Raw genomic sequence first — 72,089 nt, 5'->3', positions numbered from 1 at the left:
CCCGCGTCGCTCTGAATAGCCTGGGTCGTTGCCTTGAGCGCTGAGTAATTTAGGATTTTGTCAGACCTTAGACCCTCCTCTATCATGACCCCTATCTTTACCACTTCATTGAAGGATTTCCCAACCGTTGTCACCAAGTGACCAAAGTAAGTTGGGTCCAGTGTTTGCAAGAAGTAGTCCACCATTTCTCCCTCTTTCATGGGAGGATCAACTCTGGCCGCTTGCTCTCTCCAGCGGAACCCGAACTCGCGAAAACTTTCCCCGGGCTTCTTCCCGGTCCTTAGCAATGTGAGACGGTCAGGGACTATCTCGAGATTGTATTGAAAGTGACTTGCGAAAGCCTGCGCCAGATCATCCCAAGTGTACCATCTGCTGGAATCTTGCCTGGTGTACCATTCTAGTGCCAAACCACTCAAGCTTTGGCCGAAATAAGCTATCAGCAGCTCATCTTTGCCACCTGCCCCTCTCATTTTGCTACAGAATCCCCGCAAATGCGCCATGGGATCACCGTGCCCTTCATATAAATCAAACTTAGGCATCTTGAACCCAACCGGGAGTTGGACGTCCGGGAAAGGGCATAGATCCTTGTAGGCCACGCTGACCTGGTTGCCCAATCCGTGCAGGTTCCTGAAGGACTGCTCCAGGCTCTTGAACTTCCTCGTCACCTCATCTTGTTCGGGGATTTTAACCGGCTTTTCAATCTCTGCCGGTACCTCTAAGTGCGGGTTGTAGGTATGGGGTTCTGGTGCATAAAATGTGGGCTCAGGGGGATAGTATTGCGTATCAGGAGCCTGAAACAATGGCTCGCTGGTCGTTCTTTGCAGGGTGGCTGATGTGGGTCCCACAAAAGTGGGAACATTTGGTGTTGGGAGAGGTTGATGGGGTGGTGGAGCTTGGGAATCATGGGGGCTTCTCTCCTGATGATAACGGTGATTCGGGAGGCTTGTTGAAGGGCCGGAGTGAGGGTATTCCGGCATGTGCCCCAACGGCTCAAGGCTCTTTTGTGCTTTGGCTAGAGCTAGCTGCATTGCATTCATCTCTAGTCCCATCTTTTCTATCTTTTCCATTGCTTCCTTTAACAACTGGCTCATCGGCCTTTCTTCCTCGGTACTATTCTCTGAAGTAGTCATGCTTGTTGTTATCGGTCCTTTGGATCTAGTTTGGTAAGGGTGTGTTGCCAGAATTCTTTAACAACTAACTGTTTGAGATTCGGAAAGCAACAAACTTGTTAGCGTTTAGAGTTTAACAGATTTGATAACAACACATTGAGGATGCAATGCCCCTAGGCAGTTAACCGTTTCTAACATGCTTTGCTTCAACAACATGCGTCATCCCGGCTTGCTTATTTGCCCCTTTGAAGTACTTTGGGAACCCCTGTATTTATTCTATTTTGAATTTTCTTTTTCTTTATTAATGGCGGTCGAATCTTATGAAGATTGTCTACGTATCATGACCCCGCATGAATTAGACCTTGCGTAGTTCGGACAAAATGAAAGGTAACAACAATGAGACATTTTTTGGAATTATCAGTTTTCATAATAAAACAAGCTGGGTTTCAAAGGTTTGAAGATAACCTACAAACTCGAAAATCAAACAACCCACGTATTCTAATCCAAAGATTTACAAACGCCAAAACAAATGGCCAACTTCCTTTCTCCGTTTGACAAATGCAACCGAACGGTTATTTTTGCAAACGCGGCCCCTTCCAAATTCCACATGAATTTTGAGGCCGGGGAGGATTATTTTATGACACTTTACAAACTTGTCCATTCTTTTACGAAAATAACCTTTCGACAACTGAAAGATACTCTAAGGCTATTTCGGCAAGAACGGTTTAAGACGCGGCCGAAGCTGGCTCGGCTTATTATGACAAAATTTGAACGGTATTCACCTGACCGTCGACTCTCTTTTTTCAAATTACAATAAAAACTTGGTGTTACAAACACGGCCCTTCAGCGCCTCGGGGACGAAGATTTTTTAAGGCTGAGTGGGTCAACTGGATCAAAATCCTAAAATGACCCAAAGGTGGCTGTTTATGCAAAGTCAGCCTTCCGGCGTCCCTTTCGGGAACATTCGGCTATTTATGACAAAACAACATCACCTGACTTATTCATGACTCTTTTTATCGTTTTCCAAATTAGAAAACTCAATATTGCAAATACGGCCTTTTAACGTCTCGGGGATGAAGGTTTTTAAGGCTGTGTGGGTCAACTGGACCAAATCTTTAAAAAAATGACCCGAAAGTGGCTGTTTATGCAAAGTCAGCCTGCCGGCGTCCCTTTCGGGAACATTCGGCTATGTCTTGATAAAACAGCATCACCCGACTTCTTTATAAATTTGACATATATATTTTGCTATTTTTTTTTTGAAAAAGGGGAAGTTGGACATCACCCGACTTATTTATGACAAAATAAAAAAAATCTTGACATGTTTTTTTTTTGTTTTTTTTGTTTTTTATTATTTGTTTTTGGTTTTTTTAGCAAAAGGTGGGGTTGGACCCGATGAGGGTTGCCTACGTATCTCACATCCGGTAAGAATCAAACCCGCGTAGTTCGGGCAAATAAACTATTTTTGAGAAGACCCTTTTCCATTTTCTATTTCACAACAAACAAACAAGCTATTATTTTTCATTCATAACAAACAAACAAACTAACGTAAAACATAAAACATTCCTTCTTCTTTTTTTTCTTTCTTTTTTTTCAAAATTTTGGCAGAGTTTCGACACTACTTGGACATTAGTTTTTTTTTTTTTTCAAAAATAAGTAGTTATATCTCTACACTGTTATTTTCTCCTCTTTTGCACGATTTTCTAATTTGTGGAGAATGATGACACCATATAAAATCTTTTTGAATTTTCAATGCTCTTTTTTTATTATTTATTATTATTTTCAAAATGTGGCATGGGAGACATGTGGAATTCCAAGACTTCTTTGATTCCACAAATGGTCCCCATGTGCTTTTCCCAAAAAATGAAGCGTGGGGGACATGTGGAATACCAAGGCTTCTTGAATTCCACAATGTTCCTCATGTGCTTAATTAACATAATAGCATGCTTATCTAAAAAATCGTGCAACTTTCTTATTTAACGTGATCAGCATGATAAGGAGTGCCATTTGTCCTCAACTATCATTGGTTCGCCAAATGACCCATTCACCCTTGAATAAACACAACATGTAGCACATAGGATGCCAAAAGATGGTCCATTATTTTCAGGTTGCTAGTCCTAGACGGACCCAACCCCTGTGTTGAGTCCCCTAAGTCAAATGCAACGTGATGCAAATAAGCGTTCCTACTAGGGATCCGGCATGAAGTCACGTTATTCTATGTTCAAAAACCTGGGTCAGTGTTCTAGACAGTGTACCCGAGCGGACAACTCGAGTCGAGGAGGGGGCTACGTACCGGAGACCCGCGGGGTCGTCCGGCTTTGTAACTTGTCCGGCCTCTTTCTTATTTCAGGTATGACACTAACAGAATAGGGAGTCTCGGCCAGCGAGCTTCTCCCCGGAGGTAAGAAGAGAAGGGTTTCGGCACAGTTTATATACAGTTCAAATAATATCAAAGGGGTAAAAGCATCATTTAGCACATTGAGTTAAAACATGTAATAAAATCAGATAATAAATAAAGCCAAATAATAACAATTATTCTAAGCTCGAATTCTTAACCCCGAACCAGTGGTTCTGGGTCAAGTTCCCCAGCAGAGTCGCCAGAGCTGTCACACCTCCTTTTTCTGTACCCGCGAGGGTACAAGGGAGTTTTTTCCAATTAAAGGACAATCGAAACGAGATTTATTTATTTATTTCAGAGTCGCCACTTGGGAGATTTAAGGTGTCCCAAGTCACCAATTTTAATCCCAAATCGAGGAAAAGAATGACTCTATATTACAGTCTGCGTACCAGAAATCCGGATAAGGAATTCTGTTAACCCGGGAGAAGGTGTTAGGCACTCCCGAGTTCCGTGGTTCTAGCACGGTCGCTCAACTGTTATATTCGGCTTGATTAATCTGATTTTATACAAATATGAACTGATGTGCAAATTTTAACTTTTAACCGCTTTTATCATTTATTGTTATTTTTATCAAGAATTACAACGTTGTGAAAATGTATCTCAAACCGCGTTACAATCAATGTACCCGTGGTCGTCGACACACTTTGACTCCGTTGAGATTTGGATTTGGGTCACATCAATGTGCACCCGAGTTTAAGGAAATTAAATTATTAAAGGCGCGCCTAAAGCAACTAGCGTCTTGTTATTTTGGGGAAGGCCGTAAAATTCGCTAAACGGCCTGTCCTCGAATTCTAAGTATTTTAATATATACATTTAGAGGGCCCCGCAGCTTGTACATTTGTTTGTCGAGGCTCATCTCATTTATTATTAAAAGAATTTGCAACGTCATGGAAATGCATTTCGGACCACGCCATAATCAATATACCCGTGATTAGAGACACATTTCGATTCCGTTGAGATTTGGACTTGGGTCACATAAATGTGCACCCGAGTTAAGGAAAATAAATTATTAAAGGCGCGCCTAAAGTGACTAGCGTATCATTTTGGGTAGGGCCGTGAAATTTGCTAAACAGCCCGTCCCGGAATCTAAGTATTTAATACATATATTTTGTGAGGACTCCGCAATCTGTACATTTTTATTTGGTGAAGCTCGTCTCATTTTACTTATTTATTTTTCAAAACAAAAAGGATAAGGCTAAAATAACTACATTTTGGCTACTTTGCGAGGTCATGGGTTGTAAATTGAACTTATTTGATGAAACGAGTATTTTTCCGCGGAATTAAAATTACTACTATAATTTCAACATTACTACCACATGTATAAACAACTATTAAGACAAACTAAAATAATTAACACCTTTCAGAATGTGTACAAATCCCCTATTATGACAAATATTTGGATAACAACAATCTAAACATGAAGAAGCAAAAAGGTCAAATAACTACTTAAAGCAACGAAACAAAGGAAGAGGCGTTCACGGCCAAATTTCAATACCATACGGAGTTAATTAACAAAAATAGCCATTCGCAAATATCATGTATATATGTCTCGCTCAATTCGCGCACTATCCGCATGAACTAGGATGGTATTTCAAAACATCACATATACATATTACTAACAGCAAATATGAAGGACACGGACAGAGATGACCTACTTGAGATTAACGTCCGATGCGTTGGACCTGCGACGAAACCTCGGACAACAACCTCGACGTACCGGACCTCGACGAACAAAAACGACCTCGACGGAAAACAGAACGCTCGGACCAAAGTCGACCTCGACGGAAAACAGAAAACTCGGCGAGGCAGAATCGCAGCAACCAACAGCTGCTCGCGAGAGATGAAACAACGTCGACAGCAGTAAGGTCGACGCGAGGGAGCTGATGGCGGGACTATTTGGCGGTGGCGATGGCTGGAGCTGGTAGCGGGTGACAGTTGGTGTCGTCGGGGCAGGTGGTCGACAGTAGGGTCGACGGGCCTATTTGGTGGTCTGTTTGGTGATGGTTTGGGCAGTGGTTTTACAGAGGGAGCTGATGGCGGGCTTTGTCGATGGCGGTCGACGATGGTTATGGCGTTTGGACAGTAGGGTCGTGGACAGCGACGACGACGGTGAAGTATGGTCGTTTGGGCAGTGGTCGACGATAGGGGAGTTGGGTGGTATACTGGTAACGGGCAGTAGGGTTTTGTTATTTGTTGACGGAGGTGGTGTTTGGTGGTGGTGCTGGTTGGTCGCTGCGAGGAAGATGAAGCAAAAGGGGGTTTGGTCAGTGATCGACAGTAGGGTCGACGGAGGGAGCTGGTTGTGGTGACGATGGAGGAGTCCGGCGTTGATGGAGGTGGAACGATGGTGGGCTTTTTTTGGTTTGCTAGGGTTTTTTGTTCCTTCCAAAGAAGGAAGAAGATGAACAGTACCTCCTCCAAAAAAATTTCAAGTTTTTTTTTTGTGCCTTGGCCTTGTCCGTGTATTTTATACCCAATGCCAAGCAAATGGACCCCACGTGTGTAGGGGTCCAAGATTTGTGTCCCCCATGCGCGGTGGGGTTCCCCGTGTATGGTGTTCCGTCCGTGTTCCCCACGTGTGTCCCCCATGTGTGGTGGACTCGGATTATTATGGGCTAGGTCCGAAAATTAGGCCTAAAACCAGGTAGTTTGAACCCGAATATTATTGTTTTGCCCGGATCCGAGAATAAGAACACGACGTTGCTAAACTAATCCTATGTAAGCAAAATAACTACCAAAATAAGACTAATATTTAAAACAAAACTATATCTTTTTAATATTTTTCAAGATTAAAATAGCTACAAAATATTAATAAAACTATTTTTTTGTAATTTTCGTTTTTATATAAAGATAAAATATAAAGTAATATTTTTGTATTTTTTCCAAAAATTAAAATGACTACAAAACATTAATAGAACTATATTTTTTGGTAATTTTCGAAATTATATAAAGCACAAAAGTAAGGTACATTTTTTGTATTTTTTCAAGTTTATGAGAAATACATAAACTAAAATTTATATATATATTTTTGTAATTTTCTTTTTGCAACGAAATAAAGTAAAAATAGTCAAAATAGCTATATTAGACCTAAATTACATATTTATGCTAAAAATGTGAAAATTCTCGGGGAGGGTCAAAAATCACGTGTCTACAGGCGGGACCAACACATGTGGGTTTGACAAGTACCCCTTTATCTTATCAAATGCTTCCTGACATTCATCTGTCCATTTGACTACAACATCTTTCTTTAACAATTTGAAGATAGGCTCACAAGTTGTCGTGAGCTGAGCAATAAACCGGCTGATGTAATTCAATCTTCCCAACAGACTCATCACCTCAGTCTTGTTCTTTGGAGGTGGCAATTCCTAGATGGTTTTGATTTTTGACGGGTCTAATTCAATACCTCGTCGGCTGACTATGAATCCCAACAACTTTCCAGACGGAACACCGAATGCGCATTTTGCAGGATTGAGCTTGAGATTTTACCTGCGAAGCCTTTGGAAGAACTTTTTCAGATCTCTGACATGGTCAGACTGCTTTCTAGACTTTACAATCACATCATCCATATAAACCTCGATCTCCCTGTGTATCATGTCATGGAATATGGTCATCATTGCCCTCAAGTAGGTTGCCCCGGCATTTTTCAGACAGAATGGCATGACCCGATAATAGTACGTTCCCCATGGCGTGATGAATGTTGTCTTTTTTGCGTCTTCTTCATCCATTAAGATCTGGTGGTAGCTCGCATAACAATCCACAAAAGAACCAATCTCATGTTTGGCACAATTATCGATCAATATATGGATGTTCGACAGTGGGAAGTTATCCTTGGGACTCGCCTTGTTGAGGTTTCGATAATCAACACACACCCTGGTCTTTCCATCCTTCTTCGGCACAGGCACTACATTGGCTAACCAAGTGGGATACCGAGTGACCCGAATGACCTTGGCCTCAAACTTTTTGGTGACTTCTTCCTTAATTTTCACACTCATATCAGTTTTAAATTTCCTCAGCTTCTGCTTGACAGGGGGGAATGCCGGATCAATGGGCAATTTGTGAACTGCCAAGGCAGTGCTTAGACCTAGCATGTCGTCATAGGACCATGCAAAAACATCTTTATACTCGAATAGTGTTTTAATTATCTCCTCTCTGAGTTGTGGTTCAAGATGGACACTTATTTTAGTTTTTCGGACATTATCTTGGTCCCCTAAATTGATTGCTTCTGTATCACTCAGGTTAGGCTTGCGTTTTCCTTCAAAATGGCTTAATTCTTTGCTAATCTCTTCAAAGGCTTCATCCTCGTCATATTTCGATTCAACATCACATTTTATTTCTTGAATTACTATTTCAGAATTAGATTGACTTTTAAGACTAGGCCAGAGATTCCACATGCATGTCAAATCATTGAAGCCAGCATAAGAAGAACTGTACAAGGAAGAAAGGAAAACAAAAATAAAACTATCAGGAAGAGGAGAAAAGAGAAATTGCATTTCATTGAAATTAAAGATAACGGGGTTTATACATCCAAATGGACGGAACATAGAATCTGAATTACAACCCTGGAATAATCCAGATAAATTGAAAGAAAATCAAAGCAAACTACCAAAACTCCCTCCTAGTAGGGAGAGGAGTAGCTTCCCAATTGTTAATCTTTGCACTGGGCCCAACAAATTGCACATCTGCCTTGCTAGAACCCTCTCCAGCTTCCAACACGTTCACATCGACGAATATCCTCTCAAACCTTTCCATCAAATCTCCATCCACATCAACCACCGAATTGGGTACCGTCGTCACTGGGCGCTTTCTGGTACCAGGCCTGAAAAACGATCGGGAAAGACGCGGGACTGGCTATGGAAGGGCCCATGCTCTTTGTTTCATTTTTCTGGCTCTTCTTACGTCTGCGACTGTGGGCTTGAACCCTAGACCAAATGTATCCAAGTTTTTAGGAAGAGAAACCGGTTGTACGATACTTTGCAGAGATGCACCCAAACCTTTGCCCGGTATAAAACCATTTTTCAACATTTCAACGGCTACCATGACTGATGCAGCAGCTACCTTTGGAGTTGGCACGCACTTCCCTTCTGGAATTTTATCTACCGATACCATGTCAAAAACCTGATAAACCCATGGTCCCTTGTCATCTTTAACCTCTATGAGCGGAACAATGGCATCATTGGGAACACACAAATTGTCTTCGCCGTGCACAATCCTGTCGATCCCATTCAAACTTGACCATTTGATGTAGAGTAGACGGGACCGCTTTGGTAGCATGAATCCAGGGTCGTCCTAACAGCAAATTGTAAGAAACAGCCACGTCGAGCACCTGGAATTCCATAGTAAATTCAACTGGCCCTATTATAAGCTCGAGCACTATATCCCCGACTGAATATTTCCCACCACCGTCGAATCCTCGAACGTAGATACTGTTCTTGTGAATTCTTTCATCATCCACCTTCAACTTGTTCAGAGTGGAAAGAGGGCAAATATTTGCACTAGAACCATTGTCAACCAGTACCCGAGTAACCACGGACTCTTCACATTTCACCATCAGATAGAGGGCTCTATTGTGCTCAGTACCCTCCACGGGCAACTCATCATCAGAAAAAGTGACTCTGTTTACCTCAAATATCTTGTTAGCTATCTTTTCCAAGTGGTTTACTGAGATTTTGTAAGGAACGTGGGCTTCGTTCAAGATCTTCATCAAAGCCCGACGATGCTCGTCTGAATGAATAAATAATGATAAGAGCGAGATTTGAGCCGGTGTCTTTCTTAACTGCTCCACAATGGAATAGTCCTGCACCTTCATCTTTCTCAAAAATTCCTCTGCTTCTTCCTCGGTCACAGCTTTCTTCACCAACACTGGGTTATCTTTGGAGATCTTAGCTTTTCTCAACTCTTCGGGGGCAAAGCATCTCCCCGATCGAGTCAAACTATGGGTCACACACACTTCTTCTTTAACCTCTTTCCCCTTGTAAGTCACTGTCACTCGTTAATAATTCCATGGGACTGCCTTGCTGTTGACTATCGGTAATTGAGTTACCGGTTTGACAATAACAGGATCTGTGCGGGCGCCCTTCATGATTACCACAGGCTTGTTCGTCACTCCTGGCACAATCACTTTTGATCTTTTATGTTTTCCTGCAATGTCACTTGAGGACCCCTTCTTGACCTCCACAGATGGTTCATTATTTACCCCGTTCAACTTGATCACAGACTTCTCACTTGTTGACTTTTCAAACAGCTTGGCTTCACTAGCCCGAATCATCATGACCGATTGCGAAGGCTTCTTGGGCTCCCCTCCCTTATGCACTATCTCAATCATATTTGTCTCATGATTGGCTGGCAAGGGATTCTGATTGATGTTGGTTGCCTCCGGGGCTTGGACCTTAATCCGATTAGTATCAATGAGCTCTTGAATAGCTGTTTTCAATTTCCAGCATTTCTCTGTGTCATGACTCGGGGTCCCTGAACAATACTCACAACTCACCGAGCGGTCAAGATTTCTGGGAGGCGGATTCGACAGTTTAGCCTCGATCGGATTCAACATACCCAACTATCTCAGTCTATGGAATAGACTAGAATATGATTCTCCCAATGGAGTGAAAGTCTTCTGCTTCTGCAACCTCTCATTCTTAAAGGCTTGATTGGGCCGAAAATCTGTACCAGGGGGATTTCTGTAGGCTCTTGGGGGTATATGGGCATTTTGTGGAGCTAGGTATGGACTTTGTGGAGCAGGCGCACGCCATTGTGCGTGAGCAGAAGGTTGGGTATAGGTTTGTGCGTGATGGATAGAAAAATGGGGATCTGGCGGTAGGTAGTAGTGTTGTGGTGGGCTATATGGAGTGTGGGGGTAAGTTTGGTGATAGGGTCGAGGCGGGTTGTAGTAACATGGAAGTTTCCTGGAACCGACCCAAGCTCCCGACTCAATTGTCGCAACGTCCTCTTTCTTCTTCTTCCCGAGTACACCTCCAGTACCATTTTGAATGGCCTGGGTGGTCGCTTTGATTGCTAAATAACTCATGATCTTGTTGGACTTGAGTCCCTCCTCAGCCATGCCTCCCATTTTTACAACTTTATTAAAGGACTTGCCCACTGCTAACACCAATTGACCAAAATAAGTGGGTTCCAAAGCCTGCAAGAAATAATCAACCATCTCACTTTATTTCATCAGAGGGTCAACCCTCGCTGCTTGCTCTCTCCACCGGAATCCATACTCCCTGAAACTCTCACCGGGCTTCTTCTCAATCTTTGTTAATGACAGACGGTCTGGAATAATTTCAAGATTGTACTGAAAATGGCAGGCAAAGGCTTGGGCCAAATCGTCCCATGTGTACCACCTGCTGTGATCTTGTCTGGTATACCATTCTAATGCTGATCCACTCAAACTTTGGCTGAAATATGCCATCAGCAATTCATCTCTTCCACCTGCTCCTCTCATCTTGCTACAAAATCCTCTTAAGTGTGCTACTGGGTCACTATGCCCGTCGTACAGATCAAACTTGGACATTTTGAACCCTGCTGGTAACTGAACATCTGGGAACAGACATAAATCTTTATAGGCCACACTTACTTGACCTCCCAACCCCCTCATATCTCTAAACAATTGTTCTAAGCTTTTGACCTTTCTGATCATCTCCTCGTGTTCAGGATTCTTGGGTGGCTTCTCAGTTTCTGCCATGAGATCAAGATGAGGGGTGTGAGAATATGGTTCTGGAACTTTGAAGGTGGGTTCAAAGGGATAATACTGGTTGTCGTGAGTTTGGAACAGAGGTTCACTAGAAGATCGGTGTAATATAGCAGGTGGAGGTGCCACAAAAACAAGTGTGATTGGTGGTGGAGGGTATGGGACTTGTTTGGGTTGTGGAGATTGAGAAGTATGGGAAGTGGTGCCATAGCATTGTTAGTAGAGGGAAAGGCTGGAGATGAGTTCACAGTAGGAGGCTCCTGAGGTTGGGCCGATGGTGGGATATAAGTAGGGTTGGTGGGATGAACCGGTGGTGGATGCCCCTTTACCCAGGCTTGGTACATTTTAGCCATCTGCTGCTTTAACTTATACATCTCTTCCCTCATTGCATTAACATCCAGTTCTTCCACCTCTTTTGACGGGTCAACAATACTTGTCTCCGGTTCTTGGTTGGCCATATTCTTCCTGTCTTTTGATCGGGTATTGTATGAGTGAGTTGTCAGGATGCCGATCAACTAACCACCTGCCTTGACTCAATACATCAACAACAACCTTGTTAATGGTTAGGGCTTTAACAAATTGGTAACCGCATATTTGGGGAATAAATGCACCTAAGCAGTTAACCGTTTCTATCATGCATTTGATCGGCTGCTTGCGTCATCCCGACTTTTCCACTTACAACTTTCCTTCTTTTTCTCTTTCTTTTCATTCTGGCCTTTGCTCTTTTTTTTCATTTCCCTCTTGTTTTGCCATTGTTTCTTTTCTCTTATTTTCTCTCTTGTTTTTCTCTCTCTTTTTCTTTGGTTATGGTCGAATCCTATGGAGATTGCCTACGCATCATGACCCGGCATGAATCAAATCGAGCGTAGTTCTGGGAGATAAGTACGAAAGTAAATAATAAACAATTTTTGGGATTTTCAATTTCATAAAAAGCAAATGCTTTGACTACAAAGACTCAATACTAACAGACTCTAAGAGGAACTAACAGACGCTGATGAAAAGATGAAATACAGACTCCAAAAATAAACTATCATACTCCGATAGAAGAAAATGCAGACTTGATAACAAATGACAGACTCCAACAGAAAGAAAATACAGACTCAACACAACTGACAGACTCCAACGAAAAAGGAAATATAGACTCAAATGAAAAATCATGAATACATCAATGCTCCTGGTGCCCGCAGGACATCATTCAGTCTCGCCGCGGGCCTATATGCAAGATCCCTTTGAAGTCGATCTAAGTCACTCATTATCTGCTTAACGAATGTCATCACTGCCGCGAAAAAGGTGGTGCGAGTCATATCCTCACAGACTTGGTACTTCATAACGATGTAATCGGTGATGTTTCTAATTCTCTCTCTTATGACACCTTTTTCTTGTAGCAATCGCCCGATCTGCTGGGCCCTGGCTTCCAAAGTTTGCTTGGCCACATGATTTTGCTCCTGAAGTTGTTGCAAATATATTTCTAATTGTGCCAATGCCGTATAACAATGTTCTCTTTCAACCTTGAAGTCTTTCGCCTGTTTGATCATTTTGTTTTTCGTGGCGATGGCCCTTTTCTTTAATCCTGCGACCTTATCATCGTACTTTTCTTTCAACTGCTTAACCAAGCGTGCTCGTTCATCTGCATTTTTAGCCAACTGTTTTCGAGCCTTGGCTAGTTCACTTTCTGCTTTGTTCAAATCAAAACTATAGTCACTCACTTTCTGCCTCAAGTTAGCTATGAGTTTCTCATCTTTGGCACTTCAGGCTGGGTTTTCTGCCACTATTTTCATTTTCTAAATCTGGGCTCGAAGGGCCTCATTTTCTATGTCTAGCTTTTTCTTTTCTCCTTCTTCCGCCGCGGCTTGCAAGCTATTTTCAAACTGAAGGTCCCTGACTTGTTTTTCCAATTTGCTTATGGTAGCCCTATACTCGTTTTCTTTGGCCAACCAGTCCCATTGCACTTGTGCTCTGTTAGTGAACTATTGGATGTGGGGTCTTTTTGCAAGCCTTTCGGGCTCATGTTGAACCCAGGACCTTTTACCATACCAAGCAGTATAACTAGGCTCTACCTCGCCTCTGGATAGATCTCGTACTTGAGTATTAGGCCCTAAGAATCTGCACTGATGCCAAATCCGACACACTCTTTCTTCTGGGAAGGCAGCTTTTGGCTCTAACTCAATGACCTACTGACTTAAATCTTTATCGTGTGGGATGGTTTGGTATCAAACTAACTAACGTAGGACTCTGTGCGGACCATAAGGCTGAATACTCTGAAGACCTATCAACAGCAAAAAATATGCCTCAACCGACATATAGATTACTTCACTGATCGAGAGCCACCCGATTGACCATTCGATCTTGTTTGCAGTTAGAGATCTCAAATGAGCATGCCATGCTTCTGTACCATCCAGGAACTCATAACCCTCTACCTGCTTTTCATGTTTTTCGATGTATTCAAGGCCAGTCATACCACAATTCAAGTATCCGGGACGGTGGCAAAGGTGTTCCTCCATCCATAGTTGTAACAGCATATTGCACCCTTCAAAGAACTTCCCTCCTTCTCGACAATGGGTCAGAGCTCGGTAAATTTCCGCCAAGATCAACGACACTATAGTCCCGTTTGCCTTTTTCATCATAAAGTCGGTTATCCCTACAAGTCCCAACTCTATGTTCCCGTCTTTTCTAGGGTAAACCAAAATACCCAGGAACGCTGCTATGAAAGTTAATCCTCTCCAAGCTTCCCACTTGTCTTGGTTTCCCGCATGAGTAAGACCGATATCTGGCATTTTGAAGCCATGGGGATTCCCGTAACGTCGATACAGAAAGTAGAAAGTACAAAATCCTTTGGCTAAATTTCCATCTCAGATGTCACGACTGATGCTTAACAAGTCCAAAAATTTATGAGGGGTTACTGTTCTCGGCACCACCGGGTAGTGACTTCTAAGATTCCCTTCGAAACCAGCATAGCTTGCTATTTCTTCCAGTGTAGGAGTTAACTCGAAATCAGCAAAGTGAAATACATTATGCGCTGGGTCCCAGAATGGTATCAAGGCCTCAATCACGTCTTTTCTTGGTTTAACCTTCAAGAGCCCGATAAGACCGCCCAATGCTTTTGTCACAGCCTTTATGCTATCTTCCCTCAAATCATGCCACCACATATGTAGCTCCAAAGGGATCTCTTCATGAATTGAGAAAGGTTCATTTTGAATTGTGCTCATCCTGCACATTTATTAAGGTGATTTTAATTAAAAGGAAACTATGACTCATTTTGACTCAAGAAAAATGACCATCTTTTTTCCAAAATTTTCACACAAATATCCGGCTTTGCCAATACGGCCTTTCAGCACTTCGAAAACGAAGATTTTAAGGCTATGTCGGCTAACCAGCCAAAACCTTTAAAAGTGACTAAAAGTGGCTGTTCTCGCAAAAACAGCCTTCCGGCGCCCTTTAAGGACATTTGGCTATTTCTGACAAGAATGGCATCACCCTAATTATTTTCAAATTAAAGTAAAATTTTTGTTCTTTTGTGTATCTTTGCAAAAAGGAAGTTGGGCCCGATGGGAGTTGCCTACGTATCTCACACCCTGTGAGAATCAAACTGGCGTAGTTCGGAAATTTTTTTTTAAGAAAATAAACCCAACTTCTTTTTCTTTTCCCAAAAACACAGATATTTTTTCTATTTTTCAAAATTCCCCTCTTTTTTCAAAATTTCGGCAAAGTTTCAGTATACTTTAGGGACATTGGTTTTCACCGCAGGTAATTACCTCACACTGCTATTTTCTTTTCCAAATTCTCTCCCTTTTATTCAAAAGTTGGTCAGCATGCAAATCTGAAACAAATAAATGCACAAGTAGCAAGTAAGATGCATCAGGATGGTCTTTTTATTTCGGGTGCGCCTGTCCTAGACAGACCCAACCCCTGTGTTGAGTCTCCAAAGTCAAAATGCACATGATGAAAATAAACATTCCTACTAGGGATCCAGCATGAGTTATTGTTATACTAGGTTTAAAACCTGGGTTTATTTGTTCTAGACTTGGCTTACCCGAGCGGACAGCTCGAGACGAGGGAGGCAGCGTACCGGGAATACAGAAGCTTCACCGGCTTTGCAACTTGTCCGAACCTCGTTCTAAATTTGGAATATGACTCTAACAGAAAAGAAGTCACACGAAGTGCACACTTTTTCATGATTTAGAAGACTCAGAGAGAAGAGGGATTTCGCAACAATTTATATACAGTTCACGGAATATTAAAGCGGTAAAAGCAATCAATTAGCACATTAGGCACAAATCATGTAACAAAAACAGATAATGGATAAAGCCAACTATAACAATTATTCTAAGCTCGAATTCTTGAACCCTGAACTAGAGATTCTGGGTTCGATTCCCAGCAGAGTCGTCAGAGCTGTCACACCTCCTTTTTACCTACACCCCGGGAAATGGTATAGTATATAAAGGAGTTTTCCCAATTAAAGGACAATCAAAATGGGATTTATTATTAAAAGATTCAGAGTCGCCACTTGGGATAATTTATGGTGTCCCAAGTCACCGGTTCAAATCCCGAATCGAGGAAAAGATTGACTCTGTAATACAGTCCGCGAACTAGAAATCCGGGTAAGGAATTCTGTTAACCCGGGAGAAGGTGTTAGGCATTCCCGAGTTCCGTGGTTCTAGCACAGTCGCTCAACTGTTATATTCGGCTTAATTATCTGATTTTAAACAATTATGAACCCATGTGCAGATTTTAACTTTCGACCGCTTTTACTTAATATTTAAAGAAGATTGAACGTCGTTTAAAACACGTCTTTGGATCGCACCACATGAAATGCACCTGCCATCCTAAACATATTTTATTCAACATTTTAAGATTTGATTTGGGTCACATGAAATGCACACCTGAGTTTAGGATGGTAATATTATTAAAATGCGCGCCTAAAGCAACTAATGCATTTGCGGCTTTGCGAGGGCCATGAAAAATTCGCTAAATGGCACGCCTCGAATTCTAAGGATTAAAATATTAACTAAGCGAGGGCCATAAATTATACATTTGGCTAATCGGGCATGCCTCAACCCATTTTTAAAGGGTCTAGTTAGTTAACTAGAGGTCTAAGGTGATTTGAATTCCATCAAACAAGTGTCTTAACCTTTAAGGATCAACAAAGTGCAACAGTGCTTCGCTAATATAAAAACCCAATCAACAGCAGGCCCAAATCAACAACAGGCCCAAATCACAAATGAAACAGAGGTCTTGAACGCAATTTGTAGCGCATCCAAAGACACTGGGACAACGCTAAAGGCCCAGCTGTAGATTTCAATGCCAAATCATGCATAAGAACTCAGAATTTTACACATTTTATTGAATACCAATCATAAAACTATGTTGAGCACGTGACTAAACTAACATCTTTGCTTATTTGATTATTTAAACATAAAGCAACTAAAATTATAATTCTGATCTTGTCTGCACCTCGGACCCACGTTTGCCTTGGACTCACAAGACCACATCATAAGGGAAATGAACTTTGGGCCCAAACGAGCCCAAGCCAGATTTTAAGGTCAACTGCTGGAGGCTTTAAGACTCGATATCGAGTCTCCTCAGAAGCAAATAACATATGTATAACCTTCCTTCCTAACAATAAACAGGCCTCAACCTGCAAGGCTTGAAATGTATAGCTAAACTAGAGAAAAACTGAGCAGCATGCCTTCAATCCAACAACATTGGCCTCAACAAGCCAAAACAGACCTGAAACATACTTAACATTACTAAAATTTCTTTGCAATAGTTCTCTACTGCTCATACATATGATCAGGGGCCTTCAAACATTTAAGCTAAGCAAGTGAAAGGGAAACATTTATACAACACCATAAAAGAATCTAAAAAGATAATGACAAGAAACTAAATAACTTATGTGAGCCTAGGAGGAACATGAAGACAAAATATAATAGACTTCAAAGTTGGTAATGTAACAGAGAAAGGCAACAATCAGTTTCTTCGACTCAAATTACATGATTCCAACACAAATAGCCATAACAAGCTTCATTTCCATTCAGGGATTGAAGGAAATACCTGGAAATAAGATAGAAACCAAAACAGTGAAGAATCAGTAGCTAGTAGCAAGCAGCACAGAACAGATTTGAGTAAAAATCAATAAAACCCAAACTCAACACAGGTTGACACATAGCAAACCCCAGGACCCAACCTTGAACTAGTTTCCAAACCCAAATGAATTCACACTCAACCTCAGATGAACCAAAAATGCTTCAAAACTTTGAAAACTTTCAGAAACCCAAACAAAAGATCAATGGAACAGTGAAAACTTCAAACAAAACTAAACCCCAAAGCTTTTCCAGCACAAGATCAAGCCATTTACACTTAAAAGGCTTCAGAAATTGTTTTGTAATCTAAGAACAACTTAAGATTTATGGCAGTTCCAATGGAATAGTGTTTTCTTCTAAATTTCAGTCGTCTGGTGTATTTCTGATTTTTTTCAGCTCTAAAAATCTGACTTGAGCTCTAAGTAACAATGCCTTTATAGGCAAGCTACTAGGGCAGCCTCAAAGAGTTCAAAATTGCACTTAAAACCTTCTGAAATTTTCATTTGAGCTTAGAAATCCCTAGTGTAAACCTCAGAATTTCAAAATAGCCCCCACCCCAGCTTCTAGGAAGCTTCCTAGTTCAGTTATATAAGATTCCCCTACTTATATTTCCCAATTTACCCCTTAAGCCTAGGTTATTTACCCTTCAAATCATGGGTCAATTTAAAACATAACCCCATCTAAACTATGGGCCTGAATACTATAGTCCAAGTTCACAAACTTCAGGCTATTAATCACCAAGCACTAAGGCTCAAATGAACAAGGCTGTTTTGGTCCCAAAAGAAAGAAAGGTAAAAGAAACAAGGAAGGAAAAGGATTGAGTCCAAAGAACTCAAATGATTCAAGCAAAATAGAAAACAAACTTAATTAACCTAGCAACAATTTATGAACCAAACGAATGAGCTAAACAAGACAAACAAACAAATGACTTAATAGTATTGGCCCCAATTATTCCTAATGACCTAATCCAAACGAGTTTTGAAAAGAAAGAAAAACGACACAGGAGAAGAAAAATACATACTGACTAATCGGAGGAATGCATCTCTCGGATAAAATTGCTGGTCTTGGGTCTTGCATGAGGCCGATGGGCTTCGAAATGAATCGAAGTCCATGCCAGTCACTCATTCTCGAGGAGAAAAGTCGACATGGCATAAACTTCGAGCCATTATCGGCCCAGAAGTTTGAACCTGGCAAAGTGAGCGAGATTAAAGTTCTGGGACTGAGTCTTGGATCCAAGATTCGACGAACTGGGCTACGATTCGAGGGAAACCAATCAGGGATTTGGAATGAGGGGGGCTTAGCGGTCATAGAGTGTTATTTTGGTGGTGAACGGAGGTGGCACCGCCGGCGGGTGTGGTGGAAAATATGGGCGGCGGGTGGAGTTTTGGAGGGGTCTCTGAGGTGGGAGTTGAAAGAGGCGAGATGAGAGGGGGTAGGGTAGTGTTTGGACATATATATATTAAGACCTCCCCACTTCTGAACCGTCAGATCAGCTAACCTCGACGGTCGAGATAAAAAAGGCAAAACGACATCGTTTAGTGGGGTGTGGAGACAGACCGGGTTAGGGTGTGGGTTTGGGCTGGACTCGAGCGGGTTTTGGGAGGGGGGAGTTCACTTGGGCCATTACAATTTGGCCCAAAACAGCCTTTACTTCTTTTCTTTTCCTTTTCCAAATTCAATTTTCCTTTGTTTTTTTTCTTCTTTTTTTTTTTAAATAATTAATTTCAATCCTAAATCAACTCTTGAGCTAAATTAAATTACCAAATTAAGCTAATTACTCAACACAGTATTTTCAATAATTAACTAAATCTTAAATTACCAAAAAACTAAAAATTTCAAAATTAAAAGTTAAAAATGCAAAATGAGTTATCTTTGTGATTTTTCTATTTTGTAACACAACTAAACTACTAATTAATTCAAAAAGGCAAAATTAAATCCTAAATGCAAATGCAATGTATTTTTTTTATATTTTCATGAATTAAATAAAATAAACGTGCACAGACAAATGCAAGAAATTAATCAAAAAATTCTACAAAAATCAATGAAATTGCAAACAATGGGAAAAAATTTATTTTGTTTGAATTTATGGGAATAATTCATATAGGGCAAAAATCACGTGCTCACAGGGGCGCGATAATTACTTCGAATATACTTCGGAAAGAACCGGTTAAAATAGGCTTCCCTCAACATGCAAAACGAGCTTCGACCATGTCAGCTCCAAATCACAAGGCTTCGAGCTACTCAGCCTACGAGCGAAGAACCTTCCGAGGTGCTCGAACATCGCCGCTAACGACTTGAAATCGAGGTTTTTCCAGAACCGACGACGGGTCAGGCAAAATCATTTCAAAAAGACCTTAACGAGAGGAAAACAAAGTCTACAAAAAAGCCCACGAGCAAAAGTGTAAGAGCCATTGTCGCCAGCCAAACGAGCCTCCGGGCCGCACACTAAAAAAGTCTCAACGACCAAACAGTGTAAGAGCCACTGTCGCCCGCTCAAAAATTGAAAACTTTAGGATTAAAATGAGGTAGAGTCGTAACCCGATTCGGAGACCGGATCCAAAATAGTTAACTGCAATATGCCTAAGGGCACGACATAGATGCCATTGTCGCCAGTCAAATGAGCTTCCGGGCCACGCACTTGTAAGGTCACCTCGACCCGAAGCACAAAAAGCCATCGTCGTCCGCCCATGAGGGCAGGAAAGAACTTGAGGGTCAATTAAAGCTCGAGTCACAATGCGACTCGGAGACTGGACCTAAAATAGTCAAAAGCCCAAGGGCAAGAAACAAGAACAATTAGTATCCGCCCACGCAGGCACATAAGATTAAAGGTCAGGCAAGCTCGAGTCAAGCCCTGACTCGGAGACTAAGCCAAAGCGTGGAGACCCCAACGCCTGTTTACGTCAAAAATTGCACTTAAAAGCCTCCAGGCCTGCCTGATTAGTTTCGAACCCACGAGGATCCCGACAAACACCGAAACCAGCCCGCCTAGTCAAAAACAATATAGAAAGAGATGCAAAGGAAATAAAGCTTCAAATTTTCTCTTATCTTACATACACAAAAGGCGCACTCTCCATCTGCAAACATGCTCTATAGGTACTAAATACAAAACGGAAAAACAACAAAATCTACACTCCGCTCTAAAGGGTTACAGCCTGCCAGCCCCGAATTCGCTCTCTGTGATGTCAGCAAGAAGTAACCGAGTGTCACACTCGTCCGCCCTTGCTCGAGCCAATTCCTCCGAGAGAACGAAGCCCCTTGCGCCGATCTCCTCGAGTACCTCTCTTCGGGATCTGCAACAAACATATTCCTCAATCCTATTGTTACGGTCGAGGGCCCGCTTCATCTCGGTTTGGGCATCAGCGGTGTCCTTCATACGAATCACCATCTCCTGATCAGCCTTGGTTCAGCTTAATGCTGCTTCAGCCTGGGCATCGATTATCTCAGCCCTGATCTTCAAGAGGTCGGACTCGAGTTTCCTGATCATATCCTCTTGAATTATACATTGTCGTGAGCCAAGCAAAGTTGGGCCTCAAAGGCAGGAACCTTGGCCAAGGCACCTCTCTCCTCTAAAGCTTGAGCCTACACCTGAGCCCTTAGCTCGTCGCAAACATTCCTCGCGCGGTCAGTGTCGCCCTTAAGGTACTCCAAGGCCTCCGTTCTCTTCTGCAGCTAAGATAGGAAAAGGGGTTAACCTTAAGGGTCAAAAAGAGTGAAGCGTGCACTACGAAAGGTTACCTGCTCCTTCAAATAGCGCTCGTAGTTCGAACTTCGGTATGCCTCATATCGCCAATGCAACGAATCAACCTCCTTCTCCTCGCTAAGGAGCCTAAGGGACTCACCCTCATCCAGAGCTTTCCGAAGCTTGTCCCCTTGACGGAGCAGCTTGAACCTGAGCCTATCAAAGGCCTGCAAAAGGAAACTCGATAAGAAAAGAAGGACGCAAAATACAGAAGAATTGCGCCTAAACTCACCATAAAGTGAAGCCGACAGACTTTTTCGAATTCAGAGCACACTCTTGTTGATCCTGCCCCTTAGGTCTCAGGAGAACCAACCTCGGGCAAAGCATATTCACTTGGAGGAACTGTCGTCCGATCAAACACTCTGGGAACAGCAGGCTCGGACGATGCCCTCTCCTCGAAGACACGGGCCCGTTCAGCCCCACTAAAAGCTCCATCACACTACGGGTACGGATCCCGGTTATCGCCATCATCTCTCAGCTCGGAGGCCGATGAATCCTTCCCCTCTACGGAAGAGCACATCCTCCCCCCAAGGAGCCGCTCGATATCTACAACGACAATGCCAGCGCCAAAGAAAAAAGAAAGTGTCATCTCAAATGTACGAAGACCAAGGTAAAGGCATCGTACGCGCATACCTTGGTATTTCTCTTCCCATCTGTTACGGGACACAGCTCGCCACCTACGCTCGTCGCAGGTCGAATGGGTCACCAATCTCCGGACCCAGCCGGAAAGATCGAGAACTTTGCTCGGCGTCCACTAAGTTGCTGCAAAAGGGGAGAAACATAATTACTCAACCGATTTTTGCTATAAGCAAAATCTGAGAAAGCGCCAGACATTCCACTCACGAGCGTAATTCCAACCCTCGGGAAATGACATAAGCTCCATAGGGATAATGTCAGTCGTCCGGACCCGGACGAATCAACTGATCCACTCTTGGTCCTCACTTCCTTCATCATCAACAGCAAAAGGCGTGGATGAATGGCATTGCAAGGTTAACAGGCCTCGGTGGTGAAATGGACGGTATAGCCTGACAAGGTGGCTGAGCGTGAATTCAAGACTAGCCTTCTCCGCAAAAGACCCCATCATCAGCACCACTCGCCAAAACGATGGATGTATCTGCGCCAAAGTAACCCGATACTTCAAGTATAAATCAAGCATGACCCTGTCAAGGGGGCCAAATGCAAAGGGATATAGGTATACGCTCAAGAATCCATCAGTAGAGTCTGTAATGCTCTCACTCAGGGAAAGCGCCTGCAGCGTTATCCCCTTTCTCTATCCGAAGTATTTCCTCCAGATGTTCCTCTCTTATCAAAGACACAGTCTTCAAAGGGAGCTCCCGCGGATCCTGAACACTGGGCACAAAATTTTCCCCTCTCTGCCGGATCAGCCCCGAGGTAGTTTCCATAGCTACGGCAGAATCGACAGACTAAGGCAAAAACATGCTCCCATGCTTTTTGCGCCTGAAGAGACGAAGAACCCGATGCCAAAGCACAGGGATAGCTATCCAGAATGATAATATCTCCCAAAGAAACAAGGGCCACCCCCACATATATGTAGGAAACAATGGCGATTTGCTTGTAAAGAGTAAGCCCGGGAGGCCAACGGGCTTGATATAGATGCTAAAGTGATACTCGACCCTAGAGGCATCCATCGACAAGAAGTTAGGCCTCAAATAGTCAAACGAATTATCTCCAGTCTCGAGGTAGTGCCCAACCTCGAGGATCTCCACCAAAAAAGAGAAGTCAGGCTTCGAGAAGCCTTTAACACCATCATTTAACTCAAGGTAGTACCTGATCTCATGATTTCCCTTTCTCAAAAGAAAAATAAGCGCACAAAGCTCCGATCATGAAAGCTCTCGGAGAGCTCGAGGCATTGCCTGAGCATAAGGCAACCCCTCAATATAAGTCTATCTACTACGCTTTGAAAATCTAGCTACATCAAGTTCAGAGCAGGCCCCCTGATACCCGAAGCCGACCCTCGCTCAGGATACCACTCTCGAAAGCTCCAAAAACTCAGCATACTAGCTCCATGTAGCTCGGAGGTCCTGACAGCCCGATCCTATCAGATCAATTCAGGCTTGGTTCGAGGTATGACGATGGGCTAGAAAAAGAGCCATGTTAGTCGGTTAAGGATCGGAAAGAGCGCTCGCGTCCAAGTTAGATGTTAGCGGCCAACGACAAAGGAAAACATTCGAAGGCTTCAAAGCATACAAGAGCATACAATAATAGGGCGAAAACGGAAAATAGAAATCAAGAAAGTATCTTTGTATTCATAAATTTCCATGTACAATAGCCCTCGAAGGATCCCTACACACAATTACAAAAGCCCGCAAGGGATTATTGCGCCTAAAGAGAGAAACAAAAGGGCACACATCCTCAGAAGCCTCATCCCTGCCTTCCATACGGATATCCCCAAAAGATAGGGCAAGAAGCAGGGAGGGATGAAAAAATGTCATAGCTCTCCGAAGGTCGAGGACACTCGCTGGCCAAGAGAAAGTCGGAGAGACAGCGGACCGAGCGAGCCTTGATCCCGCTTGCACTGCTACTTAAAGTCCACTTCTTGGAACATCTAGCCGTGCAAGCCACCAGCTTGGGGCAGAGCACCATGTCGAGCTGGGGTACGAAGGTGAGCAGCGATGTATAATCCGAGCCCCCTTTTGAACAGCGGTGCATAGTCCAAACAACTATCTACATAAGGGGAATACCAACTCCCCGTTCGTCATCGTCTCAGGCCAACAGCAACATCAATGGCAAATATATCAACAACCACGGCAACAACATGACAACATGATTATGCTCGACAAGGGGAAGCCCCAACAGGATTCCACAACACAATCTACGGGAGCTCCGCCAAACAGCCTTGAGGCCATGAGCCCCAAGTAGGGGTGTGCATTCGAATCGGTTTATCGATAAATCGAATCGATTATTTGTTATCGGTTTATCCATTTATCCATTTTGATTTCGAAATTTTCCTTATCGAGTTATCGATTTCGATTTCGATTTTGTCCTCTTCGGTTATCGGTTTATCGATAAACCAATAAGATATACTAAAAACAAATTTTTTTACCCTTATTCTATAATACTCTTTCCTTTACCCTAAGTCTCTAACCCTATTATTTTATCTACCACATTTAAGGAATGATCATATTTAAAGCTCAAGGGAATGAAGTTCAAATTAATGGAAAATAGAATCCGTGATGATATATTTTTTTATATACAGTTGGAGTGTTGGTGGCATACATTTGATCCCTTACTTTAGTTTCGTTGCATGTGCTTGTTGATACAATTTTTATGTTATAAACGGTGTTCGTCTTATTTTGGCTTCTTTTTGTCCATATTAGTTAGGCGTGTTTATAGCGATATACTTTCCGTGGAATCTCGCAATTTTTTTTATTGGTGTAATCGATAACCAAATTGATAAGACCAAAAAATCGATAAATTGAAATCGAAAAAATCGAAACCTTATTGAAACGATAACGATAAGCATATGTACAAATCGATAATCGATAAGTAATTATCGATAAGGGTCAAAATCGAATCGATAAATCGAATGCACACTCCTAGCCCCAAGCATGATGTTCAAGGATAGAAGAAGATGATAAGAAGAAATGGGTAAATGAGCCAACGAAGGTACTGGGATGGGGAAAACAACGTCAAGGCACCCCCATTTATAGGGGGTAATGACACGGTCATCGAGGCTTTGGGAGATTGACCGGTGGACGCAGTTATTGTATTCTTGAAAAACCAAATCGATGGCGGTACATTCACCTTGGAGAACGGGAATCGGCAGTACATTGAATGAAGTCGAAATGCACAAGTCCATGGGATACCCCGGTCTCCACAAAAGCTTGCGCCACAGATTGCATCATTGGTATGACATCGCCGTAAGAAGCTAGAAGAGTTAAGTGTCGAAATCATTTCCCATCTGTTCGTTATGGGAAACGCGGAGACTATCTGTACGTGGTAAAATCAGAGGACTTAATTTTTCGCTATCAAGCCATTTCGGAAGAATGCCTCGAGACCCCGAGGACGGGGAGCCACGACCGAGTCCCTTCCCATGGGGCTCGTCGAGGCCCAACTCAAAGAATACGGAGGTCGAGGCCAGAACAGAAGGGGAAGCTTCCAAGGCACACGGCTAAGTCTGACAAAGATGGCCTATCCAGAGCCTATGCCGAAGCATCGCGTCCAGCCGTCCCATCTCCATTCTTTGTAGTTAATGCATGTTGTACTATATCCAAGTTCCCCTCCTATATAAAGGGAACCCTCGCTACTTTGTGATGGGCTGATGTTGCTCCAACTATTTCTCCACAAAGATCAATAATATCTCTCTCTCTCTCTCTCCCTTTTCTCTCTAACTCGCTTGTTCTTATTGGCTCGAGGCCACTTTAGCATCTGCCATCCCCCCGTTTATTCTTCATTTATTGCTTGGTATTGGCCATAAAGAGCTTTGTTTAATCATATATTAACTGTTATTCCATCCCTGACTACCCCCGATAGCTCGATATCGAGCCCAGGTATCGACCCCGAGGTCCTCCGTCAACCAGTCCGAATCCAAGGCAGTAAGCCCCTCGGTTTGATTACTACTTTGTTTTAGCTTGCATTTCATCGTTAAACTTCATATTCCTAACATCATCTGCTCTAACAACTAGCATAAAAATAGATCACATATTTTTAGAATCCCATTTACAAATTTAATTGTTGTTACCATTTTTACGGTAAACAATCTTATTTATTATATATTTATGATTTCTCATTAGAGTTGTATCTTATATTATTTGTCTTACCTAGCGAGTCGAGTTAGGATCCACCACGACTTGGTGGGATTTTGGGTCGTGACAACATTACTATTTTCTAATATTTATTCTTGTTATTTCTTTTGCTTATTAATTGCACATGCTTATAAAGTAGGTATTTTATCTTAGCCTCGTCACTACCTCTTCGAGGTTAGAGTTGATACTTACTGAGTACATGTGGTCGGTTGTACTTATACTACACTTCTATACTTCTTGTGCAAATCCAAGAGTTGGTACCAACAAGTCCCGAGAGATGTTTAACTTGGACAGTTGGGAGACTCAGGGTAGTGCTGCATATCCTTCTTTGATTTTGTAAAAATCTTGGTAACTTTCGCATTTTCCTCCTGTTTTATTAGGCTCTAGAGTCACCTTCATTATCTTTGCTACTATTTATGTATATCAAACACTATTATATTCATTTGAGGCTTTGTATTTTGTACTCCTTAGAGCTCATGCACTCAATGATGTCAGTCTTAGAAAGTTGTATAGACAGTTGTAATGGTTTTAAACTTATTGTGTTGATTTATGAGCTTTCATTCTTTTATTTATGATATTGTGCTGTTAAATATTTTGTTTTGATCTTTTTATTATTTTTAAATGTTGACTTGCCTAGCAGAGTGGAGTAAGGTGCCAGCATAATTCCTTGGTTGAGATTTTGGGTCGTGACAGTTGCGAAATTTGACCATGTGAGCATGTTGACTTTTATTGACTTTTTGAAATTCTCAAGATTGAAGCTTTAATAATTGAGATTACTTCCTTTAGCATAACTTGACTTTCGTAATTGATATTTGGCTAAATTTTGGACATTGGAGGTCAAGAACAAGGAAAAGGCATGATTTCAGGTTGAAAACTAGCCCGAACAAGGTAAATATCTTGCTTAACCTCGACTTAAGGGAATATTTTCTAAAATAGACTTATGTGTTACGTGCTATGTGTTTAGGGGACGTATATGCTAGGTGACGAGCGCATATGCGTGGGCCAAGGTTATATCATGCTCGAGGTAGCTTTTAGGCTTCATTATGCCTTATTTTTCTATATGCTTTAGTTATTTGTGTGACTACTTCAAGTTTCTTATTCATGTTAGAGATCATGTTTAAGCTTTTGATGGTTTATTTGGACATGACTGCTACTTGTAAGATAAATTACATGTTGGAGTTGTAGTCTTACATTATACTTATGCATACATCATGCATAGAGATCATATCTTGTATATATGTATATATCCCTACATGATTATTTCTCAGTTCATGTACATCATACATGCTTATCTCTTATTCATATGCATGCATCCCTGCATGTGCTTCTTTGATATGGACTGAAATTATGACATGTGAGTTGTTTGTGCAATAAAGATCATGATTATGGCACGAGGTTTATGCCGTGTGGTTATAGTGATAATATTATTGCTATGTCACGAGATGGTTGTCGTGCAGTTATTGTGATATTGACTTTGTTATGGCAAGAGGTTTCTATATGACGCTTGGATATAAATTCGTCCCTTCGAAGTCAGGTGATCACCCATGTTAAATTAAGCCCTGTGAGCGCATGCATATATAATTGTGCTTAGTGGGGGCATTTTTAGCAGGCACCCGTACAATACTAAGTGTGTGTGATTGTGAGGGGCACTTGTGCCAAGCACACGAGGTGTGTTGAGTGATTGTATTTAATGGATATTATGGTTGAGTCTTGAGTATGCATTGATATCGTAGACTCATGTAGAAATATTCATGCATATTATCGACATATGCACATTCACGCATATTACATATGCATGAAACTTGCTAGTGGATTATTGCACACTTGGAGGGTATCAGATTGAAGCATATATTGAGTCTTCATCATGCATAGACATCTCACACTCATGTAGGAGCATTCGTATAACTGCTATTTGTGAAGTGATGTGAAATTGGGTCCTTATCATGCCAGACGCTTTATATTCATGTAGCAATATTTGAGTCAAAACTATTTGGTACAAATCTCCTTTATATGCAGATTTGATATATTTGTATATGCTTGATTTGGTTCTTTGAAAAAAATATGCTTATACTTTTTTTTTAATTGTGCACCTTATTATATATATCCGTTGTTCCAAGGCTATTTCTCTAATATTGTATATGCTTATGAGCTACACATATTGTATAAAGTGAGTATCTTTTGACCAAACTTCGCCACTACTTCATTAAGGTTAGTCTTGATAATTACGGAGTCATGGGGTAGATTGACTCATATACACTTTTATACCTTGTGTGCAAATTTTGGAGCCGAGCTATTATGGAAGCCGAAAACTAGCATTGAAGAAGTACCATCGTTCCTGTTACAAGCTACCATTTGTTCATGGTAGTGTAGGAGTTATATTTTTATTTATATAAATGTCAAATAGATGATGTATTTTCTGCACACCAATGTTGTACCTTTTAATCTTAGTGGCTCATGACTTGTATTACTAGTTTTTCGGGATAGTTGTATTAATTTCTATAATTTTATTTTATTATTCGCTTGATGATGTTCAATTCACACTGTGTTATATATCGATTGGCTTACCTAGCAAGTTTGATCACCCAAAGAGGAGAACTTTTGAAGCTTGCAACCCGTAAGTTTTAAGGGCCCGTTTGTTCATGAATTTTTTTTCAAAATATGTTTGTCCACAAAAATTTTTAAGTTCCTGACGATTTTTCGAAAATGAGTTTTTCAAAAACCTTCCAAAATTTTAAGGAAAAAAGTTTTTTTCTCACTCACAAAATTGCAATATTTAAAATGAAATGTATATTCAAACATAATTTCAATTTCTAAATACCATTTTTCAATTTAACTCCAAAAACTATTTTTTTTCAAAAATTATAATTTTTGTGTCCAAATGCCTACTAAGTTACACAATGTACTTTAAATCCATTCTTCATTGTATGCAGTCCCATAAAGTGGCTACCACCCTCTCTTCTTGGAGATCATTTACCCTTTCATGGAAGTGAACCTAACTTTCATTCTACAATTAACTTTTTATATATACATTTTCTTAGAAAAGCGTTTTTGACCTTATTTGTGATGTCCTGACTAGTGAATCATTAAGATTCCTTTTAAAATAGAATTATGTTCATTCACAAGTTCTGTCATTCCCATCAAGGCCGTAGCAAAGATGATGCAAGAGATTCGGAACCACATTCGCGATTTGAAAGAGAGGAAAGAAGCCCTCCTCTGTACTTGACCCATTAGCAGGCATATAACGGAGCAACCAACCCCCTTCAACGTCTCTCATAATGTGTTCTACGCTGTTGAAAGCTAGATCCACATGAGGTGTGTAATGCATAGCTAAAAAATACCACTCACTATATGATTTCTGGATACGGTAATGATTCAAATTTACTTTTTATTCTCCTTTTTCCGGAATCTCACATAAAAAAAAACAATAGTGAAAATAAACTCCAACGAAATCTTAAAAGAAAAATTTGTAAACAAAAGACCATATTGTTCAAAAGGATAAAACTTTTCTCTCCCAAAAAGAAAAGGGATAGCCTATTTGGCCATAAGATTTTTTTTACTTTTTCCAGAATGTTTTTACTTTTTGTTAGAAAAGTGTTTGACCATGAAAATTTTATTTTCAGATATTTAAAATAAAACTCCAAAAAGTAGTTTTTTAAAATTTTCACTTCAAATCACTCACAAAAATTTAAAAATCGCTCCAAATTGTATTCATGTCCATACACAACTTTAATTTTTAAATATCATTTTCACTTGAATTTTTTTTACTCCCAAAATTTTACAATTCTATGTCCAAAAGCCCACTTAACCTTTTAAGTTGTGGGCGATGAAGCCTAATAACCTGTTTGGCCAAGCTTCTCCAAATCTAAAAGCATTTTTCTTTAAAAAAAGTATTTTTTTTATAGTTGAAGTGTTTGGTCAAGCTTTTAGAAATAAATTTTTTTTAATGGAAACAGAAGCAGTTTTAGAGAAGTAAAAAATTATTGCTTATCCCCAAAAATACTTTTGAAAAGCACTTTTGAGAAAAATACACTTATAGCCTGTTTGAACAAGCTTTATTTGAGGCATTTTTTTTGGTTGTCAAAAGTGCTATTTTTAAAAAAAATTAAGGTGCTTGACCAAGCTTTTGGAAGGAAAAAAAGTGCTTTTGAGGAGACGCAGAAACAGTTTTTGAAAAAAGTAGTTTCTCTCCAAAAGCATTTTTTTGAAAAGCACTTTTCAGAAAAATGCACTTATAAACACTTTTTAAAAGCTTTGGCCAAATACTAATTGTTACTCAAAAGTACTTTTCAAACCAAGTAGCCAAACACAATCTATTTCTCACTAAAAGTACTTTTTTTGAAAAGTACTTATCAAAATAAGCTGATTTTAGAAGTTCGGCCAAATAGGCTCTTAGAAGCGCTTTTTAAAAAACTTGATCGAACACTAATTACTGTTCAAAAATATTTTTAAATTAATTAGTCAATCACAAATTATTTCTCGTCAAAAGTACTTCGGATAAAATACTATTAAAAAAAGTAGTACTTCTCAAAATAAATTAATTTTTGAAGCTTGGCCAAAATGAAATGATGACATATATTTATGTTACTTAATTAAGGCCAAATACACATACAACCCATCTAACTTGGCACTATTTTTCATTTTGGTACTTTATCTCTTACTTTGTTCCATTTTGGCCCTCCAACTCTATTTCTTATATTCTACTTTAACACAAAAGCTGAAACTAGTGTAAAAAATATAGCGCGCGTGTATACACACATCTGAGGTGTAATAAATATTCAATTAAATATTACCACCTGGTTTTTTCATCCATGTCAAACAGGTCAATACTAAAATACCTGACCCGACCGTATTTTTTCATCCACTGTTGCCCCATCTTCATTCTCTAAGTTACAAAGTTTTCATATGCCGATTTCATACCTGACCCGTTTAGATGAAATAAACCCGCAAAAAATACGATCGGGTTCAGGTATTTTAGTATTGACCCATTTGACATGGATGAAAAAACTAAGTGACAACATTTAATTGGATATTTATTATACCTTAAATTTGTATATATACGCGCGCTATATTTTTTGCACTTGTTTTAGCTTTTGTGTTAAAGTGAAATATAAGAAATAGAGTTAGAGGGTCAAAATGGAACATGTAAATTAAATTTGAAGGGCCAAAATAGAACAAGATAGAAATAAAGTGCCAAAATAAAAAATGGTGCAAAGTTGGATAGGTTACATATGTATTTGGCCTTTAATTAATTTAAGTAAGTTCAACAAACCATTAGAAGATTGTAACCGACCTGGAACGAAATTGACCGACTCTGAGCGTACCAACATAACCCCCCTGTTGCTCCGTTTCATGGGCTGCTCTTAGCACCCTCTTTGCTTCTTCTCTCTCTCTCTTTACCTCCATTACCTTTGTTTTTTTTTCTTCCTTTCAAAACTTTCGCAAACAAAGGAAATGGAGCAATATTATGGCTGTTTATGAAGGAGAAACGGGTTGAGTACAACGCAGAGGGAATTTTACAAGAAAAGGAAAGTTCAAGAATGTTAAAGGCTTTTTGTTACATTGGATTTAGCGGAGGATTGTGATAAGACTAGCAGATTTATTCTAGTAATTTTTTTGTTTTCTTTGGGAACATAAATGTCTGAATTGGTGGCTCGGACTGGTCGGCATCAGCAGCGATATGAGGCTGGTTATCGCCTAATCGCCGGGTATTTTCTCGTTTATTTTGGTTTTTGCTAAATTAGGTTTTATTTGGTTTAGGGCAAGTTTGCTGAATGTTGAAGTTTGGTTTCTAAATTTCCTCTTTTAGTTATGTAGTTGTTTTTGCTTGCTTTGATTTGTTTTGGTGTTTGCTGAATTGGGTTTTGTTTGTTTTTGGTAAATTTTGTTGAATGTGGGAGTTTGGGTTCAAGTTTCCTCTTTTCTTCTGATTCGGTGCTTTTGATTTCCTCATAATGAGTGAAATCTGGTTGAATGTGGAGCTCTGTGACCTAGCTGTCTTCCTTGTTTGGCCATATTATGAGGATTGATTGAGAGAAATGTGCAAAAGAATGTTGCTATTCTTTCTTTCTTTTTTCTCCTTTGTGTAATTGGTTGTGAATTTATAAAGATGATGTTTGGGTTTGGATTTGTGTGATAGAGGTGAAGTCGTTGTAACAGTGGAAGTTCTTTCTTATGCTTGTTTCCAAGAACTATAAAGACCTTGTGCAAATGTGATGGGCATTGTTCATTCTAGGTTGCTTCTTGAAGAGTAATATTCTTTGATCAAGTAAATTTTATTACAGAGACAGCTCTAAGGTGGTGCTGTGATGTGACATCGAAAGCAAAAGTCAATTCTTCTTAATCCTGTAAGGAACTCATGAAATCTATCAAGGTTTTAGCCTCATTAACATACTTCATCCTACACAAAAGTATACAATTGACTTTGATCTCCCAAATGGTGTTAACTTTTCGTTCAAAAACCTCTAGTTCCTTTCCCATATTGTCTACCATATGCGGGGAGGAATGGTTTTCCGGACTCTCTTTTGGGCTATGCCAACATATGATTAGATCCCTTAGTAGTCCATTTCAGACTAGAAAAGTTAAACAAAATCGTATATGGTGTTTTGAAGGCTATGAGGAACTATGGAAAAGAAGCAAATATTGAGAAGATGAAAAGAAGAAGAAAGACTAATGGGAAGTTGGAAATTTGGAATAGGATTAGCGGAGCCAACTTGAACTTGGTCTCAGTTTAATTTATGTTTTTATTTTGCCAAAAGTCCATCAAAACATCATTTAGGTGGGAATATGATAAGACCTGGGTCAGTCTGTCACTGGAGAACCTTCAGAGAGATCAAATAATCTTTTAATCTCATAGTGTCTTCTCAAGAGTCTCCTTTTTACTAAGTCAACTAGAAGAGAGCTACTCCTTATCCTTCCCATTAACGTTACTCTAGATTCTGAGGTCTCCAAACTTGTCCCTTTTAACATCTCTCCTGAAATCACTCGTCAAAAAAAGAAGAAAAAAAAAAGAAAAAGAAAGAAAGAGTGGCTTCTGAGATCAGTCACAACCCGCTTCATGTTTATAGATTCGGTACAAGACATGTTAACTGATCATTTCTTTTGGTTTCATCACCATGTCAAAGCGCACTTGCTAACACTAGATAACTCCCACCTGTCCAATCACCATCAGCTCGGTGTTGTGATTCCACAGAGAACATCAGCAGTGGCGGTTACAGCTGATGAATGTGGCAGAAAAAGGACTAATTGATTGGTCTAGTTGAGAGATTGCCTCCTCGCTCATTTCTTTGTCGATGTATGCACCTTGAATAGCTATGTAAAGTGTTGTATTTTAACCATTCACTGTATAAAAACAAGAGAGCACTAGGTGTGACAACAAAAGATTGGTCTGTCATTGATAAGAGATATTAATTTGAATTTGTCAAAAGGTAATTTTGATTTAATCCTACAGAAAGTAACCTGTGACAGAAGGGAGGGGTATGATAAGATTAACTGGGTCATTAATACTTATATGTGATATTGACATATTGGCATTTCCTGCTTTTCATAGACTCGACGATTGACCTTCTTGACTGCTCTATTTCTATTTTTTCTATTCGTAATGCTGAATGGAGCAGAATCAGGCATAACTATAGAATTTTGCATTTTAACTGCAGCTGAGCCTTTTAAGTTGTCTAGGTAAACTACGTGTAGGCCTAAAGGATCATAATCTGAGAGTAGTTATGGAGCTCTTCATGCCATGTTGGTAACAATAGGCTTTTTGGCGTTCTTCCTTAAAAGGGATAGTTGGTCTTCTGGGCAAAAGGGTGGGAAAAGGGGTGCTGTCAGACTCTTTGGAAGGCACCAGTGCCATAAGAACCTGCTCTACTAAAATAATTGTAGCAGATGGGCGTTATGGAGAAAAGTTCTCCAACAAGTATGTGCTAAGTTGGTTGAATCGAATTCTGACTTTGACCTTTAAGGCGAAACTTGACACAAGGAAAAAAAAGAGTAGCTTGGTGCACTAAGCTCCCATTATGCGCGAGGTCCTTCGAATGGCCGGACTACGTTGGGTCTTATGATGCAGCCTTATGCTACATTTCTGCAAGAGGCTCTTTCTACGGCTACCCGTGACCTCGTGGTCACACGGCCACAACTTTTAGCTTTGCGCCAAGACTCCCTTTCTACCCAACACAAGAAATACTAGCTAAAACCCATGAAATTTGGATTTAATAAGTTTAAAGCTGACTTGTAGTTGTTTCACTAGATAGTGAACCCTGTTGATGCTCTAAAAGGTATCATGGTTAAGTTCCATATGTGCCAAAAAGTTTTGTAGGAGTAGAAAGGGTTTACAGCTTCAAATTGAACCAGTTTACAACTTCAATTTGCTCTATGGTTCAAGGCCATTAATTCTCGTTACATCAATGGAGGGAGTGGTTCAGATGGTACTCTTTATCCTGTAGATACAGAAATCAAGCATGAACCTTCATGGTATAGGATAGGTAAGGTTGAGAGTGGAGCTGTTATAGTTCTCATATTGCTTCTCAAAGGAATATAGCTGCAAGAATGGAAATTGAAGTTAGTGTAGTTTGGTGGTCAGCTTCTGCTTGTACAGTTTGGTGTTCTTCTCTTGATTAGAAATAAAATACTTATTAGCAGGATGTGGTAAATTATTCTGCCTCAATCCTCTCTTAGTTTATCTAAAATGATGTCTTTCTTTTCTGTTTATTAATGTTAATATATTATTTGAAAGGAATGTTAAATGCATCTCTATCAAAATACTTTTTGGAACAACAAAAGCTATGCCTCAATCCCAAGCAAGTTGAGGTCTCCTAGATGAATCCTAACTGTCCTTGTCGTTCCATTTAAGATCATCCTAGTCCACTATTTTATATGAGAAAATTAGAGATAAAAGTAAAGAACACGAGAAGCTTTCTATATTTTTTCGACTGGCATATAAATCTCTGCCAAGTCTACTGGACTCCTAGAAAGCAAGGGACTAAGTAAACATGCTAATATGACTAAAACTTAATCCCAACCAATTTATATTGCCTATATATAATGTTTCTTCCATTATACGATATTTTTCGCTAGGTCTGCGTGGATTCATGAGATATTAGGTCTTCCAAGAATTTTTCAAAATGTGATTTTATGTCTACCTCGTCCTTGTTTAAAAAGGGAAAATATATTTTGTTAGAGACGCATTGGACGTTCCTTGTGAATAATTCATTTGACATTGATGAATAGCAAAGAAAGACTTAATTTTGGATGAACAAAATATTGAAAAGGAGAAGAATTATATTGGATCTATCCTCTCTATGGGAAGCGGCTGGAGCTCTAGCAGAGGACTCGGGTCGAATATTCATTATGGACAATGAGTGAAGGAGTGAATACAGCAGGAGAAAATAATCTAATAGAGGAATGGTTGAACTGTGGCAATGTTGAAAAGTCAAAAAATTGAAGAGGGTAAGAATCAGGTGGAAGGCAAAGAGCGATCACAATAATTAAGGAACCTTGTAGGCTTCTTTGGGTCCAATGGTTAAGTCAAATTTGTTGGTTTTAGTTTCTGGCGTTCTCTTTCTCACATGTAAATTTTTTGGAAAGACTCTTTTTTCACATGTAAGAATACATCATTTGAATCATTTATTTTTTGTTGGTACATCTTCTATAGATATACATCATTATATATCTTTCTTTTGGTATTGGTACTACTTCTATAGATTCTGGTTATCAAATAATCTTTTCATCTAAAGCATTAGGAAGTTATGAGCAACTACTTCTTTACTAACATCCTGGGTTTGCATTTAAAAGTATCTTCTCATAATCTCCTTAATCCGAATTTTGACTAATAGAATTCTTGCAGGTGTATTCCACTTAGGTTCAGAAATATGGAAGAAAATGGTGGTGAGACGGCTGGGAAGGTAGTTGAAGTACTGATGATAAACTCGACAAGTGGGCCTGGTCTTCTGTTCCCAAAGGTAGGAATTGTTAGAGCATTTGGGTTTTCAGCATTATCCTATCGAAATTGTAATGATTTTTTTTTTTGAGAAGGTAACAAGTTTTATAAATTAAGTAGAAAAACCTTTAGCGTAAAGATTATGCTAATGGTTAAAGATAGTTACAAGACCCTCGAAAAAGAGCAAAAACGCAAACCCAGACTTGTGGTAGTTACAAAGACCCAATAATATCCACTATAGATTCTACATCCTTTACCAGAGCTTCTTTACACCAAAAGTGAAACAAAGTTATACAATTCGTCTTGATCTTCTGTTCAGTGTTAGCTCTATCTTCAAAGCACCTTGAATTTCTCTCCAACCAAATTGTCCACCAAATACATGTTGGGATCAACCTCCACCAATGCTTCTACCTCAGTAGAATACTTGGGTCATTCCTGCAAGCTAACATTTCTGCAGTTGTCTTAGGTATTGCCCATTTCACACCTTTCATACTCATGAAAAGATACCACAGCCTACTAGTTACTTTGCAATGTAAAAAGAGGTGGCTGTTTGTTTCAATCTCTTTTCCACTCAAGAAACATTTGGAACACATAAGCATTCCTCTCCTCATTAAACAGTCATGAGTTAGAACAGCCTCTTTGACTACAAGCCAACAAAAGCAAGCCACTTTAAAAGGGATTTTCACCTTCCAGATGTGCTTCCAGTGCCATGTCCCATTGTTCATGTGACCAGAGCTATTCAAGATTCCATATGCTGACTTTACAGTATATACTCCTCCGTTGTTTCTTTCCCATATGAGTCTGTCTTCTTCTGTGATGCCCTTAAAGCTATCCAACAATTTGTAGAATTCAATCACTCTGGTAACCTCCCAGTCATCGAGGAACTTTCTGAACGTAACATTCCACAAGCCACTTTAAAAGGGATTTTCACCTTCCAGATGTGCTTCCAGTGCCATGTCCCATTGTTCATGCGACTAGAGCTATTCAAGATTCCATATGCTGACTTTACATATGCTGACTTTACAGTATATACTCCTCCGCTGTTTCTTTCCCATATAAGTATGTCCTCTTCTTTTGTGATGCCCTTAAAGCCATCTAACAATTTGTAGAATTCAATCACTCTGGTAACCTCCCAGTCATTGAGGAACCTTCTGAACGTAACATTCCACCCCTGCATGATTATAATGCCTTTTCTTTTTCTGGCCAGAATTAACTGATGTTATTTGGTTTAATTTCCCGATGGATCTAGTTATTTTATCCTTATCATGGTGTGAATCTTATTAAGTTTAAAACACCAAAGTTGCAATTTTATTTTTGTTGAAGTTTGGTGACAGTTCTCTACTTAGGTATGTTCTGGTAAAATGCCGTACTGATATTTAACGTCCTTCATCTTCTACCATTTAATCTGGTTAGATTGTGCTGCATATGAAATTTGATAACGCACTGGTTATGCATTTGTCAAAGATTAACACTTGTGCTCATACTTCTGTTTTTAATATTTTTTTTGAAGCATGAGTGCAACATAACTTGTTGGTTGCCATACTTTTTGTTCTTTTCTTTTAATACAAGTGTTCTTCCTGGTGTCTACTTTTGGGCTGTCTGAAGTCATGTGATATTGCTGAATAAATTTGAGAGACTCTTTTGGTTCGTTTGATTTTGTTGTAAAGATTACAAGGATGAGTACCTTACTGGTGCTGCTATTGACATCTCTGGCACATCTTGTATAAATAGGGCGGTTGGGAAAATGATGAATCTGTCGAGGATGCAGCTATTCGTGAAGCTATAGAGGAAGCTGGAGTTCGAGGGGATCTAGTGGTAAGGTCTTTTGATGTATCCACTTTTGTTTTTCTTTGATATTTGGTGCGCAAGTTGGACCTGATTTCTTAGTGCTAATTTCATTTTCTACCATTCGGACATGGAACATATGTTGAAGATAGTGACTGCTTATACTGCACTAGTAGTGGTCCTTTTTTTGGAATTAAGTGCTTTTAAATTCATTTATCAAAATGGTCTTCCTGTCTTCTTTTAGGTAAAATGCATATTTTTTATATATGATGGGGGAAGAAGAAAGGAGAGAATCCTATACAAAATATGATTCTCTATGACATCCATTCATCTGTAGTAGTTGGGTTTAAAGTGTCCCAAATGTGTACTAAGAATGTTCTACTAATATCTATAGAAGAGTTTTCGGTTCCTTCCATTGATCTTCCATTCCTTTCCATCCATAGTGTCCACATGTGCACCAAATGGCTTAGGCCGCAGCTTTGTTGATTCAATTCCAAAGACATTCCGTACTGTGCACCATACCTTGTATGCAATCGGATGACGAAGAAGTGCACGGTGAGTCATTGACATTCCCGCATCAGGCACTAATATATTTTTAACGTCTAATTAGATCGGGAATCATTCAAATTAAGAACAAAAGCTCGTTGCTTTTTCTTTCCCTATAATTTAATTGAAGCCGCAGCCCTATCCATTTATTCATTCGACCCAACTTTATTTTGTTCCGTTCCAAGAATTCTAACACGGTTTTATACCCATCTAGGAACAATGAAATATTCTCAGAACTTTCCGTTGATACGACATGCTATTTTTACCATTCATTCCCTTTCAGGATCAGTTGTGGTCTTTCAAACTTTACTGAGAGTATGGACCAATCCCTCACTTCATCCATATGTGTAAAAGAGACTAGCCGCACTTAAAAGCCGAGTACTCTACCGTTGAGTTAGCAACCCGAAGAAAATATCGAAGAAAGAGAAATAAAGAGATTAGACAAGACAACCAAAAACCATTGAAGGAAGAAATCTAAAAAAATACATTCACATTTTCGAATTAATTTAAAACATAAAATAAAACTAAATAGATCCACTTCATTTATCACAATGAATTATATTTGTTCGATACAATGTTGTCAATATAAATATTGAATAGTGAAAAAAAAACAAAAGAAATTTCAATTGACAACAATAAAAAATATTAAAAAAAAGGACTTGTGTTAGATTGGCACTACAAATCTAATCCAAATAAAATAGATACAAAAAAGTATAGATGAGAGAATAAATTAAGTGGAAAACAAAACTACAATTTATTTAGATTCATAATGGATTCAATCAAGTTAAGTGAGATAAGCAAACTTGATTTCTTTTTTAGTTTCAGTAGAGTTCCAATGAAAAACGGAAAACCATCCAATTGAAGGAAATGCCCGAATTTTATATTTCGAGGATCAATAAAATAAGAGGTTTTGTCGTTATAGAATACGGAATTCAATGGAAGCAATGATAAAAAAATACAAATAGAAAAGGAAAGGGAGGAAATACAAAAAAATAGAAGAGAAAAGTCATACAAAGTTATATACAAATGACTACCCCCTTTTTGTATTTCCTTAATTTATTTCCTTAATTGAATTTCGGTTGATTAGGATTGATTAGGACGAAGTTCCTTAAAAACCAATGTAACAATACCGAACTTCCTCACTATATTGATAAGAACTGGAATATTGATTACAACCTTGAGATATCAATTGCAATACTCAAACTAATGAATTACAATGAAAACTATTGAAATAACAAGTAACTAAGGATAGAGACAAGAATGGGGATGAGAAGCAGAACTCAGACAAAGGGGATGACGGAATCCCGATACTTCATAACATTTTGTATAATTCTCAAAACTGTCGATGAACCCCTTTTATCCATTTGTCACGTGCTTCCCTACTCAACCTGGATCCCAAGCAAATCTCTTGTTGGGCTGTCTAATTCCTTGGCCTTTTCGCAGTTTAGCCCTCGGCCCAACAACTTGGCTAGCCTCGGTCCAAATAATTGGCCCACAAGCATTATTGGAGTTATCCATGTTCACAACAATACTCCTTTCCTCGATAAGAACCTTGTCCTCAAGGTTCGGGTCAAGAATTCTCGGGATCAAAGGCTTTGGTAAACTAGCTGTAGTTATATTGACTTCAATAGACGTGAAGTTCACTGGATGGCAGGCACCTGCAAATTCCTCTAGCGCAGAATTAAGAGCACTATACCAAGCTCTACTCATGCCTGGTACAACAATAGTGACTGCATAGTACACTTCATTTTGACCAAGGTCATGATGAGATAAATCTTGTGTTCCCTTTGAATACTTCATAGGCCACACAAACATTGGAATGAATAGCAAAATAAATATTGTTCTACAGATGAATACTACTAGAATCATCTCTGCTTGCACTTGCTGTATTAGAGTACCAGTTAACTCTTGAGGTATGAATAAATGTGTATCTACTCCAATAACACGAGGATCTCCACCATCAACTGCTTGTGAGACAAAACCAAGGAGTATGTAGCAGTATTTTAATAACACAAGCTTGGTACTGATCTGGGGTCCTAGTGCCAAAGTTATCCGGTCTCCTAAAGTACGTTCTTGTAGCATAGGCGTAGTGGCTGCGGTGATCTTTGAAGCTTTATGTGTAACGTTGGCTCTCCCGTGCTGGCCAACATATGGGTCTTCAAGGTCAAAAGGCAAGAGACAATCAAGTGGCTTTTCCAATTTTGACCCATTCTGGTGGATCCAAGCAATTATAGTATGCGGGGCAAACTTTCTATTGCAGGAGCAACCACAAATCAGTTCCAAAAATCTAGCAGTGGACGCAGTTACAACAACTCTAAGCATAAGAGTGGAGCTACCAAAGATCTGTTCATTTGGAGCACTAACATAAGCAAAACACAAGCGTCTGATAGCTCCTCTTCTAATTGAGGGCTTCCCATCAGCAGGACTAAGTGCAAGCGCAAGCTTACTAGATCGGACAGACTCAAAAGCTCCAAGAAGCATCTCATGGGAAGCACAATAGACGGTAGTTGGTGTTACAGAAGACCCAAGCACAGTATCCCTCTTGTCATCGAGTATCCTTCTCCCGTTGTCCAACCAACTAACTCTGACATACACATACTTATCAATCATAATAATCATGAAGAAATCTAGAGAGAACCACGACATATATATAAAAACTCCTTCATGTTTTCTCAACTGATGGTTAACCGGCATAACAAACTTGTTAACCATATGAATAGACAGTCCATGATAATCAATACATTTTAGAAGTCTCAAGAGATCGTCTTCCAAATACTCAGAAAGCTTAAACACATATTGCCTACTCGGATATGAGCGTAGAGTGGTCCTCTAACCTTCTCTGAGGTGACTGCACCCTGATTAAAGCAGCAGAGCCAGGATCAAATGGGAAGTCTAATCCAAGTTCATCAGGTGAAAATTGATGCAACCAAAACTGCTCCAAGCATTGGGCAAGCGCAAGTTGATGTCGAGGGCTAAGTATTCTAGGATGCCCTGTAAGCAATTGATTCCAACAACTGTCGAAAACTTTGTGAATATCAAACAGGACAAAGTCACGGGGAAAATAGATTGTAGAAGTAAACCATAATGAAGGCTTCTCTGACCTAAGATTCTTATGCATAACAACCATGAAATGGCAATTGGGATTACAATTGGAAGCTGTCCAAAATTATCAACAGCATCATTCTCTAACGAATATCCTCGAGCATTGGTTCTATCAAATAGCTCCCTTCCAGACCCAAGTGCCATCACAAAGTTCAGAGAATACATGTCCTCGAAAGATAGGCAACTTCTCATTTAGCTGTATAGTCGGAGCTTCAAGTACCTAAGTCTGTTATACATTTTCTTAGCATAGAAATATGAAATATTGGATGAATAAAACACAGCTCGTGAGAAAGTGCCAAACGATATTCCATAGCTCCCACTCCATCAAGTATCTTGTACGGTCTTATAGATATAGGAATTAGATGTTCCACTCTGATGTTCAAGGCTACCACGATCTACTCTTAAACCAATTTCATCATGTGAATAGCTGACAGTAGAAATTTCTACAACCGCAACCAGCTGCAGTTCGAGCAACTCCAACTTTGTCCTTGCTTTTGAGCGTGAATATTTAGAAGGGAGGTATGTGATTCCAACCACATCACTAGCGAAGACAGCAAATGAAATTCTCAATCCCTTCTCATTGCCACCCTTCCAAGGATAACCATATAGAATTATAATTTCTTGGACCATCTTTCTGTTTAGTATTTCATTATGTAGTTTGACAATAAACCAAATCTCCCAATAGGTCGTCCATCGAGTGAATCGCTGTCCAATATGAACGGATAATAAGCGTACTAAAATCAAGTCTATAACCAATATTTTATCGGGTAAAGTAGTAGGCTGATGCGGTACTATGCAACCAAAAATTACAAGCCGAAAATGACATAGTGATGGCTGCTTAATTATTAACGCGAACTCTTCATCCCATGCTGGTTCTTCATACCCAACAAATAAAATTTCAGCAGAAACATACCTCTCAATATCTGAAACCGCATTAGCCAGCATAAAATTCTTATCAAAAAAATTCCACAGACATGGACTACTGTGAATGTGAAGCGGTATGATATTTTCAAATAGATGTGAGACTGCAGCAGTGCTCGCAATCTCTTTCGGCACTATATCCTCTCCGCTAGTCAAAGGTACCAGAAAATTAATTGTGTTCGTTTCAGCTTCATTATTGCAAGCAATTGCCGCATCAGTTGGAGAGACATAGTTCGTAGCAACGGTTCGTGGACATCACAGGAACCTTGTCTTCCTCGGAATCGCCATCTTCAAAATCAGATTCATCAGCGAGTACCGTGGAGCAACAATTATGAGACATTTCGTCGAACACCTGGCCTTCTTCTGAGAATTCCTCCTTCTTAGTCATCAATTCATTACCAGCTTGTAGCTCTATAAGAATTTCAACCTCAATATGACTTCCATCAGCGTCGCCGTACATGGAATCGACATCGATATGCTTTTCTGGTAACGCACTAGGTTCAATAACCGCTTCATCATCTTGTAAGGTGCTAGTTGCCCTATACGCCATTTGCTCGAGCACCTCGTATGCCAAATTAAGGTTGTTGCTGTCGAAGTGTTTATTCCAATAATGAGGCGAGGGTGAGGTGCTAATGTTGCACCAAGATGGAATAGCCGCATCTCGTGCTAGAAAATTTTCTACTAGCTTTCGCTGATGGTGAATGGCAATGCTCCCTTGAGTCATTGGTTTTCCATCACACAATGAAAATTACATTCTAGCAATTTATCACATGAAAACTCATTAGACACTTAAATAAAAGAAGAAGAAACATTTAACCCATTCACAAGCCTCTTCTCATAAATTTCATGCATCTTTCCACTAAGTTGGAATACATAATCCTCTATGTCATACTCAATTCAAAAGGAAGCAAATTACTCTTGCTTTTGAACTTAGATATTACAATTAATGGCTTGATACAACAACAACCAAGTATAATCCCAAAAGTGGGGTCTGGTGAGGGTAGTGTGTACACAGACCTTACCCCTATCCTGTGGAGGTACATGTTCTTTTTTCTGTAGAACTATATTCCTACCTGGCAGTAGTATTAGTTCTTCATTAGCTAATTGTTGTTGTTAGGATTTAATTTCAAGAATAGACTTCTAGAGTTCTTGAATTCAAGGACAAGACTAATCCTACTGCCAGTATTGCTACTGCTTCTTTTACCCTCGGCTCAAGGACAAAATGAAAAGGAGCAGTAGCAATAAGCAGTAACAACAATGATATATAAACAACATCGATATAGTAAAATAACTGAAGCGAAAGAAATAACAGGTAGGAATATAGTTCTACAGAAAAAAAGAAAAAGAAAAAAGACTACAAGACTAATACTACTGCCAGTAGGATGACAAAGGAATACACCTAGTTGCCTCCTAACCTTCTACCTTAATCCTCGACTTCCACACCCTCCTATCTAGGGTTGTGTCCTCAGTAAGCTGAAGTTTCGTCATGCCTAATTACCTTACCCGAATACTTCTTAGGCCTACCTCTACCTCTCCTCATGCCCACCACAGCCATGTTACAAAAGTGTATAAGTTCAAAGACGCTCAACACAATCCTCAAGCGCAAACAACAGAAGCAATAATTGAGGAGGAGCAATTATTTTAGAGCAACTGAACCAAAGGAGAAGTGTTGATGATTTGCTTCAGTTACTGTTACATTTTTTGAGCCTAATAAGTTACTTAGTTTTAGGATAAATCTACTTTTTTGAATTTAAATTTCTGTTAGATTTTTTATGTTTGTTGAGATATTTTAGATTTTTTCGAATTATTCTTGCGCAGATTTTTCTGCAGGTTATCTTCTCAAGTTGGCTATTTAAAGCCCTCTATGCTTTATAATAAAATAGAGACATTCAGTGTTATCAAAGGCGAAAAACGCAAAAAAACTCTAGAGTCTGTTGGGGCTTTAAGCGGAAAGCGCAAATAAAGCGTGGGCTTTAATAAAGAAACGCGCAAATGGAGAAAAACTATAAATATGTATGTGTAGTCAAAGATTAATATTTATAAGCATGAATACCAAATATATGGACAAAGAAATTGAAGAAAATTTACGATAAAGCGAAATATCAATTGTTTAGTGTCGTCTCTTCAGGATGACACTCATTGGCAAGGAAAAGTATGCCTTAGAGCCTTGATGACAACACTGAAGCGCTTGCTAAGCGAGCGAAGCGCTCAACATGTTTTGAGCCTCGCTTCAGGGCCTTTGATAACACTGGAGACATTTTCAATCAATATTTTTAATATTCCTGCTGCCCCATCCTTTTAAAAAACCCAACAAAGGTCTACGTAAAATGCTAGATAAGGCAAGGAGACTACAATGGATTGAGGGATTCAGGATAAACAACAGCTCAGGGAACTCAATCACAGTGTCTCATCTCCTATATGCAGATGATACACTCATCTTTTGTGGGGCAAACAAGCTGGAGCTGCAGTACCTTAATCTAACCCTCCTTATTTTTTAATCTGTTTCAGATCTGCACATAAACATGCTGAAAAACATGATATACCCTGTCAGTATGCTATTTGATTGTGGCATTGGCTCATTCCCTACAACCTATCTAGGTTTAATCTTGGGTGCCAAACATAAGTCAGTGGAGGTATGTAATGGAGTGATCGAGAAAGTGGAGAAAAGGTTAGCAACATGGCAAATGTAATACCTCTCAATGGGTGGTAGGGCGACTCTGATTAATAGTGTCCTGGACAGCATCCCAATTTACATTATGTCCCTTTTTCCTATGCCAAGTAAAGCTCAAAATGAAGTTATTGATCTTTGGTCCTGGAAGCTAATCTACAAAGGTTAGTTGTTTTGCATGGACAACTCTATAAGGTGCTATTCTGACCCAAGAGAACCTTTGTAAAAGGAGTTTTCAACTTGTGAATAGATGTCACGTGTCAATCCAGTTCAGAATCAATCAACCACTTATTTTTGCATTGCACAGTAGCTAGTGGCTATTGATTTCTGGCATATGTTCTTGTCAATTTTTGGTATCAGCTGGACACTACCTTGGAACATTAGGGAAGCAGTTGAAAGTTGGAGCTTTTGGAAAATCAACCGGACCATCAAGAGTATTTGGAAAATGATCCCAACTTGCATTTTTTGGTGTATCTGGACAGAGAGGAATCGTATATGTTTTGATGGCATTTCAACTCCTAACTACTTGTTGAAAGCTAGATGTCAGTGGATTCTTTTAGTTGGAGTAATCTCTTCGCTTTAAATGACGTTGACGTTAGCCTTTTCTAGATTTTATTGGCTCACTGAGCCTGGTCTGACTGCCACTTTTTGCTTTTTGGTTAGCTCCCTGTGCCTAGTATAGAACATGATATATAGGAGCTAACATCTCATTTAGTGTACTCAATGCATCTTCTTGATGCCAGAAATATAACATCTTACTTCAAAAAAAGAAAAAAAAAGAAGAGGAAGTCGTAGATTTAAAGATAAAGCAGATTCAGTATTCAATTAACTAAACCTCAATTCTAAACTAGTTGGGTCGGGGAGGAAAACTGAATATATCTCTTGTAAAATCTCGATGTCCTCAGAATTTGGATCTTTGGTACACGACGAATCTTTTCAATAATGCTATAGCATATTCTACTTTTTAGAATATTTCAGTATAACCAGTACCCTCTTGGTGCTGCAGTTCCTGATAAGATTTTTGCTTATTAATAACAAAATCTGTCAATTAGTAAGGAGCTCATATGGTCTGTAAGTGTTAATATTGATAGTTTTATTTGCTTTCTGTGGATGGTAAGGGTAATAACTGTTATTTCCCTTACTTTATTGTACTCTCATCATGATCATGGGTAATGTTATTGATCTACTTTAACCCATCTAAAACTCGCCTCTATGTGCGGGGTAATAATATGGTGTTCAATAGTCCGTGGACATAGATATGAGTTCTGTGATTTTTGTACTCTTGAAAGTCGAGAGAAAATTCATTCCGATTTTTAATAGAAGAGATTCATTAATATTTAAGTGTTGAAGGGTGTGGCCTAATGGTCAAGGAAGTTGGTAGAGAGCGGGAGACCAATGTTTAAATATTAATAGTCGCAAAAGTTGGTAGCTGATTTCTTCTAATTGTTGGAAAGAATCCTTCAGTGCCCGTCCTGGTGAGAGGTAACAAGAATTGGGAAACTTTCCTTTTGACTGTGTTTCAAAACTTCTATAATACATAAGGAGCCTTGTTTGTTACCCACCAACTTCAGATTCATATGTTTGCATGTTTTTTATTTACTTATTTCATTTTTTCCCCTGTATTCATAAGATTCTATACATTTGTATTTTTGCAGCACTTTCTGGGGTATTACTTCTTTAAAAGCAAAACACTTCAAGACGAGTATAGTCCAGAAGGATTGTGTAGAGCTGCCATGTTTGCGCTTTTGGTAAAGGAAGAGCTTGAATGCTGGCCCGAACAGAGGCTTCGCAGAAGAAGTTGGCTGACAATTCCAGAAGCAATTCAATGTTGCCGGCACCCATGGATGCGACAGGCTCTCGAGGAAGGATTTTCGAAGTGGCATGACAGTGGTATGGCAAGCACAATGAATAATGAGGACTAGTTACTCCATCTTTGGACCAAAGCAGAAGTTTTTTTTCTTCTGTGAACTTCATATAGAGAAGACACCAATCCTTAAAGCTGGATGGTGTGTAATGCCTCAATTTCATTTTAGGACTAGGAACTAAGATAATCCGCAAATAGCTGTTTTAGATGTTGAAACGTATTTTAGTGATTTCTCATTGATGAATAGACTTGAAGGTGAATTGGAGAGAACAAACAAGAAATCCTCTTCATTATTTCCAACTAACTACATTTGGTTCGATAGCCTTGTTGTGGACTAATCAAATTATTCAGTTTAACAAATGCTTTACTTTGTATTATTGTAATTATACATTGCTATTTCTCGTTTGGTGTGGACTACACAAATGGTATGCATGTCATGGGAAAATGTACACGTTCGCTATTACTTTATCCTCGTAATCTCAAAAAATCAAATAGAAAAAAGGTGAGGCCAAATGACATGATGCAAAGGAGCTAATCTGACTTGTTAGCAGAGTGAAGTCTTTATTTATCATACCATCGAGAGGAAGAATATACTTAGCAGCAGCACCATGCTTCTAAGATTTAAAAAAAAACAAAAAATTATAGATTGAATTGTGTGAATTTTCGTTCTTAAGGCCTTAAATCAATCTACGAGAAAATTCTACCATTATTGTACATGATCAAAATATATTATCCCGTTTCATCACATGAATATCATAAAAAATCATCCTCAAACCATCACATAAACATCATCAAGAGCGCCATCCTTATTTAACCACATGCATTAATCAAGATCACCACCCTTATTTTGCCACATGTACAAGCTCGAGAGCGCCACTCTTATTTCACCACATGTGCATAACAATAATCAAATTGCACGGAATAAATATCATGCCAACACCCAATCAATCCGCCCAACATGTCCATTTGTGCCACTATCATCACAATGCAATAGGCCAAATTACCATAAAAATATAAGCTCATATTATTACAACAAGATGCACAAGGACATGACAATAATAAAATACAGATGGGTGTTCAACATATAAAGCATGACTACGACTAAATCAATTGTAGCAATCAAATTCATGTAGTCACAAAGTGATTAAACATGTTTTATATAAATCATATCATCAAAATAAGGCATATTAATAGCCTAAGGTCTAATACGGTTATAAATCCCCCATAGCACCCGTATGCACGTTTGTCATTTTGCGTACACGTCACTTATCACATAGCACAAATAGGCAAACAAGACCAAATCCTAAGAGGGTTTCTTCCACACAAGGTTAGTGTAACGACCCGACCGGTCGTTTTGTGTATTTGAGCCCCATTTTCTATTTTGAAGCTTCTCATATGTGTATTTGTGGTTTTATGCCTTGTGATAGTTAGTTTCGTGGGGAAGTTTTGGAATGATGGATCCCTTAGTTCTTGCTTTAGAAGCTTAAGTTAGAAATGGTGAACGAATTTTGACTTTGGTGAAAATAACCCTGAAATAGTGTTTTGATGGCTTTGATAGGTTCGTATTGTGATTTTGGACTTGGGCGTATTTTCGGAATTGAATTCGGAGGTCTATATGTTGATTTGACTTGTTTTGCTGAAAGTTGGAAATTTGAATGTTTAGAAATTCCTTAGGTTTGACCATAGCTTGACTTTATACCTATTGAGGTCAGATTTTGGGTTTAGGACTTTTAGGTCCATTTTGTTATTTGGAACTTATTTGCAAAATTTGGTGTAATTTCGAGTTCGTTTGATAGGAATCGAACGCTTGGATGTGTTTCTAGCGATTCTTGAGTTTTATTTTGAATTTCATGTGGTTTGATGTCCAATTTATGGTTCCAGATGTTATTTTAGTATTTTAATAGCGCGAACAAGTTCGTATGATATTTGTTAGACTTGTGTGGATGTTTGGTGTGGAGCTTCGAGGGCTCGAGCGAGTTTCGGATTGGTTTGAATTCATTTTTAGGTTGCCGGTGTGTTGGTGCTCCAGTTATCGCAATTGCAATTACTAGCATCACAATTGTAAAGTAGGCAGGCAGGGCTCAGGTATTGCAAATGCGATGCCTTACTCGCCATTGGGAAGAAAGGCTTGGGGCTGGGTTAGTCGCAATTGCGACCAAATAAGGGACAGACGTCACATTTGCAAAGTCAGTATCGTATTTGCGACATTTCCCCAGACTATCATGCCACAACATAAGTCACATCTGCACGACAAAGACCTCGTACCATAATTTAAATTATACTTGCACGGTAAAGACCTCGTGCCACATTATAATAAGATTTCCGTTTCAATTGCCAAATAACATGTTCAAGAGAACTTTTCAAGAATCAAATATATTAATGCATGACAATAACTTTTTCATCTCGTTAATCCGTTATGCTACCAACAACTCAACAAAGTATGAGATATCAACTCCACGTCGGTAAATCAATCTTGGCAACCAAATTATCAAGTAATAATAGAGACATAGTTGGGCATGCTAAATGCAATGCAACAAAATATATAAAAATGCATGACACACATAAGAAAGTCACATGCATACTCAAGGATGTCATCCTCTTACCACCACATAAACATACATAATACAAATCACCTCTAGGCCATCACATTACATCCCTATAATGCCACCCTTATTTTGTCGCATGCGCATCACAATGAAATGGCTCCCCTATGTCACTACATGCGTATAAACCACCCTTATCTCACCACAAACGCATCACAATAAAATGCCTCCCATATGTTACCGCATCCGCATCTCACCACCTTTATACTCCACACAACATCAATCAACCCACACAACATATCCACATATGCCATAATTATCACAACAATTCAAGATAACAATTTATCATTAAGAGGCATATCCTCACAACTCATCAATAAAGCGCACAAGGACATGAACAATATAAATGCGGATAAAGCATGACTATGACTAAATCATTTATAGCAACCAAGTACAAGTAGTCATACAAAGGATCACATATGTATCACAAAGTGCACGTGTCCCAATCAAGGCACATACAAGAGAAAGTCCATAACTTACGTGTATCTATCTCTGAGGCAAATATAGAATAAGTTTTAATATTTGCTCATCGTGTTTAACATAAGGTACTAATAGCCTCAATATTCCTCTAGCATGATTTATTTTACTCAGATAGTCTATTAATTAAATAATACATGGAATCAAATAAAACACACAAACAAATAAGGCATAAAGTAAGCTAGAATCTACCCCGAGCATGAATACCCATGGCACATGTATATACTCTTGTCACCTCATATATACATCACCCCCGCGTGTAGCGAACAATATCAATTAGTAGTAAAAATTTCTTCAGCTAAAACTAGGCAAGACACTTACCTCAAACAAGCCAAATCAGTACTCTAAAAATGCTTTCCCGCGCGAATCGACCTCCAAATGACTTGAATCTAGCCAAAAACAACTCAATAACATCAAATAATGCCAAACCAAAACGATAAAGTTCGAATCTTTAATCAAATACTCAAAGTGAGCTCCACGATCACGAAAGCTAACAACCCACAGAAGCGCAAGCATGAGCTCCTCTGGGTAACGCGGAAGCTAACGAGCCAACTGCCTCCAGCAACACTCCGCAATTGCGAAGTGACGAGTGATAACGCATTAGTTAGCTCCACTAGCTTATGCGAACGCAGGACCTCATCCCGAATGCGATGCATGAATTGCCAGCTGCCCAATAATCTTGTACACGATCGAGTAGCTACATGCATGATCGCGTAACACATCAGATGCACTACAAACCAACACTGGCCAACACCTCTAAAATAGTCTGAAACTCCCCGAATCGCACCTGAGGTCCTCGGGACCCCATCCAAATATGCCAACAAGTCCAAATACTTTACTCAAAGTTATCCAAATGCTCGGAAAATCATAAACAACATCAAAACAAGGAATCTAATATAAAGATCATTCTCTTAACTTTCAATCCTTCAAACTTCGTCGAACGCATCTGAATCCTACCAAATTAGATCAGAATGAAGCCAAACTTTGCACAAAAGTTTGAAATAACAAAATGGACCCATTCTATATCCCAGAATAACAATATGAACCCGAGACCGCAAAGTCAACTCATGTTCAAACTTATGAAATTTCTAAACCTTCAAATTGCCAACTTTCACCAAAAAGAGCCAAATCAACCTAGGAAACCTCCAATATTCGGAAATACGCCTAAGTCCAAAATCACCATACAAACATATTGGAATCAATAAAATACAAATTCGAGACCGTTCACAAAAGTCAAACCTTGGTCATCTCTTCAACTTAAAGCTTCCAAAAATGAAAATTGCTCTTCCAAATTAAATCCCGAACCACTCGAACATCGAAACCAATCATACACACAAGTCATGATACATCATATGTAGCTACTAAAGAACTCAACTACCGAACAAAATGATAAATCCCAAAACGATAGGTCGGGTCGTTACAGATAAAATCCAATAGCCGAAAACTAGTATCACACCTATATCTCGAAGAAGTTTCAAACAAGGTCAATAACACACAAACAATCGAATAGCGACACAATCTAATATCACATAAAAGAACACAGTATGAAAAGAGTAAAAGCATGCGACAAGTAAGGCAAGTACCTAGTAAAGTCATGTATCATGTAAAAGCATATAGCAGGTAAAACATCTACCAATTAAGAGCATGAATACTGTAAAAATATGTAACAAGTAAAATCATGAAATAAATAAAGGCGTTTAATAAATAAAAGTATAAAATAAATAAAGGCATAAATAAACTATTCCTACTCGTATGCTTTAGCCCATAATAATGCATATCCACTCGTCACTTTGCATATATGTAGTCTCCAAAACATAAAACATATAGCAATTAGACCAATCACGCATAATTTATTCAAATAAAAATTAACGACAATACTGGTCTTTTTCCAGAACAAAATAAAAAATTTAACACAACTTTCCCTTTCGAACAAGTCTCCAAACTACCCGAATCTAGTCAAATATTATTTAAATAAGTCAAAATAAATATTAGAAACTACTCTAATATCAAAGAGGTTTGATCTTTTATCATATTTGAAAAAGCCAACAAAAATCCAACCCCATCCCACATGATCAAAATCGAAAATTAAAACCAATTCCTGTTTACCCCTTCTCCCGAGACCAAATTAGCCCTCATAAGTTTTTCCCCAAAACCTCAATTTTTACTCTTTAAAATATAAAAATTAGGGATAAAAATCTATGGGTATTTATGCAAATAAGACAAAATTAGGTAAAAATTACTAACCAATAAAGTTGGGATAAATTTTTTTCGAAAATCTCCTGAATCCATGATCTAGGTCTCAAAAATGGTAAAAAGTGGCTAAATCAATTTATTGGCGAATGTAGCCCCCCGTGAAGACCAGTGGTTAGTGACAATTGCATTCGTGAATTCCATCTCGCATTTTCATAAGGTATCTTCCCCCTAAGCCTTCACATTCGCGGCACAACTTATGCATTCGTGAAGGGCAAATCCCCTCTGCCTCTAAGCTTCTTGGAAGCATATATGTTCGCATCAGGGCTCCCTACAAAGGTCAACTCTCTCCAAACCTTCGTGTTCGTGGTAGCCCTTCCCCATTCACGAAAGGTAAACAACCCTATTCCAAATCATCCTACAAGTACGCGAGACAAGCTCTCATGTTTGCAATGCACTATGCACCAGCAACATATCAGCTGATGTAAATAGTGCAAGAATGGCCGGAAACTACCCCAAAACTCAGTCGAGCCCCTCAAGGCCCACTTTAAACATCCACATAAGTATAATAACCTCAAAAAAACTCGCTCGAAAGCTAAAAATATCAAAAACTAAGAACTGCACATCAAAACTCAAAGATTTCAAAGTTCATAACTTTAAATTTTCAACTTTCTCACTATGCACTGAAATGGCCTCACGCCACCCCGGGACCCCAACTAAATATGCATAAAAGTAAAAAAATCATTATATGAACCTACCAAAATTATCAAAGTGCTGATACGAGATCGTTTACCAATAATGTTGACTGTAGTCAACTCTAACCATATTAAAGTTAAAAAAGACAAGTTTTTCTTTGAAAATTTACATTTAAACTTTCTGGAAATCTAGACGGACCACGTATGCAAGTCATAAACCATCAAAAAATTATATGTAAGGTCTCAAATCATGTAATGCAAAGCTAGAACTCAAAATAACATATAGGGTCGTTATATCAAATTTTGATGTTGCTACCGAGGATTGATAATCAATAGTGTTCAAAAATAATTATTGGTACTAATTCAGGAATTATTTTTTGATTTTTTTCTTATTAGTTAATTTGTATTCAATTTTTTTTTGTAGTGCCTAATAAGTGCTAGGGAGAAAAGTTTGAAGAAAATATTTCTGATATTGAACTCAAAGTATTAGGAAGGTGGAGCGCTATAAACCGAAGAAATAGTTGCAGAGTCAGCAGCTGAATGTTATCAAAAGTATACTATTTGTTTTAAGCGTAGTGAAAAGTATCAATGGTTTAACCGTCAAGCAGGCAAGTCTTCCTCTTGTTTATGCCATAAAAAATCTTACTTTGTTTATGATCTTTACAGGCATGACGATTCGTATGGATGCAATAACTCGAGGTGGAATGACTACTCAAATTTTGAAAGGAACATAAGCAATATGAAACATCCACCCCTAGAGGAGAATAGTAATTTAGAAAAGCTTATGCACAAGTTCATGAAAAAGTACTGAAGAGAGAATGTGATGACCCGATAGATCACTTTGAATTTTAGCCATTATTTCCATGTTTTGAGACCTTGGTTAGCTCTATTTAGCATTACTCAATTTGTATGTGCAGTTTGTGTCTTATTCTGGAAAGTCTTTATGTGAAAAATTGAAGAAAGTGTGAATTTTTGCCTTAAAATAATTTCAGTTAACTACGACCAATATTTTATGTAAACAGATCCAGATCAGTATTTTAACGGTCTCGTTGGGTCGGTATCTCTGATAGTAAGAAACCTCCACTTCCAACCAAGAGGTTGTGAGTTCGAGTCTCCCAAGAGCAAGGTGGGAAGTTCTTGGAGGGAAGGATGCCGGGGGTCTATTTGGAAACAGCCTCTCTACCTTAGGGTAGGGGTAAAGTCTGCGTACACACTACCCTCCCCAGACCCCACTAAGTGAGATTATACTGGGTTGTTGCTGTTGTTGTTGTTGTTGTTGTTGTCGTTGGGTCGGTATCATGATTTGGGACTTGGAAATATGCCCGGAATTGAATCCGAAAGTCCTTAACTTGATTAAACGTGATTTGTTGAAAACTAGTAATTTGAAGGTTTAAAGAATTCTGAAGTTTGACCGTAGGTTGACTTTATCACTACCGGATTCTGATTTCAGTTTCAGGACTTGGTATAGGTTTATTGTACTATTATTGGCATGTATGTAAAATTTGGCTCAAAACGGAGTTGATTTGACATGATTCGGACGCTCGGTTCTAAATTTGAAAGTTTTTAAGTTTTTTATTTTATTTTAAATTTCATGCATTTTGATGTCCGATTCGTAGATCTATGTGATATTTTGGTATTTTAATCGTGAGAGAGAGAGAGTCCTTATGATGTTATTACACTTTTGTGCATGTTTGGTTTGAAGCCCCGATGGGCTCAGGTGAGTTTTGGATAGGCTACAGATCGATTTTGCACTTAGAAGTTGTTGGTTTTCACTGTTGTTGATGTCTGGTGTGTTGTTCTTTGCGTTCACAAAGCTCCTCCCGCGATCACGAAGGGTAACCTGGGGCTGGGGAGGTTTTCTTCTATGCGAACGTGGTCAAGAGGTCGCAAACCCGAAGAATCAAAGGGATTACCCTTCGCGAATGCGACCCTTCACTCGCGAACACGATGGGTAAGGGATTCTGGGGGGGAGACAGGGATTTGTTCTACGCGAACACGAGCCCAAGATAACGAACGCGAGCCCAAGATCGCAAACGCGATAGCCGGGGGAGGGGGGTAGACCATCACGAACGCGTGCAACCTCTCGCGAACGCGAAGTCCACTTGGGGGGCTGCTCTTTGCGATCGCATTAGGCCCTTCGCAAACGCGAAGAAAACCTGACGCCCATTGACTTAAATATCTCAAAGTAAGGATTTAACCCATTTTTCACCATTTTCAAGTTTGAACTCTGCCTAGAGGCGATTTTGAAGAGAAATTTCATCCCAACTTCATAGGTTAGTAGATTCTAACTTGTTTCCTTCCATTTCCATAAAACACCCATTGATTTCTAACCTTTAATCTATGTTTTTTCATGGTAAAAATTAGGGATTTAGATAAAAATTGGGGATTTTGAGAACTTGAGGTCGGATTTTGAAACTAATCACTTATTCAGGCTCAGGGATGAATGAGTAATTGGGTTTTGATCTGAATCTCAAGTTTTGACCAATCGAGCCCGATGTTGACTTTTGTTGACCTTTTTTGAAAACCATTAAAGATTGAATCTTTTTCACTAATGGTAGTTTCTAAAGCTTATTTTGAATTGTTTGAACTATATTTGGTTAGATTTGATTGGTTTGGAGGCGAATCTTAGAGGAAAGGCCCCGGTTGAGCTTTGATTTGATTGTGGAGTGAGGTAGTGTTGGATCTAACCTTGACTTAAGATAATTAGAAAATTTTGAACTATGTGTTGTGTGGATTATGTGAGAAAACATCGCATATGTAAGGTGACGAGTGTATATATGCCTTCAAGATATGTGTTTCCATGTTTCTCGTTATTTCGTGAGTTATCTTATTCCATGCCTTAATTATTACATGGTTTATTTGACTTCTATGCCATAATTGTTATTACTCATTTAATTATTCTTGTATTAAATTATTCGTCCCTTCCATGACTTCGTGCTTATTTGCTACTTGCTTTAATTGTTTTACTTGCACACCTTGCTTGACACATGATTTGCTTGTCCTATTATTATTGTAATATTTGTTGTATTCTAAGATGTAGTTTCATTTGAGTGAGTCGTTGAGTTTGTCAGACACCGATAAACTTGTAAAGTAGAAACTTCGAATTTCAAAAATTCTTTGATTATCATGTGGTCCTTTATTGCCTTGTACTTTTACTCTTTGATGTAGAAATTCTTGTAAATTGAGTTATTGGATTGTTTCTGTTAATTGAAATTGTTTGGGGATCGAATTACACTCCGTAACGGAAATTGAAAGATAATGAATTTAAATAGTGGAATAAGGGCGGACACTTGATGTTGGAAAATGATGATATGGTGGGATTGGTAACGGATTGTATACGTGGTACTTGATATTGATAAATTATGATATAGTGGGATCGGGTTACGCACCACAACGGCTTGTACATGTGGTACTTGATGTTGATAAAGAATATGATATGATGGGATCGGGTTGCGCGCCACAACGGATTGTGTGTGATGTACTTGTTGTTATTGTTGTATTTACTTTGGCATTTTTATATGAGATTACGAGACTTATTATTCCGGGTTCTCTAATAATGAGGTTTGAATTCATTTTCACAAGTTAATTGCTTTACTTCCATTTCTGGTCTCTAATAGTGAGGTTAGTAGTAGTATTATTATTGTTATTATTACTCCATCTGTTCCAGTTTATGTAAACCTATTTTCTTTTTAGTCCGTTCCAAAATGAATGAACCCTTTCTAAATTTGGTAATAATTTAGCTTGAAATTATAATTCTACCCTTAATGAGAAACTTTTATAACCACACAAATACTCTGGGCTTCTTTTTGACTTGTTTAGTTCCATAAGTCTTCATTTTTTCTTAAACTCCGTGCCTAGTCAAACAGGTTCACATAAATTAAAACGGAGGGAGTATTATTGTTATTATTATTATTGTTGTTGTTGAGTACATGTTATTGTAAGTAGCCCGTTTTAGCCTTGTCACTACTTCGTCGAGGTTAGGCTCGATACTTACAGAGTATATGAGGTCGGTTGTATTCATACTACACTCTGTACTTCTTGTGCAGATATCGGAGTTGGTCCTAGCTGCTTTCAGTAGCTTTTGCTCGAATTCAGTCGCTTACGGAGACTTGAGGTACAGCTACTCGGCGTTCATAGCCTTGAAGTCCCTTTCCTCCCTTTCTTTACTGTTTTATTGAGTTTTAGAATAGTGTATTTTGTTCAGACCATGTTTGTAGCACTCTAGATGTTCATGTACTCGTGACACTAGCTTCTAGGTTATGTTTAGGCTTCGCTGTTCGGTATTATTTTACTTTACTTCAAACGTATATCGTTTTCATTGTTAATATCATGTTATAAATTGGTAAAATCAGTTAATTTTCTGTTCATGTCGGCTTGCCTAGCAAGTAGATGTTAGGCACCATCATGACCCTGAGGTCAGGATTCCTAGTCATGGCATTAAAAATCTTACAAAACAATCGAGTCAGTTAATAAGTATGATGTTACAAAATCCATTGCAATGTGGTGATGATTATTTGCGGGAAATATCCTATGAGAATATCCAAGAGGATGATCATATAAAGAGAGAAGTTACCACTCTACAAGAGGACTCAAATTCAATTGAGATGATTGAAGATAAGTTTTTGGTTGACTATGAAGCAGTAGAAGAAAAGTTCAACCTCCCATCGACCCTTCTAGATAAGCTTTAGAAGAAGAGAATGAGAAACAATTCGACCTAGACGTGTCAGAGGAATATTTCAATGCCAGAGGGGAAAATTTAAAGAGCTAGGAGCATGCATCGAGGCCGCGCAAAGCGCGAACCTTGGCACGCCCCCCAGCTCTCCTATACGAACTTGGAGTGTCAAGTTCTGCTCCATACAAAACCTAATTAATATAAATACATCCTAAAACGTCTTATTTAAGGGGGAAAACACTGTGGAGGATGACAATACTTTTGAGGCAATGATACGTTAGGAGCAAAGAGGAAGGTTCAGTTTTTCCTTTCTTCATTGTTAGTATCAATTCAGATTATATTTCTATATAATAATATTATGTGTAGCTAATTTTTTCATCTAGTATTATAATAGAACCTTTTATAAGATGAGTTCTTGTTATGTTTTAATATAATTGAGCCTCTGAATTTCTCTACTTATTCAAGTATATGCTTATTTCAATTGATTGAATGGTCATCGATTAGCTATGCCTATTTATTATGTGTTGCTTAAGAGAAAATATATATTTAGATAAATGTTGAAAAACGTTAGAACAACATCACTCCTTACGTATATCTGCAACGATCGCTTATCCTTTTTTGGACTAAAGTTGGGCGTGACGAATGTGAAGGTTAAGGGAATTGAGCAAACAACAAAGATAGGATTCGACTCTATATTTGAAATCAGTTGGATCTTATTAAGTGAAAAACTTGAGAAATAGAACTTGATTTGTAGCCGTATCTGTTAGAACATCAAGAGTCAAGACAGAAGTTGCAAAACCAACATTGAGTAGTTTTTTTTCTAACAAAGCAAGGTTCTTAGTCTTTTAGATGCCTCCAAGATGCTCTCTCTGCGTCCGAAACCAGAAATTCTTATGTACCCTTCACCACCTGGACCAAATCCAATCCCAGGGACTGTAATTATGTGTGTCTTCTCAAGAATCCAATTGAATACATCCCATGACCTTGAATGTGGGAAATGAACCCAAACATAAGGCGCATTGCTACCTCCATAAACTCGAAATCCCAGTGAAGCAAAAGTGTCAACCAAAATCTTTGCATTCTCCTTGTAGTAGTCTACCTTAGACATAATTTCCTGTAAAAATGGTGACATTACATATTTAAAAATTCTTTTGAGCATAAGTGAAATAGCATCTCTAATTTTACCTTGAAACCCTCCAGGGAGAGACAGGCCAGACCACCAGCCTGAGCTATGTTGGAAGCACCATTAAAGGTAGTACATATAACGCGATTGAAATCGAGTATAACAGGAAAGCCATTTGAGTATAGGAGTTCCTTAGGTACTACAGTCCATCCAAGACGGACACCTGTGAATCCAGCCATCTTGGAGAAGGATGAAATCTCAATGGCAACCTGTAAGATAAAAATAATTTAGATAAATGATTGAACAATGGAGCTAAGTGAATAGGAACAAATTCAATCACCTTTCTGGAACCAGGGATCTCATAGATAGACTTAGGGCTTGAGTCTGAAACATAAGCAGCATAAGCAGAGTCATAGACAATGATTGAACCATTTAGTTGGGCAAACTCTACAAGTTGCTGCAATTGTGCCCTTGATGCTGCATGACCACTAGGATTGTTTGGAGAGCAGAAGAAGATAACATCTGTTCTTTCAGTTTTGGAAAGATCTGGGAAAAAATCATTCTCAGGGCTACACTTCATATACTTTATATTTCCATACTTCCCCGACTCATTCCTTAACTCACCACTCTGCCCCATAATCACACTTGAATCTATATATCCCTGCACAAATTAGTTAATTAGTTCCACAAAAACTCTTTAATTTATTAATGTTTTCGGCTAAACTCACTGGAAATGATGGATCCTGTACAGCAATTGACACATTGGAACCAAGAAGGAGCTGCATAAAAACATTACTACTGTGTCATGAGTAGACATATTAAACAAGTCTTTTTTTTCTTAACCTGTCTGGGGAATATAGGATAGTTTAGGTACCTGAACTCTGGAGAGATCGCACTGTGCACCATCAGATACAAAAACCTCTGTTTCTTCTACTGAAAGATCTTTATAGAATGTTTCTACAATTTCTCTTCTTAGTTCCTATGAAATTAAATGGGAAAATATATTACTTTCTGTGCATAAGTTTTGCTATGCAATATTTTGCATGTTAGGGCAACAAGAAAAAAAAAGAGAGAAAATAATCCCACCTTGTTCCCCTGTTCCAGTCCGTAGCCTGTATAACCTTGATGTGTTGAAAGAGCACGTGCGTACTGCAAATAAAAACGACAAATCATTCATATTGAAAAAAAATTGTACGTTTAAAATTTTGTTGTTGGTCGTGGAATTTCATTGTACATATCTTCTATAGGGTTGATGTATTTGTAGCAGGGCCGACTCTAACGTAGATCCAAGTAATAAGGCTTTTGCCTTAGGCCCCAAATTTTTTGGGCCCCATTTTTTTTTAGATATAATAGATTTATAGGTATTTAAAAAAATGGAAAAGAGTTTAAAATGTCCTTAAACTATTGAAAAAGGTTTTAAAATACCCTTAATCCACTTATTGGGCTAAAAATATCCCTCCATCTACTTTTTGGTTCACTTATACCCTTTAACCGTTAGGTCAATGCTAAATTAAAAATAATTACTATTCTTTTTGTAAAACTAAAAAAAAAAAAAATTCGTTTTTTTAAACTAATGCACCAATTCCACTAATTTAGTAAAGTCTTCTTAATTTTTTCAGCCTTTACAAAAAACAATTCAGTTTTTACAAAAAAAATATTTTTTTCAGTTTTTTCAGATTTTTAAAGAATTTTTTTTGTAAAAAGTGAAAAAAATATATTCAACAAAATATTTTCGTTTTTGAAAAATATTTTTTTTCATTTTTTTCGTTTTATTTTCATTTTTCAGTTTCTTTTTAAAGAAAAAATATTTTCGTTTTTTTAAAAAAACTGAAAAAATGAAAAAAAAAATTCGAAAACGAAAATATTTTATTAAAAACATTTGTTTTCAGTTTTTACAAAAAAATTCTTTAAAAAACTGAAAACAATGAAAAAAATATTTTTTTTTTGTAAAAACTGAATTATTTTTTGTAAAAACTAAAAAGAAGAAGAAGAAGACTTTACTAAATTAGTGGACTATTGGTGCGATAGTTTAAAAAAACGAAAATATGTAATTTTTTTTTTAAGTTTTACAAAAAGAATAATAATTATTTTTAATTCAGCATTGACCTAATGGTCAAAGGGTATAAGTAAACCAAAAAGGTGGATGAAAGGGTATTTTTAGCCCAATAGGTGGATGAACGGTATTTTTAAACTTTTTTCCAATAGTTTAGGGGCATTTTGAACCTTTTTCCATTAAAAAAAATAATATTTAGTACTTTTCGTATAAAAGTAGAGTTTTTCTATAATAGTTGTCTCAAAGAAAAGAAGTTTTCAAGATTATAATTGATAAAATCTTACCTAAGATTAACAATGTCTCAAGATAGATTAAACTTGTTGGCTATATTATCAATTGAAAAGGAATTATTAGAGGAAATCGATTTTAATTTTTTTTTAAGGTCTTACATTAAACTTTGGCTTTAGGCCACACATATGTTTGAGCCGTCCCTAATTTGTACAAGCAACATGGAGTTTTAAATGGCGTATAGTGATGGCTCAACCTACAAACCCTCTTTATTTTCGTTCAACCAAAGCATTATAAGACTTAACAAATAGTTGAGAAATCCTCTAGTGCTAACAGGTTATTTCGATACTAGTGGAAGCCAAGGCTAAACTTTGGAAATTGGAATGGGTATGTTTAAAATAGGGGTGTGCACTGTTTGATTTGGCGATCAAATTAAATAAAAAATGATGCAGATTTTTTTTTTTAAATATAATAAAATTTCTGAACTTTGAAATCATAGGCTATTACTATTTGGTCTGATTTGGACCATTCTTCGCCAATATTTAAAACAGCATATCTTCAATAGAAACTGCTTAAATCTTTCAAACTTGTTTTTAATGGCCCTTGTCAGGAATTCACACACCAACCATTTGCAAATTCCAGTATATTCAGAGGAAAATCTTTGGGATATGCAAAAAAATAAAAAAGGAAAGAAAGAAAGTTAAGAGAAAAGGGTTCACACAATTTATTTTATTTTCCGTCAACAACCACCAAATAATAAACAAATTAAACAAATTATTTGTTTGCCTTTTTCTTCTCTAAGGGGATGCAAACCCTATAATCGTATAGTCTTAATGAATAGAATATTCAAATAGCTTCTTTTCGTCACAGATTTACTTGCAAAGCAGATATCTAATACTCTCTCCGTTCCAGTTTATACGAACCTATTTACTTTTTGATCCGTTTAAAAAAAAATAATTCTTTTCTAAATTTGGAAACAATTTAGTTTGAACTTCCGATTCTACCATTAATAAGAAGCTTTTATAACCACACAAATACTTTGGACCCCCTTTTAACTTGTTTATAATCACAAATTCAAATAGTCTTATCATTTCTTAAATTTCGTGCCCAATCAAATAATTATGTTCACGTAAATTGAAATGGAGGAAGTAGTTGATCATCTTACGCACATTAGACATGCTCAAGGCTACAGGCTGGGGTAAGGGCTGTGTAGTGTCGCCGATCCCAAGGCTTATTACTTTAGCATTTGGGTACTTCTCCATATGCTTAACCTCCCTATCTAAGATCTGCTTAAACAAACCATTAGCTAACAAAAGACAATATCCCACCATCAAAAATATCCAAATCACACTAGCCTCTAATTACATTCTTCCACTTAAACCATCAAAAGCTAACATGGATAATGTTAAATTATTTTCGGTACACCAAATTTATTTTAAAATATTTGATACTCCCTCTGATCTCAATTTAGACGACACATTTGGATTATCGAGATTCAATTTGACTAAACTTTGAAGTTAAATTGGATTAGTTTAATCTAATTTTTAAAACTAAAATTTAAATATTCAAAAACTATACGAAAAGTACTATAAGTTGTAATTCTTTCTCATGTCAATATAATTTAAAAAATATTTTAAAAATATTATTAAAACTTCACTCAATTTGACTCTCGATAAGAGAACGAAATTGTCATTATTGAAATGGAAGGAGTACTTTTTTAAAAAAAGAATTAAATTAATATACTTCTTTTTCTAAATCTACTCATGTGCTCAAATTAGTAAAGGGCTATTAAGTATAACGTTTAAGAGAGAAATAAATAGTAGTTATGTTAATAAACTTATGATTAATAATAATGCTATTAAATGTCTTTTTTAAGGCATATACAAAAAAAGGAATTAAAATTTTTGCATTAAAAGGACAAAGATGCACTCATGCACCCAAGAGAGATCTCAAGTTTGCTAACCTCGGGAAACAAATAGTTAGTTTGCAACTTCTCCAAGTTTGGGTTGCGGGCTACTCTTGTCGAATAATAACCTGCACTCGCTGCATGGATTTGTATTTCCACTTCATCAAAAATGTAAAAGAAAATTTATAATAAAGCCATAATTCACTTCAATTTCACGTACCAATTCCCTGATCTCCTTGAACTTTCAAACTGCATATGTGAAAGAAGAACATGATTTAATACACAATGTTACATATATAGAGAGAGAGTAAACAGGACGCGGGTAGCGACCCGAGGCAGAAGAATATTATAATACGAATTAGTTAAGTGGTCGAAAAAATTTCACCTAGCTCTAGGCTTCAAGAAAAGCGAAGTGGATATGGAAAACATCTTGTACATATTCTCTGTTCTCAATATTCTTGACAATTCTGAGATGTTGAGGTGGTTATGTTATGAAAAGTTAGATGGAGGATGTATTTATACCCTTCGGAATAGAAGAGATGACGAGGGAATGCAGCTACAATTTCTAAGGCACATGTCAATGTGTCAAAAGAAAATGCAAAGCATAATATTAAGTTTAATGATTGTTGTGAGGAAACCCCTAATCATGCATGACCATTTGAGATCAAGTCGTTCACACTACATCCGTCAAATTAAACCACGCTACTGTTTCATTGTTCTAACTTCTTATTTATAATAATGCATGCTATGACTTTCGGCCCATTTTATCTATCATTTAAAATTACTGTGCACATCTTATGAAAGGTATTTTATAGTTTTAATCGTAGGAACATTTGCCTAAACTTTTCTTTATCTCTTCTTAAACAGCTCACTTGATTGCGAAAAATTCACTAATTAGAACGGTAATGATAGATTTTTTTTTTAAAAAGGAAAAATTACTTATTGACCTTACTTACTACATGAGCCACATCATTTATCAGGGATAGTGATTAATCAAATACTTGTTGTGACGGTAGTCTATTTTCTTGTGGAAAATTTGGAAAAGTATCGACACAAGTTTCTGTCCAAAGCCACCTAGCTAGAAGTCATGCCTAATGGTATAAGGGGACATACTATTGTTCAATTCGTTAAAAGACATATATTGTATCCTAGATAATGTTGACCTACTCCCTCGGTCACTTTTACTTGGCACCTTTTGACTTTTCACGTTTCTTAAAAATAATAAATGAAGCGTATAATTTACCATAATACTCATATTAATTGATGCATATTTTATTGGATTTGAGAAATTGATTTGAAATGAGTAATAAATACTATAGGTAAAACGGAAAAAAATTTGTTGTCTTCTCTTGATATGCGTAAAGTGCCAAATAGAAGTGAACACTTATTTTTAGTATACATGCAGTAAAATGACTGGAGGGAGTAATAGTCAAGCAGGCATTGGAATTGACGAAATAGTAAGTAGATGTATGTATATATATTAATGAGAAAGGTCAAGAATCAGATGGAGAAATGTGCAAAGACTTGCAATAAAAGAATAATTGAATTTTAAATTTTTGGGTATCATAAAGCGAGTAAAGGCCCATTCTTGAATGGAATGTTTATTTAACCCATGTTTTATGTAGGTAAACTTAACCAATAAGAACATGTAACTCTTTATAAATATGTTTGATATGGTAAGCTAAAAAATAGAGTGAAAGAACATGTTTCAACTAGTTAATTAAATTGCACTGAATGTAAATGTTCGTGAGCTATATGAATATATGTAATCAGAGGCGGATGTAGAGTGTTGACGGCGGGTTCAATTGAGCCCATAACTTTTTACGTGGAGTAAAAATTTATATGTAAAAATTCGTTAAAATTATAAAAATAGTATATATGAACCTATAACTTTACAAATATAATGGATTCAATATAATGCTAAAACTTTAAAAATTGAACCCATAAAGTATAAATCTTGGATTCGCCTCTGAACGTAATATTATAATAGTGACTGATTTTAACTGGGGGAGAAGACATTTCATCAAGAATTTCTCCTAAATACTTTTAGACCAAGATGTCAGGACCTTCCTGAAGATAATTGCGAATCGTTTAATTTATTCATTCTACCTTGGAAATTTCTAAGAAGTTGAGGGAAGTAGCTCGTTTCCAGATGATGTTTTAGCAATGTATATATCAAAATATAGTATCTGTTTTGTTAGTGTCATTCGCCATAGTTAGTAAAGTTGTTGCCATGTGACCAAGAGGTCACGGGTTCGAACCGTGAAAACAATCTCTTGTAGAAATGTACGGTAAGACTGCGTACAATACGCCCTTATGGTCCAGCTGAGCTTAATACATCGAACTGCCCTTTAGTGTCATTGAACGCATAATAAGTACATCAACGATGGATTTGTTTTCCTACTTGTTGCTGAGTTCCATACGATTCATCAAAATACATGCACCAAACTTCACAATCCTTCGACTTTTCTGTTAAATTTCCACAGATGATCATTTCACTTTCCACAAAACTTCTGAAAGAGACTCGTATCTAAAATTAGACATAATTTCCTACAACCTTCTTTATTAATAAACACATTAAACAAAAGGACGGCCATAAACATTCTTTTTCTAATACATGCACGCAGCTTTTCTTTGATTTAATTTGGATTGCAAACACAATCATCGACTTTCCCGAATTACAAAAAACCTCCATTTTTTCCAAGTTAAGTTCTACGCATCAAAGCTTAAAAAATATATATTGTAAAATTTGTTTGGTTATTTATAAGGTATACATCCATAATAATTATATCAATTGGTAACTAGGTAAAAAGAGTAACTCCATGCTATTAAAGATTAAATTTAAAATATAAAAATCTTTACATTATCAATGATATAATATAAATCCTTTTAAAAATGAAATATAAAAACATCATACCCCTAATACGGTCAATTTAACCAAAAAACGAGAAAGAAGATGAAAGGCCTACTAGAAAAGGAAACATCACAAGCTACAATTTGGTTTGGATTTTGCGCTATTCAATTGAAGACATACAACAGGCGCATCATTTTTCCAAGAAAAACACCAAAGGGTGAGGTAGGATACAGGAATCCGTCAACCCTTAGATGTCTTTGGTCGAATTTTGGGAGTTGTAACGATCTGGTCGGTCGTTTCAAGAGTTATAGCCCCGTTCCTTCATTTTTTGCTTTTTTTTTTGTGTTCTTCAGCTGTATTTTGACTTACCGGGTTAGTTGATTCGGGTCCGGAATGGTTTTGGAGTAAATTGAGACACTTAGTCTCTTTTGCGAAGGTTTCAGCTGGGAAAGTTGACCGGATGTTAACTTATGTGTAAACGACATCGAATTTGAATTTTGATGATTCTGTTAGCCGCATTAGGTGATTTTGGACTTAAAAGCGCGTCTGGAATGTGATTTGGAGGCCCGTGGTAGAATTAGGCATGAATTGGCAAAAGTTGGAATTTTGGTAATTTTGGCCGGCAGTGGAAATTTCGATATCGGGGTTAGAATGGAATTCCAAAAGTTGGAGTATGTTCGTGGTGTCATTTCTGACTTGTGTGCAAAATTTGGGGTCATTCGGACGTGATTTGATAGGTTTCGACGTTGTTTGTGAAATTTGAAAGTTTAGAAGTTCTTAGGCTTGAATCCGAGGATAATTTGGTGTTTTGATATTGTTTTGAGTGATTCGAAGACTCGACTAAGTTTGAATGATGTTATGGGATGTGTTGGTATGTTGGTTGAAGTCCCGAGGGCCTCGGGTGAGTTTCGGGTGGTTAACGGACTTGGTTTTTGGTTGGCAACATGGCTGAATTGCTGATATCTCGTATCAGCTATTTCTAGTTCCCTTGTACGCGATCGCAGGAGTCCATTCGCGATCGCGTAGGCTTATTTGGGGGCAGAGGTAAGTATGTTCTATGCGATCGCAGAGTTAGGATCGCGAGCGTGTTGGTGTGCGAAGCTGTGCATCGCGAACGCGTGGCTGATATCGCGTTCACATAGAAGGATTTGGAGCGGTAGTGAGGCGAAGGAATTTGCTGTATGCGATCGCGTACAGTTGGGCGTGTTCGCGTAGTTTTGAGAGGTTGTGATCCGCGATCGCGTGTGTATTTCCACGATCACGTGTGTATTTTCGCGATCGTGTAAGGTTAAAATGTGGGGCAGCCTGTTTGTGCTTCGCGATCGCGAGTCTATTTCCACGATCACGATGAAGGACATATGGGCAGTATATAAAAGGTTCAAAAACGAGGGTTCCATGATTTTTCACAATTCTAACATTTTTAGCTCGGTTTTGTAGATTTTTGAGAGGATTTTGAAGGTAAATCTTGAGGTAAGTTCCTAGTGATCATTTCTATTCAATAATTATGCTTCCTTACTGATTTTTCCACTTAGTTGGTGTGTTTTTAAGGTGTAATTTGGGGGTTTGAGGCTTGGGAATTAAAGAGATAATTTTGGGGATTTGAATGGCCATTTGATGTCGGATTTTGATGAATTTGGTATGGGTAGACTCATGAGTGAATGAGCTTTCTAGTTTTGTGACTTTTGTCGGATTCCGAGACATGGGTCGGGGTTCCGATTTGAGTGGATTTCGGGATTTGTGTCCAATTAACTAATTTTTCTTGTAGAATTTATTCCTTGGCCTATATTGATTGCATTATATTGCTTTTGGCTAGATTCAGGACGTTTGGAAGCCGGTTCGAGAGGCAAAGGCATTGCGGAATAGGATTTTGGCTTGATTGAGGTAAGTAACGCTTCCAAACTTGGTTCTGAGGGTTTGAAACCTCGAATTATATGTTACATGATTAGTATTGAGGTGACGCACATGCCAAGTGACGGGCGTGCGGGCGTGCACCGTGAGAATCGGGACATGGTTCATTCCATGGCACCGTTTAATGACTCTTTCTTGCTGAAATCCGTGTTTCCATCACGTGATTAAGTAAATGAGCTGTAAATCATGCTAGATATCATGTTAGGGCTTACGTCGATACTGTTGGGACCCCTAATGGTTGTTTTTTTACTGTCATCTCACTAGTCTTATTGATATTCTATACTCAGTCTTATTCATGCATTTCATATCATGTCTCAGTCTCAGTTGTTATTTATTGGCACATCATATCATTATTCCGGGCTAGTTTTCATGGCATTGTGAGCCCGTGTATGAGACTGGAGAGTGATGACTGAGTGAGGTCGAGAGAGGGATTATGAGTGAAAGTTATGGGATCGGGCTGCACGACGCAGCGGTTATGTTGATGATTATGATAGCGCTTAGGCTGTAGGAGCGCCTCCGGAGTCTGTACACCCCCAGTGAGCGCAGATGATATTATTGAGGGATGGATTTTCCTGAACATGGATTTGTCCGAAGTATTGATATCTGGAGATAGATTTCTCCACAAGGTTGGATTAACCTTTTCCTCGGTACCGAGTGACTTATAGTCATCATTGAGTATGTTCCGGGATGGATTTTCCTGGGCCGGATGGCCATACATGGTACCGAGTGGTTGAGTATGTATGTATATTCCTGGATATGGATTTCTCCTCCGGGTTGGATTATCCTTTATCATCGGAACTGGTTGACTTGTAGTCAGTGTTGTATATGTTACAGAATGGATTTCCCTGGGTCGGATGGCCATATGCAGTACTGAGTGGTTAAGTACTTGCGAGTGGGAACACACGACACATTTCATACATTCTGTACATTGGCATGTAGAATTTAGCTGAGCTTTATATCTGACATTGTACAGATCTGTATTTATTTTACTGTTTGAGCTGTATACTTGAATTGATAACATGCCTACTTTTCCTGCACAGATTATTTTTGTTACCTGTTGAGGTTAAGTTCGTCACTACCTCTCAGTCCATAATTTAGACTTGTTACTTACATGTCATGACCCCAAATACCCGGCCGCCTATCACATTACTAGGCAAGCCAACCCAAACCGTTAACCACAACAAGTTCCTTTTATAAAACCATTTTCTAACACAGGTTTAGATACCAAATTTTCATAATAAGTGTTTAAAACACAATTACATACGCGGAATGTCAAATAAACATGAAAACTACACAGCCCTGAATATCTGGTGTCACGAGTCTAGAGCCCTTACGACATAACTGACTGTCTGATACAACATAAGTCTAGAAAATATGGAAAAGAACAAGATAAGAAGGAGAAAACAGAGCTGCGGACGCCATGCAGCTACCTTGCAATCTCCGGCAAACTCTACAATGCTGAGGACCCTCACTCTGCTGCTCAGGCACTTGGATCTGCACACAAGGTACAGGGAGTAATGTGAGTACGCCAACTCAGTAAGTAACTTAAGTAAATAAGGTTTGAAAGCAGTGACGAGCAGTTAAAAATCATATAATTTGAGAAAACAACAGGATAACAAGTCAACTTCATAGTTTAAAACCAGTTTTTGTCGTAAAATCATCAAATTTCAGTTAAAACACTTGGAATCATATACTTAGCAATTTTTCCAACAGAGGCTTATTTTAAAAGAAGGGTGAAATCAGTAAAAATATCATAGCTGGGCCCCTTGGGAAAGGTATCACTCAGAATATGGCCCCTTGGGCAGCCTCTCAGTCACACGTGACTCAACTCTCATCACTCAGGCTCATTAATATCTCATATTAATAGAAATCATAGTAACCGCTGCGGCGTGCATCCCGATCCGTAATTTATAGTCGACTACGCTCACTAGGGGTGTATAGACTCCAGAGGGGCTCCTACAGCCCAAGCATCATATCGCTGCGGCGCACAGCCCGATCCAATATATATATATATATATATATATATATATATATATATATATATATATATATATATATATATATATATATATATTGCTGCAGCGTGCAGCCCGATCCATAATATATACATATAATATCCTCACTATTAAGTTCTCAACCTCTCTCAGTCATTAACCTCACAGCCTCTCGGGCACAACAATAGAAATTAGGGAACTCAGCCCAAACAGTCCTCACAATTAAAAGTGGAATGATAAAACCAACTTTAAACATTTAAAAAGGTAAAACATGACTGAGGATATGCTTTCAACAAGTAAAGTGAGGAAAACTGTAAAAATGCCCCTAAGGGCCTCAACAGGTCGGCAGAAGGCCCCAAACATGGCATATAACCCATAGTATAGTATAAATAGCTAAAGTACAGAATATCATAAGGTTCCAAATCAAATACGCGGCTTAATAGTCGCTACGGGACGGACCAAGTCACAATCCCTACCGGTGCACGTCCACATGCTCGTCACCTAGCATGTGCATCACCGCATTTATCAAAACAAGTCAAATACCGGTGTTTGTACCCTCAGTTCCAGATTTATAATGGTTACTTACCTCAAACCGGTAAAAATACTACTCTGCGATGCCTTTTCCCCTCGAATCGGCCTCCTATCGCGTCGAATCTATCCAAAATCAGAATCACGACGTCAAAATATGCTAAGGGAACGAAGCCCAAGCGAAAACAATCAAATAATACCAAGAATCCCGAAATTACCAAAACCCGACCCCCGAGCCCACGTCTCAAAACTCGATAAAAATCACATCAACGGTATCCTTATCCTCCCACGAGTCTATACATATCAAGAACACTGTAATCGGAGTCGAAATGACCCCTTAAATCCCCATTTAAAGGTCTCGTAATATCAAGCCCTAATTAACAATTTTTCTTCCTTAATCTCCACTAAAATCATGATTAAACAATGGAAAAATGATCTTAAACGCAAGTAATTAAGCTTAGGGAACTTACCCAACTGATATCCTTTGATTCCTCTTGAAATCATATGCCTTAGCCTCTTTCCCATCTTCAAAAATGGAGTATTTTGCAAAACTTCGCGAAGAAAGCAATATATACCTTCTGGCCAGGTATTTTTGCATTTACGGTTATATTTCTTCTTCTGCGGTACCGCATTTGTGGTCTGAACCACCGCATCTGCGGTCCTCACTTAAACTCCCCTTTCTGCATCTGCGATCAACTTTTCGCATCTGCGCCATCGCAGATGCGGTATTCCAACCGCTTCTGCGGTTCCTGACAACCTCTCCAAATTCCATTTCTGTGTCCAACCTTCCTCTTATGTGGTGCCTCACCTTCGGTCCCCAATCCGCAGGTGCGAAAATACCAGAAGCAGCAACTTCAGTAGCTGTAACAAAGTCCAAACTTCTCCGTTAACCATCCGAAATCACCCCGAGGCCCTCGTGACCTCAACCAAAAGCACAAACATATCCTAATACCTTATTCAAACTTGTAGCAATCATCAAAACATCTCGAACAACATCGAATCAACCTAAACACATCGGATTCAAGCCAAATTTTCTAAAATCTTCCGAATTTCGCTTTTGATCAAAAACCCAACCAAACCACATCCGAATGACTTGAAATTTTGCACGCACATCCCAAATGACTCAACGGAACTACTGCAACTCTCAGAATTCCATTCTGACCCCCATATCAAAATCTAGCCTACCAACCGAAAATCGTCAAAATATCAACTTCGCCAATTCAAGCCTAAATCTACTCCGAACCTCAAAAACTCATTCCGATCGCGCTCCTAAGTCCCAAATCACCCCCGAAGCTAACCGAATAATCAGAACTCACATCCGATCCCGCTAACATATAAGTCAACATCTAGTTGACTTTGCCAACTTAAGCTTCCTCAAAAGAGACTAAGTGTCCCAAACCTTACCAAAATCATTCCGGATTCGATTCGACCAACCCGATACCACATAACATGGATAAACAAAGCTTAAGGAAGCAGAAATAGGGAAAAACGGAGCGGTAACTCATGAGATGACCGGCCGGATTGTCACATTACTGAGTTGGTATAGTCACGTTACCCCCTGCACCTTGTGTGCAGGTCCAAGTATCTCTGGCCATGGTAGAGGTTGTTGATTTACTCAGTAGCGGATCATCGGAGATAGCGGGGTAGCTACCTGGCGACGTAGTCCTATTTTTCTCCTTCTTTATCTTCCCTTTAATGTATTTTGGTTATTCTCAAACTATGTTAGTCTTGCTATTTTCAGAATAGTTTGTAGTAGTTGCTCATGACTCAGTGACACCCCGATGTTTGGGGATTTACTTTCCGCATTTCACATTTTGAGTTCAACTCTTATTTTCTTTTATGAAATTCTGTTAAACATGATGTCTTTTGGCATAGTTTTTAATGAATTATGGTAGTATTGTGGGAGTCAACTAGCCTAATTTTATTGATAGGCGCCATCACGACAGGTTTGAGTTTAGGGTCGTGACAGGTGTAAAGAAACCCCTCGTAAGTAGTATATATCAGAACCAAAACTTTAAAGATGAAGACTATTATTTTTATCTAGACTTATCATGTCAAATCATTAAGAATAAATACTAGATGCGGAAGCATACCTGAATCCATGAGTGTCGCAAAAATTACTGGATCTTTCGGTCTACAGTCTTCCAAACCAAGACGTAAGCTATTCTAGTCTTTCTAGCAATGGTATGTTAGAAAGAAAATCTTACGTCTGATTTGGCGACCATAACTCATTTAATAGGTGTACAAGTTTATGTATTTCTAATTTTG

The 72,089-nt window shown here is 38.5% G+C and overlaps 2 protein-coding genes across 3 annotated transcripts; one reads left to right on the top strand and one right to left on the bottom strand.

Annotated features, from left to right (window-relative positions):
- Nucleotides 1–31,080: 31,080 nt before the first annotated feature.
- Nucleotides 31,081–46,976, top strand: LOC107813941 (nudix hydrolase 16, mitochondrial). The gene is made up of 4 exons (XM_016639266.2): nucleotides 31,081–31,478; nucleotides 35,612–35,726; nucleotides 37,436–37,519; nucleotides 46,382–46,976. Exons 1-4 carry the CDS (start codon nucleotides 31,408–31,410, stop codon nucleotides 46,646–46,648), a joined length of 537 nt encoding a protein of 178 aa, XP_016494752.1. The 5' UTR covers nucleotides 31,081–31,407; the 3' UTR covers nucleotides 46,649–46,976.
- A 10,944-nt stretch (nucleotides 46,977–57,920) lies between these two features.
- LOC107781072 (aminotransferase ALD1, chloroplastic-like) lies at nucleotides 57,921–63,162 on the bottom strand. Of its 2 annotated transcripts, XM_016601702.2 has the most exons (10): nucleotides 62,923–63,160; nucleotides 62,758–62,786; nucleotides 62,595–62,674; nucleotides 61,801–61,917; nucleotides 59,437–59,499; nucleotides 59,225–59,329; nucleotides 59,079–59,129; nucleotides 58,691–59,011; nucleotides 58,413–58,619; nucleotides 57,921–58,341 (listed from the first exon to the last, which is right to left on the bottom strand). In XM_016601702.2, the coding sequence occupies exons 1-10, from the start codon at nucleotides 62,973–62,975 to the stop codon at nucleotides 58,048–58,050; spliced, it is 1,320 nt and encodes a 439-aa protein (XP_016457188.1). In that variant the 5' UTR covers nucleotides 62,976–63,160; the 3' UTR covers nucleotides 57,921–58,047. The 2 variants fall into 2 exon arrangements, with proteins under 2 accessions (XP_016457188.1, XP_016457189.1); XM_016601703.2 differs by lacking the exon at nucleotides 59,079–59,129 and having other exon boundaries at nucleotides 62,923–63,162.
- Between the last annotated feature and the right edge of the window lie 8,927 nt (nucleotides 63,163–72,089).

The sequence above is a fragment of the Nicotiana tabacum genome, chromosome 5 (assembly GCF_000715075.1).
Source record: "Nicotiana tabacum cultivar K326 chromosome 5, ASM71507v2, whole genome shotgun sequence".
NCBI lineage: Eukaryota > Viridiplantae > Streptophyta > Magnoliopsida > Solanales > Solanaceae > Nicotiana > Nicotiana tabacum.
The sequence above is the reverse complement of the archived record's forward strand: the minus strand, read 5'-3'. Positions and strand labels throughout refer to the sequence as shown.

What these genes read in the sequence shown, in the direction of transcription:
- LOC107813941 (XM_016639266.2), top strand. Translation starts at nt 31,408, where the DNA reads ATGTCTGAATTGGTGGCTCGGACTGGTCGGCATCAGCAGCGATATGAG. An exon ending in GGTTATCGCCTAATCGCCGG is followed by an intron (nt 31,479 to 35,611) that starts GTATTTTCTCGT and finishes GAATTCTTGCAG; the next exon opens with GTGTATTCCACTTAGGTTCA. An exon ending in CTGGTCTTCTGTTCCCAAAG is followed by an intron (nt 35,727 to 37,435) that starts GTAGGAATTGTT and finishes TTGTATAAATAG; the next exon opens with GGCGGTTGGGAAAATGATGA.
- LOC107781072 (XM_016601702.2), bottom strand. Translation starts at nt 62,975, where the DNA reads ATGTACAAGATGTTTTCCATATCCACTTCGCTTTTCTTGAAGCCTAGA. An exon ending in TAGCCTTGAGCATGTCTAAT is followed by an intron (nt 59,500 to 61,800) that starts GTGCGTAAGATG and finishes TTTTATTTGCAG; the next exon opens with TACGCACGTGCTCTTTCAAC. An exon ending in TCTCCCTGGAGGGTTTCAAG is followed by an intron (nt 58,342 to 58,412) that starts GTAAAATTAGAG and finishes CCATTTTTACAG; the next exon opens with GAAATTATGTCTAAGGTAGA.